Raw genomic sequence first — 72089 nt, forward strand, 5'->3', positions numbered from 1 at the left:
TATATATATATATATATATATATATATATATATATATATTTTTTTTTTTTTACCTGAGAAAGTTCAGGGCTTATCTGAAGTCCTGACTGGATGATCTAGCTGTTCCGAAGTTCCGGAGGCAGATTTTTGAGGCACTGAGATAGTCTTTGAGGCAGTCTGTGAGGTAGCATCATCTGGCTACCTGTCTTTGTGTGTGTGTGTGTGTGTGTGTGTGTGTGTGTATGTGTGTGTGTGTATGGTTCTCTTGCTCTGCAAAATATTAACTTTCAAAAGCTTTACACATTTTGTACTAATATGTGTATGTACTGTGCATTGAGCACAATTCAGTTAAAGATGATCTCTGTTCAAGCAGATAGAAAACCAAACTATAATATACATTTTTAATCTCTGCCATTTAAAAGCATGGTAAGTCCTGGGGGTTTTATGACAAAAAAATTTATTGTCTGTGCATTATTGAAATCCTGGCTGGAGACATTTTCATGTCTCAGTCACTCAGAGCTTTTCCCATGCAGAGGGATCAGTAAATTATGTTACCTGTCATGTTTGGTCTTCTCGATATCTTTCCTTTTGTCTGCAGCCAAGATATTCGGGGCTATTTATCTGTCATTTCTGATTTTTATTAGTTTTGATGGAATCCGTAATTTCTCTTCTGTGTGAACATATGCAAAACCCCTTCTCCAGAGTAACACATCCCCGGCTTTACATTTTGGAAGTAGGATCTTTATATGCTGATCTACTTCAGCAGTTTTTTTTTCTAAAATCCAGCATATTTTAGGAGGTGTGCTACTCTTCTAATTTAATAATTTTGAAGACAATAAATGATTAACCTACTTTGGGGAGATATTATACTCCCTTTATGTTTCATGACCATCTTTTAAAAAGTATTCTTAGATATTTTCATAATTATTTGGCCTATAGGATTATAATTTAATGCTGTGACAGGTTTCATATCATAATGTCAAAAAAGTGATGTATTACAATAGATATATGTGCTGAAGCACCATTGCCCATGTTATGGTCCAGAATGCACCGAAGAAAACACCCCAGACTCAAATAGTATGCAAACAGCCAAGAGTGTTTTATTCTGCACTGGAGTCCTCGCCTATGCAAAGCAAAATGGTGAGGAACCCCAAATTGAGCTTGTAGGTTTCTTTTATAGGTACTCAGGAGGAATTTTAGGGTGGGTTAGGTAATCTTTCACATGATTGGAGCATTAATAATTCAGGCAACTTTTGGGATGATCAGCAATCCCAAAAGTTAATCATAAAACAGGCTATTTTTTTCAAGCTTCCCAAGGTCTTGCAGTTTTATTTATTTATTTTTACATGCCCCCCCAATTATTTATTTATTTATAACAATTTAACACTTTGTATCCCTGCTGTAGCCCCCTCCCTCATCTCCTTCTAGTACCACCTACTCTCCCTCTTCTCCACCTATCCCCCTTCCCTAGTCCACTGATAAGGGAGGATCTTCTCCCATTGTAGCTGACCCTAACCTAACAGGTCTCATCAGGGCTAGCTGTATCATTTTCCTTGGTGGCTTGGCAAGGCCACATCCCCCAGGGGGAGGTGATCAAAGAGCCAGCCACTGAGTTCATGTCAGAGATAGTCCCTGGCCCACTTACTAAGGAACCCTCTTGGAAACTGAATACCCAATAGGCTTCTTCTGAGTAGGAGGTCTAGATCCTCTCCCTGTATGGTTCTTGGTTGAAGTATTGCTCTCTACGTGTCCCCTAGGCCCAGGTTTTTAGTCTCTGTTGGTCTCCTTGTGGAGTTCCCATCCCCTCCAGGTCTTTCAGTCTTCCTCTTTTTCCATAAGGTTTCCTACACTCTGCTCAAAGTTTGGCTATGTGTCTCTGTATCTCCTTTGATACTCTTATCAGGTAGAGTCTTTTAGAGGTCCTCTGTGGAAGGCTCCTGTCTTGTTCCTTGTATTCTCCTACTTCAGTGTGTCCAGCAGAGGGTCCAGTAGAGAATCAGGTAGATTCTGATTGGCTGTCCCTTTTCTGTGGTTTAGTCTGATCTAGTCTGGGAAATGGGAATTTAGGCCTACTTTCTTCTTCTTCTTCTTCTTCTTCTTCTTCTTCTTCTTCTTCTTCTTCTTCTAATAAGAGACTGAAGACTATCTTGTTATAAGCCCAGATCCTGTCAGGCTGTAGTGAGTTCTTAAATGAGGTTTCAATTTCAACTGGTGTCTCACAACCCCAATTTGCAAAGGCATCTCCAAGACATTCACCATCTCTAACAACTGTGCAGCCTTAGAATCATGCTTTCCAGAATTTAAGGCAAAAGTCCACAGATTTTTTAATGCAAACCTATGGCATGGTGCATATGGATCAGCTCTCTAATTTCTGTAAATGGAGCATATAAGCCACTGTATGACCTTTTTCCAAGACAATACCAAACAGTATCCGTGTTTCTACTTTAGCATGTAGACCTTTATTCAGTAATTGAACCTTGAAAACATGCACATAATACCCAGTCTGACCACATTGGCCTATAGCCAAAGCCTTTTTACCCAGCATCTCAGTGGACTGCCATATTGTAATATCTTCAAATTTTTGTGGACTTTTCTCATCTACAACTATCTCTTTTGGTGTTATTATAGGTTCTAGACTGGAATTCTCAGAAGGTTCTCTATTTTGATTCAAAGATTCTCCCAACATTTGTTCTATAGCCTTTAATTTAACCTCTATTTTTTTTCAATCTTTTCTTTCTCCAAGTCCATCTTTTCTTTATCTCTCCCAAAGAGGATATACAATACTGTAATCATCAGTAAAAAAAAATTACTTTTATGCTAAGAGAAACAAATTCAAATGGAATCCAGAAGCACTATGTCACTGTGTCTTCCTCCATTTTCAATATAGAAAATAATATTTTTCTTTAATCTCAAAACCTCTCCCTAAGAACTTAATTTTTTTAGTTCCTTTTAGACATTACCAGTTTAGATGCTTGAGGGTTCTCTGACTCTGACTCCTACTTCCAAGGAGAGGCTATTTTTCTGCCTCCTTCACTGAATCTTTTTGCCATTTTAAAATTATTATCCTTTATTACAATTTATTTGATTTATATCTAGGCTGTGGCTCCATCCCTCATCTCCTCCCAATCCCACCCTTCCTCCCTCTTCTCCCTCTATTCCCCTCCACTAGCCCACTGATAAGGGAGGTCCTCCTCCCCTTCTATTTGACCCTAGCCTATCAGGTCTCATTGGGGATGATTGCATTGTCTTCTTCTGTGACTGGCAAGGCTGCACTCCCCACCAGGGGAAAGTGATCAATGAGCCATCCATTGAGTCAATGTAAGAGACAGGCTTCTTTGTTTTTAATTGCTGACTAGTATCCCATTGTGGAAATGTACCACAATTTCTGTATCCATTCCTCTGTTGAGGGGCATCTAGGTTTTTTCCAGTTTCTGGCTATTGCAAATAGAGCTGCTATGAACATGGTTTAATAAATGTCCTTATTGAATGGTGGGTCATCTTTTGGGTATATGCCTAGAAGTGGTATAGCTGGATTTTGGGCTAGCACTATTCCTAATTTTCTAAGCTTGTTAGAATAAAAAGTAGGTAGGAGCCTTGATCTCATTGGCACAGGAGACAACTTCCTGAACATGACACCAATAGCACAGGCTCTAAGATAACAATCAATAAATGGGACCTCATGAAACTGAATAGCTTCTATAACGTGAAGGAAACTGTCATCAGAACAAAATGACAGACTACAGATTGGGAAAGGGTCTTCACCAACCCTATATCTGACAGAGAGCTAGTATTCAGAATATATAAAGAACTCAAGAAGTTAAACACCAACAAACCAAGTAACCCAATTAAAGATGGGTGCAGAGATAAACAGAGAATTAACAATAGAGGAATATAGAATGACAAAATAATAATAATAATAATAATAATAATAATACTTAAATATTAAACATCCTTAGTCATCAGGGAGAAGCAAATCAAAACAACCCTGAGATTTCACCTTACATCCATCAGAATGGCTAAGATCAAACACTCAAGTGACAACACATGCTGGAGAGGGTGTGGAGAAAGGGAAACCCTCCTCCATCGATGCTGGAAATGTAAACTTGTACCCTCACTGGATCTTTATTTTAACTATTTTTTATTTTTTATTAATTACACTTTATTCATTTGTATCCCCCCCATAAGCTCCTCCCTCCTCCCCTCCAGATCCCACCCTCCCTCCCCTTCCTGCATGCATGCCCCTCTCCAAGTCTATGGATAGGGGAGGTTCTCCTCTCCTTTCTGATCTTAGTCTATCAGTTCACATCAAAAGTGGCTGCATTGTCCTCTACTGTGGCCTGGTAAGGCTGCTCCCCCCACAGGGGGAGGTGATCAAAGAGCAGGTCAATTAGATTATGTCAGAGGCAGTCCCTCTTCCCATTACTATGTAACCCACTTGGACACTGAACTGCCATGGGCTACATCTGTGCAGGGGTTCTAGGTTATCTCCATGAATAGTCCTTGGTTGGAGTATGAGTCCCTGGGAAGTTCCCTGTGTTCAAATTTTCTTTTTCTGTTGCTCTCCTTGTGGAGTCCCTGTCCTCTCCAGCTCTTACCATTTCCCACTTCTTACATAAGATTCCATGCACTCTGCCTGACAGTTGGCCATCAGGCTCAGCATCTGCTTTGAAAGTCTGCAGGGCAGAGGCTTTCAGAGGCCCTCTGTGGTAGGTTCCTAGTTAGTTTCCTGTATTCTTCTTCTGGCTTTCAGATGCCCTCTGTATCAGGATCCTAGGTTGTTTCCTGTTTTCTTCTTCTTCTGATGTCCATCCTCTTTGCCTTTCAGGATGGGGATTGAGCGTTTTAGTTAGGGTCCTCTCTCTTGCTTAGTTTCTTTAGATGCACAGATTTTAGTGGGTTTGTCCTATGTTGTATGTCTCTATGAGTGAATATATACCATGTGTGTCTTTTTGCTTCTGGGACAACTCATTCAGGATGATCCTTTCCAGGTCCCACCATTTACCTGCAAATTTCATGATTTCCTTATTTTTCATTGCTGAGTAATACTCTATTGTATAGATGTACCACAATTTCTGCATTCATTCTTCAGTTGAGGGGCATCTGGGTTGTTTCCAGCTTCTGGCTATTACAAATAAAGCTGCTACAAACATGGTTGAACAAATGTCCTTTTTGTGTACTTGAGCCTCTTTTGGATATATGCCCAGGAGTGGTATGGCTGGATCTTGAGGAAGTGCTATTCCTAGTTGTCTGAGAAAGCGTCAGATTGATTTCCAGAGTGGTTGTACAAGTTTACATTCCCACCAGCAGTCTGGATCTTGACTCCTTCCTGACTCTGAGAAGTTATAGGGTCCATAAATGTTTGCTCCTCTGATCTGCAAGAATCAGGCCACCAAAAGCCACTTCTCAAAGGGACTTTGCTTCCTATTCTGGCTAGGAAACTCTGGCTTTGATAATCTTGCCTGTTAAAGAGCCACATCTTTTCTCTCCCTAAATAAACTGCCTCTCTTGGGTTTTTATGTATCAATTTTTGTCTTTCTGCAAACAGCCGGAGGACTTGTTCCTTTTTTGAGATCTGTTTGATCAGGAAGCTGTGAATTCCTGCCTTAAAAACTGCAGTTTCTGCTTTGTGCCTGTGGTACCCGTACCCAGGAAAAGGAAATCATGAAATTTGCAGGCAAGTGGTGGGAACTGGAAAAGGTCATTCTAAGTGAGGTATCCCAGAAGCAAAAAGACACACAGGGTATAAATCACTCATAAGTGGATAATAAATATATAATATAGGATAAACATACTAAAATCTGTACACCTAAAGAAACTAATCAAGAAGGAGGACTCTGACTAAGATGCTCAGTCCCCATCCAGGAAAAAAAAAAAGTCAAAGGCTTGCTAATTCAAATCTCAAGAAACCCCAAAAGCCAGGGAGCTAAAGCCCAAGAGATAGAAGAGCTAAAGCTCCTTTTACTTTACACTATACATGCTGTCTTAAATATTCAACACAAAGTCCCTTCTACTCTTTAATCTTTGTCAGCTGGTTTCTTACTCTACCTCTTCAACTATGGTTAAGTTTATTAGATCCTGTGTGTGATAGGGCTGGCATAATCGCCTGTTTACAATAAACAGAAAGTTCTTGGATTAAAAGTGTGTTATATGGCTCAACCACATAAAAGAAGAAATAGGGTTTCACAGTTCACTATTTTGGGGTTCACAATGGCCCAATGTTTAGCCATAGGAGAACATCTATCTCATCCCCTCCAATTCAAAATAAATTAAAAAAAAAAAGCCACAATATGGTGTAAAGCAGTTGCTGGTGGGCTGCTTATATAAGCCAAAGACAATAAGAATACATGGTTACCTGCATGCATTACTTGATCCTAAGCCAGTCAAAACTCCAAGATTTTATTTTGACTGGAATGGATTCAGGATGTGGGGAGGGATGAGAATACATGGATCAGGTGGGAAGTATAGGAGACCTGGAATTGCTGGAGGGAATGAAGGAAGATACAGCTAAAATCTTATGGCATTTGAGGGTAGTATGAAAACATGGTGCTGTGGAAAGTAACAATAAAATGACTCTTCTATACTCACAGATTGGTTCCCCTTTCAGCCATCACCAGGGAAGCTTTCTTCTGCAGCAGAAAATGGTGATTATCTCTTTTATACTTTATATGTCATCGATTGATTGTGGGAATAAACACTTTTAGTATGCCCATGAACAGTTTGGATTTCTTTATTTTGTCCCTAGGATTTATTCAATCATTATATTCACTTAATTTTTTTTTAGTTAATTTTATTTTTTTCTTATCAGTTACATTTTATTAACTCTGTATCTCAGCCGTGTCCTGATCCCTCATTCCCTCCCAGTCCCTCCCTCCTTCCCTCATCTCCATCGTGCCCCTTTCCAGGTCCACTGATAGGGGGGACCTCCTCCCCATTCATCTGATCCTTTTTATCAGGTATCTTCAGAACTGGCTGCAAAGCCCTCCTCTGTGGCCTAACAGGACTGCTCCTCCCTTTGGGGTGGGGAGGCCAAAGAGCCAGTCATTGAGTTCCTGTTAGAAATAGTCCTTGTTCCCCTCACTTTGGGAAACCAATTGGTTACTGAGCTACCACAGGCTACATCTGAATGGAGGTTCTAGGTTATATCCTTTCATGGTCCTTGGTTGAATGTCAGTCTCAGAAAAGACCCTGTGCCCAGATATATTTGGTCCTTGTGGAGCTCCTATCCGTTCCGTATCAGACTAACTTCCCTTCTTTCTTATGATTCCCTGTACTCTGCCAAAGGTTTGGTCATGAGTCTTTGCTTTGAAAACACTGCTAGTTAGAGTCTTTCAGATGCGCTCAGTAGACTCCTGTCATACGTTCAATGCACATCCCATCTGTCTTTCTAAATGAGGATTGATCATCTTACCCCATGTCTGCTCTCTTGATTATCTTTTTTAGGTGTATAGATTTCATTATGTTTATCATATCTTATAGGTCTATATAAGTGAGTATATACCGTGTTTTTCTTTTTCCTTCTGGGATATTTCACTCAGAATGATCTTTTCTAGACCCCACCATTTGCCTGCAAATTTCATGATTTCCTCCTTTTTGATTGCTGAGTAGTATTCTATTGTGTAAAAATACAATTTCTGTACCCATTCCTCCATTGATGGACATCTGGGTTGTTTCCAGGTTCTGGCTATTACAAATAAAGCTGCTATAAACATGGTTGAGCAAGTATCCCTTTTGTGTACTTGAGCAAACTTTGGTATATACCTAGCAGTGGTATAGCTGGGTCTTGAGGAAGCACTATTCCTAATTGTCTGAGAAAGCGCCAGATAGATTTCCAGAGTGGTTGTACCAGTTTACATTCCCACCAGCAGTGGAGGAGGGTTCCCCTTTTTACACAACCTCTCCAGCATGTGTTGTCATTTGAGTTTTTCATCTTGGCCATTGTGATGGGTGTAAGGTGATATCTCAGGGTCATTTTGATTTGCATTTCCCTGCTGGCTAATGAGGGTGAGCATTTCTTTAAGTGCTTCTCTACCATTCCATATTCCTCTGTCAAGAATTCTCTGTTTAGCTCTGTTCCCCATTTTTTGAGTGGGTTACTTGGTTTGCTGTTTTTCAGCTTCTTTACTTCTTTATATATACTGGATATTAGTCCTCTGTCAGATAAAGGGTTGGTGAAGATTCTTTTCCAATCTGTAGGCAGTCATTTTGTTTTGATGACGGTGTCCTTTGCTTTACAGAAGCTTTTCGTTTTCATGAGGTCCCATTTATTGATTGTTGATCTTAGAGCCTGTGCTGTTGGTGTTCTGTTCAGGAAGTTGTCTCCTGTGCCAATGAGTTCTAGGCTGTCCCCCACATTTTATTCTAACAGATTTAGAGTATCTGATTTTATGCTGAGGTCTTTGATCCACTTGGACTTTAGTTTTGTGCAGGGTGATAAATATAGATCTATTTTCATTTTTCTCCATGTGGACATCCAGTTGGACCAGCACCATTTGTTGAAGATGCTATCTTTTTTCCATTGAATGGTTTTGGCTTCTTTGTCAAAAATCGAGTATTCATAGGTGTGTGGGTTTATTTCTGGGTCTTCTATGCGGTTCCATTGATCCTCCTTTCTGTTTTTATGCCAATACCATGCAGTTTTTATTTCTATTGCTCTGTAGTACAACTTGAGATCGGGGATGGAGATACCTCCAGATGATCTGTTGTTGTACAGGATTGTTTTGGAGATTCTGGGTTTTTTGTTTCTCCATATGAAGCTGAGAATCTTTTTTTCAAGGTCTGTAAAGAATTGAGTTGGTATTTTGATGGGAATTGCATTGAATCTGTAGATTGCTTTTGGCAGGATGGCCATTTTCACAATGTTAATCCTACCAATCCACGAGCACGGGAGATCTTTCCATCTTCTGATATCTTCTCCAATTTCTTTCTTCAGAGACTTGAAGTTTTTTTCAAACAGGTCATTCATTCAGTTGCTTGGTTAGTGTCACCCCAAGGTACTTTATGTTATTAGTGGCTATTGTGAAGGGTGTTGTTTCCCTAATTTCTTTCTTCGCCCTTTTGTCTTTGATATACAGGAGGGCTTCTGATTTTTTTTGAGTTGATTTTGTATCCTGCCACTTTGCTGAAGGTGTTTATCAGCCGGAGGGGTTCTCTGGTTGAATTTTTGGGGTCGCTCATATATACTATCATATCATCTACGAATAGTGACACTTTGACCTCTTCCTTTCTGATTTGTATCCCCTTGATTTCCTTTAGTTGTCTTATTGCTCTGGCTAGGACTTCAAGTACTATGTTGAAGAGGTATGGAGAGAGTGGGCAGCCTTGTCTTGTCCCTGATTTCAGTGGGATTGATTTAAGTTTCTCTCCATTGAGTTTGATGTTGGCTATAGGCTTTCTGTATATTGCCTTTACTATGTTTAGATATGTACCTTGTATCCCTGATCTCTCCAAACTTTAAACATGAATGGGTGTTGGACTTTGTCAAATGCTTTTTCAGCATCTAAGGAGATGATCATGTGGTTTTTCTCTTTCAGTTTGTTTATGTTGTGGATTACATTGATGGATTTCCGTATATTGAACCACCCTTGCATGCCTGGGATGAAGCCTACTTGGTCGTGGTGGATGATATCTTTGATGTGTTCTTGGATTCGTTGAAAGCAGTGCTCAGGGAAAAATTTATATCACTAAGTGCCTGCAAGAAGAAATTCGTAACATCACATACAAACAACTTAATGGCCCAACTGAAAACCCTAGAAAAAAAAAAAAAAAGAAGCAGATACACCCAAGAGGAGCAGACAGCCGGAAATAATCAAACTCAGAGCTGAAATCAATCAATTAGAAACAAATAAAACTATTCCAAGGATCAATGAAACAAAAAGCTGGTTCTTTGAGAAAATCAACAAGATAGACAAACCCTTAGCCAAACTAACTAAAAAGCAGAGAGAATCTATCCAAATCAACAAAATCAGAGATGAAAAGGGTAACATAACTACAGACACTGAGGAAATTCAAACAATCATTAGGTCATACTACAAAAGCCTATATGCCATAAAATTTGAAAACCTAAATGTAATGGACAATTTTCTTGATAGATTCCATCTTCCAACATGAAGTCAAGATCAGGTAGAAAGGCTGAATAGCCCTATATCCCCTAAGAAAATTGAAGCAGTCATTCACAGTCTCCCCTCCAAAAAAAGCCCTGGGCCAGATGGTTTCAGCGCCGAATTCTACCAGAACTTCAAAGAAGTGCTAACACCAATTCTCCTCAAACTATTCCACAAAATAGAAACAGAAGGTACATTACCAAACTCATTCTATGAAGTGACAGTCACCTTGATACCTAAACCACACAAAAGAGAACTTCAGACCTATCTCTCTTATGAACATTGATGCAAAAATACTCAATAACATACTTGCAAACCGAATCCATTCACTTAATTTTTAATGGATGTAAATAATACATGCCTAGTTAGGGGTGACAGCATTTTCCATTAGGCTACTATATTTTTCCAGTTCTGTGCATTGATTCTATATACCAGCTTAGAGGGAAGCAAGGCCACTCTTACCATGATATTGTGAACATCAGCTAAGAATTCAGATTTTTTAATAAAAGGAAAGAAAGTGTGCTCCTAACCCATAGTTGCTCCGTGTTTGTTTTGGTCTCTGGTTTGTGCTGCAGAATTATACAGTTCTATAAAACATGCCATCAGTAGGCATGGGTGGTGATTTCTTTGAATGCAAATGGATAGCAAGAGTTCAACCCTGCTTATATTACCCCGAGTAAACTCTCTCATCCACCACGTTAAACTTCAAATCAAATTTAGTATTTGAACAACATTCCAATTTGGAGACAAGAATTTCCTTGATGTTTCCCTTAAAATTTTATGCAACACATAAAAAATCAGAAACTATATTCATGGGTTAACATATAAACTTTAGTAAATGTATATTTATATCAAACATGTTTCTCTTTTCAAATATTTATGATTTATTTTTGGTAAATTGTTCATGGTCTTTGCATCTGGATTTCTGAAATATAAAGTACATACAATTTTTCTCTAGAGCCCCTGTGTGAAAAAGCAAAATGAAACTTATTATTCTGTTCAAATGTGACTTTGTTATCTCCTTCAAACAACATTCACCTCAGCCTTTAGTCGCCACCATTTTGCCTTCAGTTTCTCTGAGATCAACTATAAAATGTTTCACATATGCATCAAATTATGTGAGACTTGTTTCCCTATAGTTGATATATTCTACATACAGTCTCCAGTTTTATTTACCCTTACACAAATGAAAGTTTGTTGTTACTTTTATGACTTAGTAATGTTCCATTTTTTTCATATGATCACATTTTATGTATTCACTCTTTGCTTGATAGATACTTAGGGTTGTAAGTTTCTTAGCTATTGTGAATAGAAATGCAAGAAGTGTGTGTAGTTATATTGATCACACACACAGCAAATGACAGATCTCTGAATTATCATTTGGTCACCTTGTTTAAAAACCACTGAGCAATCTCCATAACGTTTTCCCATTAATGGTAGAATTCCATTCTCCTTACTGCCTTGTGCTTGAAACCCAGTAATGTATATTACCATAATGATATTTCGCTTCCTGTTCTCATCTCTGTTTTATTATTTAAGCCTCTAAAACTCAGTTTCTAAGCAAATTACTTGTAATCAGATTGTGTGTTGGGTTTTCATTGGAGGGGCTTTGAGATAAGTAACTAAGCTACTACTTCTGCGTATCTAACTGTTGGGTGTTTCATTTGCCAAAATAAGTGAAAAGGTAAGTCACATGGGAAACAGAAGAAATGTCATCATGGTATTTCTTATGTCAAAATGACTATGATATAAAGGATACAATATAATTCTTGAACAGTGCCACTATCTTCTATAATATCTCACACTGTGATAAGTTTCCCGTTTCCCACAGTTGTAAAAATCTGTTAGTAAGCAGTCTGCAAACATAACATATTTTTTTCAGTGAGGTAGGTTTAAAGTTGAGTTTGGCCTGGACAACATTTACTAAAGATGTCCAGTGAGTAGGAAAATACACTTTTCTATAGTCATAACCAAATTCTGATGACAGATCTGGTCAGAAAATTCTGATGAAACATCTCTGCTTGCTAAGCTTTCTTATGGCTTCCTTTATATCTTTGTTCCTTAATGTGTAGGTGACAGAATACAGGGCAGGGGTGACAGCAAAGTCAGCAATAAACAGGTATTTGTCAATTGATGAAGTGGGGAAAGGCCACATAGAGAAACATACACGGTGTAAAAAAAAGAACCACCACAGTGATGTGAGCTGACAGAGTGGCAAGTGCCTTTGACAAGTCCCATGAAGATCCTTTCTAGACTGTAACCAAAATGAACATATAGGAGAGGAGAAGCAGGATGAAACAGATCCGAGTCATGCAACTGTGGAAAGAAATTACTTTTTTCCCTTTCAAAAAATCTGAGATCTCCAGATCTTTACCAACTGAAAGGATTATTCCATGGTACAGCTTGTGAATAATATCTCAATGAATATGAAATTGCAAATCTGTTAATGCATGTTTCATTTTTTAAAGTCTATTTAACAGATAACTTACTTTTCAGTCATATAATAATTTTAGGTTTTGTTTGTCCATATCTATGCTATGCATGTTGTAAGTATGGCTTCATATGTATAGCCACAGGTGTGTGTGTGTAAGTGCACATTTTTGTGTGAGTACCACTATGTAGGCATAAATTTGACATGGTATGTTTTTTAATCACTTTCTCTCTTAGACCTTAAGTCAGGTCTCTCGCTGAACCTTGATCTTACCATTTTGGGGAGTCTGACTAGACTGCTTGCTCTGGGGATTCACTGTCTCTGTTTCCTTCATGCTGTGCCCCTCCTGAATCTTATGTGGATTTGAGAATCTGGTCTTCACTCACATGTAGCAAGCACTTTCTGTTTTGTCATTTTCCCAGTACTAGTAGTTCTTATTGTAATGTTGGAGAAACTTCCATATTATTTTCTACATTCGTTCTTACAAGTTTGTATTCCTATCAGCAAGTTAGGAAATGATTTCTCCATAGTTTTGCCATAAATGATATTTATCAGTTTTGGTAATAAATATCTGAAAAGATATAAGGGGTTATGCCATCACAGCTTTGGTTTGGATTTTCACAGTCACATCATATGCTCCTTTTTTTAATTAAATTTTTATTTTTGATATTAATTACAGTTTGTTCACTTTGTATCCAAGCTGTAGACCCCTCCCTCCCAAACCGTCCTTGCTTCCTCATCTCCTCCCATGCCCTTCTCCACTGAGAGGGGAGGAGGGACCTCCCTTTCTTTCTGATGCTAGCCTATCAGGTCTCATCAGGACTGGCTTCATTATCTTCCTCTGTGGCCTGGTAAGGCTGCTCCCCATCAGGGGAGGTGATCAAAGAGCCAGCCACTGAGTTCATGTCAGAGACAGTCTCTGCACCCATTACTTGGGAACCCAATTGGACACTGAACTGCCACGGGCTACATCTCTGCAGGGGTTCTAGGTTATCTCCATGTATGGTCCTTGGTTGGATGACAGTCTCAGAAAAGATCCCTGGGCCCAGATTTTTTCTTAACCATAGTATCATCTCTGAAGCCCATAGCCTTATAGAGTCTTCAACACAGGCATGTTTCCTTATTTTATTTTTTTCCTGTTGGGAGTTTAGTTCAGAACAGCAATGTTTCAATCATAGCCATGCTGGCAGATGGTATGTTTGAAAACTAAAAATGATGAAATATAGCCCGAGATATTGGCAATTACAGGCTGTAGGCACAGAGCATAGATCACATATTAAAGACGACTGATGTTTAGTGGTTCAGACTGCCTCTTTCCATCTCCCTCTTCAGAAATCTTATGACTCCTCCTTGAATTTTTCTGTTTATTTGTTTTCTCCTATTTGATTTTCATATTTTATTTTATATTATTTTGTTTGTTTTCTAATGAGAAACAGAAAGGGAGTAGATCTGGATGGAAGGGGAGGTGGAGAGGAACTGGGAGGAGTAGAAGGAAGAGAAAATATAATCAGAAAATATTGTATAAAAAAACTATTTCAATAATAGTTAAATAAAAAAATGAATGCCCTGCATAATACCCATTAAGATGAAAACCCCTTCCTGAAGCTCCTGCTATATTGTCTGTGGTGTTGACAGCATTTTTATCCTTTTAATTATGAAGATCCATATCAGTGCCTTTTTCTCAATTATGCCTTCCTTTCCCTTGTATATGCTTGTATTCTGTGGATCATAGTATTTGTTTATATATCTAGAAGACTTTATTTGGGCCTGTATCTAGAACTTTAACTTCAAGCTCAGATGCTAATTCACGACCTAGTAAAAGTCAGATGATTTGCATTTATATGGGATCTAACTCTGGTACTTAGAATACTATGCTGGACATCTATTTGCTGTCGAGTGCTTATGAATTAAAGACCACCATCAGTTGATAGTTTCTAGGGACTCATACAAAGTAGAGAATTGGAGGTTTTGCAGATAATAGACTTCTCCAAGCCCATGATTAAAATGGAAAAACTTAACTTGTAGTTCTTTAAGTTAGAGAGGCTTTAGATGACGGCTTTCAGTTTACTTGCTTATCTTACTTTAGTGTAGTTATATCACATCTGCTTGACTGCTTTTCTACATACTCTAAGTACACACAGAAAGTTTTCTAGGAGACAGATTGGACATGGCAGGAAAATAATGTGAGTGTTCAAAATGAGAAACCATTCAGTACACCTTATTTTACAATTAAAATGATTTGATTTTACAGTATCTATATATTCATCATTAGGCATAGCCAGGAGAAACTGTTGATGAGTCACTTCCAAATGATGACTCTGAAGCTTCCTCTGAATAAGATATTCACATATTGCTATATTCTAACTCCTCAGGGGAACAGAATTAATAGTTTGTGGGAATTGATAAAGGTTGTAAGGTAGTTGACATGTGCAATTGGCAAAATGAAGTAGCATGTGGCTTAGTGGAACCTTCCAATAGACAGTTAGATTTACACTTTCAGAGATCCAACACATGATGAAGTTAGCAAAATCGGCCAGAATTACCCCATTTGCATAATCTTAGAATTGCTATCCTTATATCTTTGTTCCTTAATGTATAGATGACAGGATTCAGGGCAGGTGTGATAGCAAAGTCAGCGATAAACAGGTATTTGTCAACTGATGAACTTGGGAAAGGCCACACATAGAGAAACATGCATGGAGTGAAAAAAAGAACCACCACAGTGATGTGAGCTGACAGAGTGACAAGTGCCTTTGACAAGTCCCCTGAAGACTTTTTCCAGACTGTGACCAAAATGAACACATAGGAGAGGAGAAGCAGGAAGAAAGTCCCCATAGTCATGAAGCCACTGTTGGCAGCAACAACAAACTCAAACTTGTCTCCATCTGTGCATGCGAGTTGTATGATTCGAGGGAAGTCACAGTAAAAGCTGTCTACTTTGTTGGGACCACAAAAAGGCAGGTTTATGACAAAAGAGAACTGTGAGAGGGCATGGACCACTCCAGTGACCCAGCCAGCAACCACAAATGAAATGCATATTCTAGGGTTCATGATGCTCAAGTAGCGGAGAGGCTTACAGATGGCTGTGTACCTGTCAAATGCCATGGCTATGAGCAGCACCATCTCCACTCCTCCCATGATGTGGATGAAACAGATCTGAGCCATGCAACTGTGGAAAGAAATTACTCTTTTGTCTTTCAATAAATCTGAGATCATCTTGGGCACTGTGGTAGAGGAAAGTCCTACATCCAGGAGGGACAGGTTGGCCAGAAGAAAGTACATAGGAGACTGTAAATGGGAGTCAATAATTACCAAAAAGATAATGAAAAGATTTCCCAGGATGATGCCTATGTAGAGCAAAAAGAAGGCAGTTATGAGAAAAACTGTAGTTTTCCAAGAACCGGAAAGTCCCACCAACACAAACTCCAGAACTACAGTGTCATTTAGCTTATCCATTGACTGGAACTGGGTAGAATTTCAATACACCTGTAGATAGAAATTGACAAAGTTGTCATCAGTGGTGGTAGAGAGTATATCTATTGATTACAATTCTTTATTCTGTTGGCTGCATTTATTAGAGTCACTGATTCATGAATGAGAATTGGAGAGATACAGTAATCAGGAGAGCACACAGGAAGAGATGGGAACTGGCATTATAGAGCAGCCTATTTCTTAAGTTGCAGTATGCGTGTTGATGAGGCAAGAGAATCGCGGGTTCAAGACTCCTGAGCTACAAATTGGCTTCATATAATTATATCAAATTATTGAATATGCAGAGAAAAGAAAATTGCTAGCATATTAAGTGGATGAAAATGGGCTCCTTTCCTTGTTTTACTAAGGTAAAACAAGGTATTTTGCTTTGTTTTGCTTTGCGTTGACTCTTAAAGACGTCTTCATGCTTCTCATGGCTCCTCTCACTCAGGTGACAATATTTTTGCCATTTTTATATTACTGCTTTTGCAGTAAATTACAAATTGTAGCTGTATTTCTTACTTATTTGTGGACATGATTATTTTCTTGAAAAACTGAACATTTAGTCCAGTGGACCTGTTTTATTTTTGTTCGGACAAGTTATTGAGAAGGTCAGATAAAAAGATTAAGGTCATTCACAACATTTGAACATTCGCTTAGACTAATATAGGCATGGAATGATTTATTTCCTACAAACATACAGTATATTTATTGAAGTAAAATATGATAATAAATGGTAATACTCATATAACTTTTATTAAACAATTATTCTGCAAAGGACTTTATTCAGCACATTATCTCACTTAAATTTTATACAATTCTCAGTGCTGTTTTAATAGATCCATTTACATATGGAGACAATCAGTTTTAGAGGGATAAAATGTCAGATGTAAGACTTGCCTCTATAACTAAAGGATATGGTAATCTATGTTTCTAATTATCACACTCTGTTCTTCAAGGGCAGATCTTTTATGCTATGGATCTTCCTCAAACATATAATCAAATGAATAAATTTTATTCAGTTGTTATTTTCCTTAAACTACTGACATAGTGAATTATTTTCTTTCTTTCTCTCTTTCTTTCTTTTTTCTTTCTTTATTTATTTTTAGGTGCTGGGTGTGGTAGCACTTGGGAGTGGGCAACGGCAAAGGATCATCAATGCAAGGTAAATCTGAAATTGATAGTGAGTTTGAGGTCAGCATTGGCTTCAGGGATCCTTGTATCAAAATGCAAAGCAAGTGAAAAAGCACATAAATAAGTGAGCCTCTGGAATGCTGTGGACTGAGTAATCCCCTTTCTCCAACTTTTCTTTTGGAGGGATTTGCCAACTTTATTCATTCTCCTGGGATACTTTACTTTCTTTTATTGTTTTTAGAGAAAATAATTATAACTCTTAATATTCTATGTAATAATCATATTAATCTTAATTGTCTTTGCATTATTACAGAATTTCGTGCTCTCATTCATAGTCGTATTTTCATAGTCATATTTCTATATGCTCCTATCTTTGCCTTTCTGACACCTGTCAGCTTTGTGCCTTTTCATTTTTCATTAGCAGAAATTCTATTTCTTCAGAATATGAGTACAAGGATGTTAATTTTAAATGAACTAAACTTTATTTTATATCAGAACCAGACTTTTACTAAACTGTTGCTATGCATTTCATATATTTGTTTTGAAATGGTTCTTTTTTTTTTTGGTCATTTGTTTATTTATTAAATCACTTTACAGCCTGAACACAATCCCCTCCTCCTCTCATCCCAGTCCTGCTTTCATGTCCTCCTAACCCTCTCCTTCTTCTCAGAGAATGGGAGGGTCCCAAGGGGTACCAACTCACCCTGACACCTCAAGTCACAGCAAGACATCAATTCTTTTCTCTAGATTACCATTGCTAATTTTTGTTTCCATTTCTCAAGTCTCTTTATCTAGTTCACAGTGAGTGATACTGTTGTCTCCTTTCTTTCTTATGTTTAACTCAATCTACAGGATGTTTGTGAGGCTGTCTATCTGAAGAACAGACTGTCAATGTAATTTTCTAACTTAGTTCTTGTGTATATTTTTAAAGAAACTTTTTAAAGCTCTGCAGCATATTGTATAAAAGTTCAATAAAACAGCAGAATATTTCAGATGATTTTAACACAGTTCTTAGAGGAAATGAGTATAGCACATGAATTACTAATTTTAAACTGATTAATAGATTTATAAAAATAACAAAAAGGAATCATTTATTCAACATGATTTGGATGGAATTTTTAAGTTGTCAACTTCTGATTATAAATCAAATATTGAAGCTAAAAGAGAAAAAAAAAAGAAGCCTGCTAGACCTATATACTAACAGTATGTTATGAAATAGACAAGAACCTAATTCAGGAAATGCTAACTGCATAAACAAAAAAAAAAAAAACAATCAGTAAAAAACTGCTAAATTATTACAACTGCCTCCACAATAAAAATAAAAAAGAACTATTATATGCAAGAAGAGAATTTAAAGAGATGTAAGTCATAATATTTTGTATTATACAGGAAAAGACTTAAAAAGAGCATAGGCAGCATATACATTCTATTAAAATATTTTCTGATACATTTGAAACCCTGTTTGAAATGGGAAATCAAAGTATAATAATGGAATAAAGCAAGTTCATGCTTATGAAACTATTAGTTCCCAGAGGACTAATCAATGGATGAACTGTGTGCATCCATTCCTGAATTCCTGAAATGTGGTGCATATGTGATGGACGAACACAAAGCAAAAAAACAGGAAATTTGGAGAAAAAAAGGAGTGGTAGGACAGAAAACAGAATACTACTGTGCAATGTTTGAGAACGTGACGTGCAGATTTGTTCTATTTAGTTGTGATCATTCTATCAAAATATAAAGAAATAGATACAAATTGGTTAGTTTTCAAAAAACACATTTTAAATCACATACAAATCTGAAAACTTAATTTGTGATTAGTCCCTTTACCCACTAAACCATAAGGCCAGATTTTGGTGATTAGTATTAACTAACTATTTGTGTTTATTCTTATCACATGAGTTGTTCTATCCTAAATATTTTTCAAATTAAAAATGTGTTCATGTTAAATAAAAAGGTTTATATATATGAAATTTATATACACACACATATATATATATAATTACCAATATTTATTACAATATACTATTATGGCATAAGTACTAGATGAGTTTTATTAAACATAAAAATTCAGTAATATAAACTATCTTATAGCTTTTCAGATCAGAAAGAATAATTGAATTGATATTATATAGTCAAGATACAGACATTGTTTTTATTTTTATGATATTATTCTTTAGAGAGAGAGAGCAGAAAGTAGAGTCTATATAATACACATACTACCTTAAAAGAGTACTGCTTTGAAGAATGTTTGAATTTCTCTCAACTAGGTTTCAGCTGTGAATAAAAAAAAAAAAAGTGATAAATGAACTTAAATGAGCTGAAGTTAAAACATAAATATGAAAAAACAATGTACGTCTTGAAGAACAAAAACACAGAATTAGGTGTGGGTGGTATGATCGGAAACTAGAAGGTTAGAGAATGGTGCTCTACCTACTCACATAGGCATAGACCCTGCCCTCAGAATCTCCAAGGAATGAGGAACACAGGAAGATTTATTCTTTTTCTAATTTGTCACTCACCATTACAGCTGATGTCACACAGACACTTACCAGCAGGAATACAGCCAATTAAGATAACTGGGAATAAATTTCAATACTTAACATCATTATTGGTTTTCTATAGCAACAATGACTCTCATATATACTGTATTCCTAAGAGAATTGGTTATTGGCAAATTAACAGTTCTATTTGATGAGGAGTCACTATGTGACTATGATAATATTTTCTTAACTTTGAGATTTGGAGTACATTGTACTATTGGAATTATTAAAATCATTTAAAATATCTGTTTGGTATCTATTAATTTATATTCATGTCCAATATTAAGAAAACTATATAGAAATAAATAGAAGACAAGTAATATGTTGTACTCTTAGCTGTTCATTTAATATGTACACATATGTGGGTTTTCACAATCCTTCCAAATTTTATCTAGGCTTCTTTGGTGGTTTGCTTTGACTCCCATCATAGGAAAAGGTATTAACTGTAATCCTTTAATGAAACATGGTCCATTCCTGTATGAGCAGACAATAGAAACTCTAAATTTAAAGTGAATTTGTTTCCTTAGAAACATTGGTTTTCAGTGTATCATATCCCTTTGGCTCAAAGAACAAAACTTTTTTCCTGACAAGTATATTGATTGGCTCTCTCTTCTTTTAATTTTAAATTTTTTATATTAATTACAGTTTATTCACTCTGTATCCTAGCTGTAGCCCCCTCCCACATTCTCTTCTAATGACACCCTCCCTCTCTCACCTCCTCCCATGCCCCTCTCCAAGTCCACTGAGAGAGGAATTCCTCCTCCCCTTCCATCTGACCTAACCTATCAGGTCTCATCAGGACTGGCTGCTTTGTCTTCCTCTTTGGCCTGCTAAGGCTGCTCCCCCATCAGGGGATAAGTATAAGTATCCACTTATAAGTGGATACTAGACCTATAAGATAGGATAAACATACTAAAATCTGTAAACCTAAAGAAGCTAAACAAAAAGGAGTTCCCGGGGTAAGATGATCAACCCTCACTAAGAAAGACATTGAAAGTAGGAGAAAACAAGAAACAGGACAGTAACCTACCATAGAGGGCCTCTGAAAGACTCTACCTAGCAGGGTATCAAAGCAGATACTGAGACTCATAACCAAACCTTGGGCAGAGTTCAGGGAATCATATGAAAGAAGGGGGAGTTAGTAAGATATGGAAAGGACAGGAATGCCACAAAGACCAAATATATCTGGGCCTAGGGGTCTTTTCTGAGACTGATTCTCCAACCAAGGATCATGCATGGATATAACCTAAACCCCTGCTCAGATGTAGCCCATGCCAGCCTAGCATCCAAAGGGTTACCCTAGTAAGGGGAACAGGGACTGTCTCTGACATGAACTCAGTGATGGGCTCTTTGACCCTCCCCCCTCTCCCCTTCCCCTGCCCCCCGCTGAGGGAAGAGCTGCCTTGCTAGGCAACAGAGAAGGACATTGAGGCCAATCCTGATGAGGCATGATAAATTAGGGTCAGCTGAAAGGGGAGGAGGACCTCCCATATAAATGGACTGAGAGAGGGGCAGGTAGATGAGGGAGGGAGGGTGGGTTTGGGAGGGAACAAGGGAGGTATCTACATCTGGGATACAAAGTAAATAAACTGTAATTAATGTAAAAAAATAAAAATTAAAAAATATGTGTGTGTGAAATTGTGGTCATAAATGTAGTACTTCAAACTAAATCAAAACATAAACACATGATAAAAAAAAGAACTGATACAGAATTAAAGAACTATAGATACAGTGTCAATTTTTAACCAGTTGTTTTATATACATCAATACAAGCCACAACAAATGATGAGAATTCGGACATTATTAAAAGATATAGTCTTACATCAAACTCCCTGATTCTCTGGAAACCATAAAGTTTCACCAACATGACTGCCCAAATGTGAGCTAAACAAGGATGATACCAGTGTACATGGCAACATGGATGGTGAAAAGCACATGGAGACTCAAGCCTCAAGAAAGAACACTGGCAACTGAGGAGAGCTGAAAGTGGGAGAGGTGATCTTTCCAAGGAAGAGCATATCAATGGTTTGTCCAGTGCCAAATAATCAGCCCTGAGAACACACAGATAAGTAACATTATATGCCTGAGAAGGAAGCATTTAGGAATGTATTTGTATATACATATATCCATGCCATAACAATTAATAGAAAAAGAAGCCATGGATTTGAAGAAACATTGAGAGGGTCAGATGGAACAGTTTAGAGGGAGGAAAGGGAAGGAAAATATATAATTATAATATCAGAAATGAGAAAAAAAGAAATGTAAAATGAATATATATATCTCTAAATATTAGTACAAAGCCAGTAGAAAAGAGCTTTTATATCAATAAAATTAAATGAAACTTTATTTTTCAAAGAAATAGGAACTATAGTCCCATAGTTTTGTCATAAGCTTTGTGCATTTTTTTCTTCATAAGTATATTATTTTACTTCTTTCCATGCTTCCAAAAAGTACCACTAAGCATAAATTTATCCACAGTCCTTGTAGTATAAACACTTCCAGTTATTTAATTTTTGTTTCACGTTTTATAATAGTGGCCTCAAATAGGATAATAAATCATCCATGATTAGTGTTTTATATAGATTCTAAATAATATTCTTACAGTGGTTGAAGGGGTGACATTGTCTGAGGTAATTTTACTTTCTGTTTAGCAACTGTCTGGGAATCTAAAGTTTTATTAATGAGTATTTATTGTACACTCAATGAAGTTTTATGTCACATTTTAGTCTATGCATCTGGTGTACTTTAGTCACATTTGCCCTCTATCACCTCACAAGTTTGTACTTTTTGGTTCTCCTGAGCCCCTTTCTTTTTCCTAAGATTAACTTTTTTTTGTTCCTGTCTTTTATTTTCTACTTTAAAGTTTTATTTTATTTTTTTTCTTATTTATTCATTTATTTTTAATTAAAGTTTTATTTGTTTAATATTTTTATTTTCTAATGACAACTACAGACGACATTTAATCCACTTATAGTACTGTTAGTATTTTGACCACAAGTATTGCCACATACAAACCATTCATTACTGTCATTTCAGGAACCATGAAGTAGTAGGTATCTTTTTTACCATAAAAGATCATCCTCACGGAGGAAGCTTTCAGGCCAGTTCCAGCTCAAGGAGCTCTGGACCCATTTCTGTTCTAAGAAATGGATGTTCTTCTGACTTCCATGGGCAGAGCCTTCACACATATACTTTCCCAAACAGAAATAACAGTAATAATATTTTTAAAATATATTCTTTCTTGATGACTAAATGTGTCACTTCATGTATTTATTAGCCATCTATGTCTTCTTAAAAAAATGTGTACTTCGTTCATTTGCCCACTCAGTTTCAGTTTGCTCCCCGCTTTTTCAGTTCTTTACACATTATGGATGGTAAGCCCTTATTAGGCTTATCATTCTGGAGCGATCTAGTCACTCCTTTATTTGTTGCCTTGGTAGAATTTTTTAATTTTGTGCAATGCTATTTGTCAATTCTTTCTACTGTTTCCTGTGACTTTAGAGTGTTATTCAGAAAATAATCACATATGCCATACTTGAAGTGTCCCCATGATCTTTTTCAGTAATTTCAGTAATTTCACTTTTTCAGTAATTTCAAAGGCTGGCCTTGAACTCACAGAGATCCGCCTGCCTCTGCCCTCTGAGTGATTGTATCACAGGCATGTGCCACTGTGCCTGGATTTATAAGTTGATTTCTCAGTAATGAATAGGTCAGCATTATTTTTTGTGCTTGTCACATGCTGTTGTAATGAATCCATGGTGTAATAAAACCAGGTAATGTGAGGTGTCTGGCATTACTTCCAATGATAAAGATTGCTTTAACTGTTTGGACTAATTTGTGCTTTCACATTAATGTTAAGACTATATTTTTCTACTTCTGAAATAATGACATTGATATTTTGAAAGCTGTTATATTGAAAGGTTAGATATTTGGCAAATACACATTTAACTAACTTAGAGGAATTAGAGGCCTGAAAATGCAGGCCTCTAGTTCCAGATCCTTGGGAAGCAGAAGTAGGGAAATTACAAAATCAAAGACAACCTGAGATGCTTAGTAAAGGCCTAGTTCATGTTTTCAATTAAAAAGGAAATGATCAAAGAGCAGGCAACCAGGTTCATACCAGTGACTGCTCCCTCTACCCTTACTAGGGAACCCCAATTGAGACTGAGCTTCCCATGGGCTACATCTGAGCAGGAGGTCTAGGTCCTCCCCATAAATAGTCCTTGGTTGACTCATCAGTCTCTGTAGGCCTTCCTGGGCACAGAGTTTTTGGAGAAAGAGGATCCAGATAGTCCTGAAAGGCTAAGGTTAGATAGAGGGGAGGACTTCCCTTATCAGTGGACTAGGGGAAAAGGGAGAGAAGAGGGAGGGAGGATGGGACTGGTAGGAGATGAGGGAGGGGGGCCACAGCTGGGACACAAAGTGATTAATTGTTAGTAATAATAATAACAGCAATAATAATAATAATAAACCCAAGTATTAAAATAAAAAAATTGGCCAGGAATATATAGCTCAGTGTTGGGAGCTTCCCTAGCATGGGCAAATAGCATTATGATTTGCTTTGTTCGGTATTTTTATTTATAAGTGGATGTAGACTTTACAAATATATACAAAATTTTCTGTGGCAAAGGTGGATTTAGGATTGACATATAATGCCACAGATTACAGGATGGTAGTATTGATATGTAATTTAATGAGACTTTTTAAAATACAATCCAATTAAAGTGAATTTCAGAATTCTGAATATCACTTTAATTGGAAGTGACTGATAAAGTGTAGTAACACAGGGTCATTATTTATACAACAATATCATCATCTTCTAAACTTCAATGAAAAAAATTGCAATATTATGCAGATTTATTGCTTACTGCAAGGGATAAAACCATAACTTTTATAAATCTGAATATATTATTCAAATGGTTATTTTCATAACCATAAACTAACTTCAATTCATAGCTTCCAGAAATGAGGCATAATACAATACAGTTGGAACTAAAAATGTAGATAAAACAGTGTATACACAATAAATTTCTGAGTGTAGAAGATGTCCAAACAGGAATTTAGATGTGATTCATCACCTTCCTTATGGCATTCTTGATGTCCTTATTTCTCAATGTATAGATGGCTGGATTTAGAATTGGTGTGATTACTGAATAAAATACTGCAAGAAATTTGTCTACCCAAGCAATGTTAACTGGCCACAGATAGATAAAAATGACTGGCCCAAAGAACAGTAAAACTACTATAATATGGGATGTACATGTAGACAGTGCTTTTGATGAGCCATCTTTAGAGTGACGTTGAACAGTTAATAGAATGTAAGTGTAAGATATCAGCAAGAGAATAAAGCAAGTTGTAGCTACAACACCACTGTCAGATTTTATTACAATTTCCAGAGTGTCAGTGTTCGTGCAGCCTAATTTCATCACCAAAGGGATATCACAGAAAAAGCTGTCTATCACTCTAGGTCCACAGAAAGGTAGCTCCAAAACCAGAATCAGTTGACTCACGGCATGTACAAATCCAATGATCCACGATATCAAAACGAGCCAGATGCACTTCTGCCTGTTCATGATGCTGCTGTAGTGGAGTGGCCTGCAGATGGCCACATACCGGTCATAGGCCATTGTTACCAGAAGCACCATCTCACCTCCTACAAATAAGTGCACACAGAGGATCTGGCTCATGCAACCCCCAAAGGAAATGGTTTTAGTGTCTTTTAGGAGGTCTGTGATCAGTTTGGGGGTAGTTACCGAGGAAAGACAGAGGTCAATGAAAGAAAGATTAGCTAACAGAAAGTACATGGGTGAGTGGAGACGATGATCAACGATGATTAATATCACGACAAAGATATTGCCTACCACATTCATCAGGTAGAGGATGGAAAATGGTAGTAAGAGGAAGACCTGTATTTCCTGTGAGGTACAAAGTCCCTGCAGAATAAATCCAGACACCACAGTCTGGTTTGTTTCTTCCATTTAGTACACTGTCTTCTAATGGATTGAGAGTTAGAGTTTGTGTAACAAATCCTGGAAATAGAAACAATGACAAAGTTCAGAGTCATATAAGCAGATATAAAGCTACAAATTATACTCAAGTATTGTATCCACCCAAAATTAAAAGAAAAAAAACTTTCATATGCTTATATAATTTTTCTAATCAGTGACTTCTCGTAAATGTACGGAAATCTTCACCAATCTGAAAGAGGATATGTTGAGCAATGTAATTGCATACATTGTTTAAAAACATTAGCAGGCCCCAGAAGAAGACAACGCAGCCACTCCTGATGAGACCTAATTGACTAGAATCAGAAGGAAGGAAAAGAAGTCCCCCCTATCAGTGGACTTGGGAGGGGCATGCATGCAGAGGGTGGAGGAAGGGAGGGGTTGGGATGGGAGGAGGGAGAGAACCATGGGGGGGGGAATACAATGTGAATAAAGTAATTAATAAAGGAAAAATCAAAAAAGTATAAAGAAATTAAAAAATATATTAGCAGCAAATATTATCTCTACATTTCTCCAAACCTTGTATCTACCTCTTCTGTATGGAATCAGCAATAATTTCTTCAATGACTATATAACTCATATTTAGAGCTTCTTTACTTGACTGTCAAAATCACAGAATGGCAATCTTTTGACATATTTCAAACATAAAGACAACATTCCCAGGCACATATCCACTTTTGACTATGTCTGATGAAACAGAACTGAATCAAGTCTAATAAAATGAGTGATAAGAAAATATTCAGCAAATTGAGAATTCAGGCACTAAGGACTTATTGCCAGCATTGTGTCTTTCCTGGAACTTTAGACTCATCCATTGGAGAATATCTCTGAACAGTCACATATCTGTAGGCCTGAAGGATGCTACTTACTGTTCTAACCTTACTGGCTTTCAACTCTAATTAATGAATTTAAAACAATAGTTTGAATAATGTGTTCATAAAATCTACTTTCTTTACCTCTCTGCATTTCTGTCTCATTTCTTTTTTCCTTTCTAACTTCCTTTATTATTTCTCCCTTATTTATTTTTTTATGAGTTATCTATTTTCATTTTTATTTTGCTAAGTTTCCATAGTAATTTTTGTTTAGAAATTAAATGATTAAAATGTCATCAAATTGGAGATTTTTTTGGAATTTATGTGCTAAGTACTTTAAAACACTATATGTTAGTAATAATAATGTGTATTGATTTCTTCTGTCAATCAGCTCTATAAAGTAGTACAATCATCATAAACAATTAAGACTTTATCATTCCAAAGCGCCAGGGTCACTTCCAGACTATAAGATAAATGATAGGAATCTGTATTGGAGAAGTCCAAGAAAATTAATGCCATTAGTAAGCCAAGGCCCTTTGTTACAAATAAATAGAAATGGCCAATTTCAGTAGTAAAAATAATTAGGTTTACATAAAATTTAAAGTCAATGTGTTCAAAATTGATTATACTTAACCCTTTGAATATCAGTGGCTTTTTCACATATCTTCCCCCCCACACACACACTTGGTGAAATCTCAACAAATTGTGATTATTCTAATCCACATCACTGTCATCTCCCTCCAATTGCTATTAAGTAGTTCCCTATTCTATTGTCCATATATTGAGAAAGTAGAGCATCCAACAATACAGGACAATGATAACATTAGAGTGAGTTTAGTAGCCTGTGAGTATGATGTTTCTCCATGTTCAAAGACTCAGTCTTTTAAGCTTACAATAAGAGAACTTTAGATGTCAGTGTACAAAACTGCTTTAAGTGTTCTAAGTCTCCAGGATTAGTTGGAAGGGAACATTTTTACAATATTTTTGCCAAATGGAACAGTTAAAAATGAAAATTCAAGGCTCAGCTGTAAGTCCTCAAGGAGGTAAAGAGAATGCGTTACTGAGACAAAGAAAACTTGAATGAGTAATTGTGATGGAAAATGAAAGTGCAATTAGCTTGTGATGTACTCACACCACAGGAATTACCTTGTGTAACATCTTCTCCCTTTTAGCTGATGTTTCCTCCCATTGTCCCTTGAATTTGAAACACCCACATTGTGGTTTCTGCTGTGACCAACTTCTCTGAGTTTCACCTCCGTGTGGCTTATATATTCCGACAACAGTTGTGTCTGCCTGGAAGGTTTCCCATTTTGCACATTAAATAGTAACCGTGTATCTGGAAAGCCTTTCACTTCCATAGTCCTTGGGGATGCCTGGCCTCCAAAACCTCATGAATTAAATACAAGAGCTCAGTAATAACAACAATGATTTCTTTTATGTTATGAATATTTTGTAACTTACGAGTTAATGTTTTGTTTATGTTATGACAACTTAACAAGTTAAAATATGAATCACATGGGACCCTGAAATGCATAAGCAGAGACAGTCACTTGTTGCCAAACCTGACAACCTGAGTTAATCTCTGGGATGCACAGAGTGGAGAGATAGATCCAGCTCATTCAGTTGTCTTCTGGTGTCCACACACACGTTGTTGCATGGATGTGTGTATATTTATAAACATGCCTACATTCATGACACATGCACCCATATGAATGACTGTAAAAATTATTTGAAAAAGAGAGAAAACATGCTTTCTGTGGCTCTACAGTACATGTGTACATTTAGGCAATTATCCTCCCACCCACCACCCTGGAAATGCTGAGTCATTGTTTTTCTTTCTCACTTTTTTTTTGGTACTTTATGATCAACCCCTACCATACCTATGAATCAGACAATTCAGGCAATCAGGCAAATCAGGAATTTTGTTTCAGATTGTACAGTTTGTCTTTATTTTAAAATTTACCCTATTATACGTACTTAAGGCAAACACCATTACGTTTTGATAGACACATACATAGAGAAATTTCATATTTCTATTTCATATAGGCACTGTGTTTACTCAAAGCATTTTAAAATCTCCTTTCAACTCTTCATCTCATAGTTTTCATTTCATACATTTTAATATAGTTTACTTTCAACTCTGCATGCTCTTTTCTAGAGAAACACTGTTGTATTTGAAAGGTCTTTCAAACAAAGCAACTACAGGCCCAAATATGTTCTTAGTATTTTATGTGATAAATTATTATTATAATTGCTTCTTCTATACATACATACATATATTGACTAGACTCAATTATATTTTTGTTATACTCATAATAACCTCCCAATCCTCACATATAACCCTCCATGCTCCTTCAATTCCATGACTTCTTTTATCATTAGTTGTTATTGCATTCATATCTATATATTTCTATATTACTACACACATTTATGGTTCCAAATATAATCTGTTCAGTTTGTGTAATGCTACTTGTATGTATGTTTTAGGAATGACTTTCTGTCACTGGGAAACCAATTGCTATAGTTTTTTTTTTCCTTTTTCTTTCATGTGTGTTCATGTGAGAGAGAGAGACAGAGACAGAGACAAAGAGACAGAGAGAGAGTAGGACTGAGACTTTGTAAGTTTTTCCCCATACACTTTGACTTCTCTTATTGTAGTCATTGTTCAGATTATGTTTGGGTAGCATGATGGTAAGACTGTAAATGTGTACCTTTTGATGCTTCTAGTAGATACAATCTCATTGTAAAGCCCCTGATTTTCTGGCTCATACAGTCTTTCAGTCCCCTCTTCTGTAGTGTTCCCTGAGTATTAAATATGGGAGTATTTTGGAGAGGTATCCATTGGGACCGGGCCTTTGAATTTTATGTGGAGTGCCTAGCACTACCCATTTAACATGGTAGATGAGCAATAGAAGGTGCTGCTCTCACTCTTCTATACAAAAAACAATGTGCAATAATCGAAAAGGAGACAATTTTGTGAACCCTAACAACACAAAGTGAATGAACTCAAGAGGTTATGGAAAAGGATTCTTTTATTATTTTTATTTTTATTAATTATGGTTTATTCATTTCTTATCCCCCCTGTACCTCCTTCCCCTCCCTTCCCAATCCCACATTTTCTCCCTCTTCCCCACCCTTACCCCTTCCCTAGTCCACTGATAAGGGAGGTCCTCCTCCCATTCTTTCTGATCCCATTCTATCAGGTCTCATCAGGAGTAGCTGTATTTTTATACTCAGTTGTCTGATGGAAACCGTGAAGAAAACCTGCCAGGAACATAGACCACATAGAAGCCAGCACAGCCTAATACAAAAGGTACTCTACAGGGACACCTGCCCAGCAACTTAGTTCCACTTCAGTCTGAGGTGATCCAGCAGTTAACCCCTCAGCCAGGATTATTGTTTTATAATATCTGATGGATTCCCCAAATTTTGTCCTTTTAAAACTTTTCTTCATACTAAGATGCCTCCTTTGTTCTAGTTTGCATGAAACCATGCATTTAGTCAGCAGTACTGCAGGAACCAGACTGTGGAGATACAACTGGGGTCCTAGCCCTTAAGAAGTAGAGGCAGGAGGATGAGAAATTTAAGGTCATCTCAGATATATATTGAGCTCAAGGCTAGCCTGGGTTACATGAGACTCTCCCAACCAACCAACCAACAAACAGACAGTGAAAGGGAAAGAAAAAGACAGTGGGAGGTAGGAGTGGAGGTGTTAAAAGAACTAAAAATGGTAAGGTGGCTTACCTTTTTACTTGCAAAATGGAATATACTGAGGCAAAAAAATCATAGAATCAAAGCCTTCTTAAATTACAAAATGACACTCTTACAAGTAAATTATTGAATAAGTAAAACAAAGGAAGAAAGAAAAAATGCTAACATAATGTCTATCCAGAGATGGCTGCAAAGGGAATACTCTTGTTATTTGTGAACCAGATATTTTGTGTTTTGTTGTTTTATTTTGTTCTGTTTTTACTCTCAAAGACATCTTCATGCTTCTCATGGCTCCTCTCCTACAAATCCCCATACTTTGGTGACAGTAATTTCTGTTATTTTCACAATAATGCTTTTTAAGTAGCATACTAATTATACCTTGCTGGATTTCTTACTCAACCTTGAACATCAATATATTCTTGAAAAAATGAACATCTAGCCTAGTTTATATGGTTTACGACTTCTGTGTAAAATAATAATAATAATTGTATTCAATTTACTGTGGAGGTCAGATTCACAGATTGAGGTCATTCACAAAATTTAAATAATTACAATAATAGAAGCAAGGAATTATTTATTAATGCATTATTTCCTACAAAGATGGAGTATACACATAGAAGTAAAATATAAATAATAGCGAAGACAAGACAAAATAACTTTTACTAAATAATTACTCATCAAAAGGTAATATTGTTAGCACATTATCTGAAGTCCATTGTAGTTCAGTGAGTAGGCTATGTAGTTCTAAAACTTCTTGCTGAGCAGTGAGCACCTGATGATTTGGACGCAAGGCCAGACATTTTCTTTGGTTGTGACCCACTGATTAGCTCACCACTCTCCGGGAACAGTTACAAATCAATGGGCACACAGAATGCTATGGTTAAATCCAGTGGGTGAAGAACCAAAGCAAAAATACATAAATGTAGAAAGGAATTCCTGTGTATAGGGTGCTATCAAAAAGGATGGAAGGAAGAAGGAGGTCACAGATATTAATCAGATGCCATCAGCTTTTGCAGATATTCTTAACAAGCATATTTAATAAAAGAAATATGCTGCTTTAAAATTGTTAAGGGTTAGATATACACCCTGAATCATCAGGGAAATACAAATCAAAACGACCCTGAGATTTCACCTTACAACCATCAAAATGGCTAAGATTAAAAACTCAAGTGACAACACATACTGGAGAAGATGTGGAGAAAGGAGAAGCTTCCCGCATTGCTGGTGGGAAGGTAAACTTCTAAAACCACTTTGGAAATCAATCTGGTACTTTCTCAGAAAAGTAGAAATAGTGTTTCTTAAAGATCCAGCTATGGCATTCCTAGGCATATATCCAAAATATGCTGAAGTAAACAACAAGGACGTTTGCTCAACCATGTTTGTAGCAGCTTTATTCATAATAGCCAGAAACTGGAAACAACCCAGATGCTCCTCACCTGAGGAATGGATACAGAAATTGTGGTACATTTTACACAACCGAATACTAGTCAGCGATTAAAAACAAGGAAATCATGAAATTTGCAGGCAAATGGTGGGAACTAGAAAAGATCATACTGAGTGAGGTATCCCAGAAGCAGAAAGACACACATGGTATATATGCACTTATAAGTGAATAGTGGACGTATAATATAGGATAAACATACTAAAATCTGTACACCTAAAGAAGCTAAGCAAGGAGGACCCTGGGTAAGATGATCAATCCTCACTCAGGGGGACTTGACAGACATGGGAAGAGGGGGAAAACAGGCAATAGGAGAGTAGCCTACATCAGAGGGTCTTTTAAAGACTCTACCCAGCGAGGTATCAAAGCAGATGCTCACTCATAGCCAAACTTTGGGCAGAGAGCAGGGAATCTTATGAAAGAAGGGGGAGATAGGAAGACCTGTAGGGGACTGGAGCTCCACAAGGAGAGCAACAAATCCAAAATATCTGTGCCCAGGGGTCTTTTCTGAGACTGATACCTCAACCAAGGATCATGCATGGAGATGGCCTAGAACGCCTGCACAGATGTAGCGCATGGCAGCTCAGCCTCAAAGTGGATTCCCTGGTAATGGGTACAGGGACTGTCTCTGACATGAACTCAATGGCTGGCTCTTTGATCACCTCCACCTGAGTGGGGAGCAGCCTTACCAGGCCACAGATAAAGACAATACAGCCAGTCCTGATGAGACCTGATAGGCTAGGGTCAGACGGAATGGGAGGAGGACCTCCCCTACCAGTGGACTTGGAAAGGGGCATGAGAGGACATAAAGAAGTGGGGGTGGGATTAGGAGGGAATGAGGGAGGGGGCTACAAAGGGGATACAAAATGGATAAACTGTTTTTATACAAAAATAAATCTAAAAAAAAAGAGTTAGATATAACAGCACAGTTGAGTAAAGATTTTCTGAGTAAGATACTAAAACCTCTGTCATATGTAACCAGCAACATGTATGGCCAGACATGAGCCATGCTTACCTTTAATCATTTGATTTTTGCAAAACATAATGCAGATATTTGCATGTTTTGTTAGAAAATTTGTAATAGCCTATTTAACTTATTTGAATACACATACAAATTGATTATAAGCATTACGTCATAGATATTAGAACACATATACTAGAAATTATGACCTACCATCTCTGTTTGGATATAAACTTGATTTCAAGCCATGATAAACATTTATGTATATAGTTTTATTCCACAAATTACACACATTATCAAATGGTAGATAGCATGGACAATATACATATCTTATTTTCAAGAGCATGTAATATTTACCTAACTGGCCTTGTCAGTTATGCTGTTTCATCTTATAAAGTAAAATAATGATGATGCCAATAAGCTGACAGAAGTGTAGTAAAATATTATAAACACTTCGTTCTTTCTGTAAAAAGTAAATGAAAATTCTAAGTTTATATGAGTAGTTAAGACTTAAAAACTGACAGATTATATACAGATAAGACCACTAACCTTGTGATTTTACTTTTTTATCATTTTTATTTCTAGAGGATGCAAATTTTATAAATTTCTTTATTATCTTCTGTAGCAAATTAGAATTAGGATTGGCACATAATCTTGTATATGTATTTTAATATGTAATATTAAATAAGTAATTTAAACAGCATATTGTTAATAATAATCAAGTGATTAATAATTTACAGATTAATAATAATATAGTGATTGTACAGTATTACAGACATTGGTAATGCTCAATAAATTATAATTATTATCATATATCTGACATTTTTATCATCTTCTAGTCTTCAGATAAAAATGTTTAATACATTAAATATTACTGTAAGTGGTAAAACAATAAGTGTTAGACTTTTGAGTGTACTCTCATAGTAATTATTTTCATAACCATACATTAATACCTACCAACTGACAGTTTGCAGAAATGATATATAATTAAATTTCAAGTCAAGGTTTGGCTAAAGCGGTATGTAAAAAACAAAATTTTTTATTACATAAAATCACTAAAAGTTATTCTGAATTCACATGTGATTTATCAGCTTCTTTATGGCATTCTTAATATCTTTATTTCTCAGTGTATAGATGGCTGGATTTAGGAGAGGTGTGAGGACTGTATAAAACACAGCTAAAAACTTGTCCACCCATGTGATATTGACTGGCCAGAGATAGATAAAAATGATGGGTCCAAAGAACAGCACAACCACTATGATATGGGAAGAACATGTAGACAGTGCCTTTGACGAGCCATCTTTAGAGTGACGTTGAACAGTTAATAGAATGTAAGTGTAAGATATGAGCAAGAGAATGAAACAAGTTGTAGCTAAAACACCACTGTCAGATTTTATTACAATTTCCAGAGTGTCAGTGTTCATGCAGGCTAATTTCATCACCAAAGGGATATCACAGAAAAAGCTGTCTATCACTCTAGGTCCACAGAAAGGCAGCTCCAAAATCAAAATCAGTTGACTCACGGCATGCACAAATCCAATGATCCACGATATCAAAACGAGCCAGATGCACTTCTGCCTGTCCATGATGCTGCTGTAGTGGAGTGGCCTGCAGATGGCCACATATCGGTCATAGGCCATTGTTACCAGAAGCACCATCTCACCTCCTCCAAAGAAGTGCACACCGAGGATCTGGCTCATGCAGCCCCCAAAGGAAATGAATTTATTATCTTTTAAGAGGTCTATGGTCAGTTTGGGTGTATTTACTGAAGAAAGGCAGAGGTCAATGAATGAGAGATTAGCTAGCAGAAAGTACATGGGTGAGTGGAGACGATGATCAGTGATGATTACTGTCACGATAAAGATGTTGCCTACCACAGTTACCAGATAGAGGATGGAAAATGGTAGCAGGAGGAATGTCTGAAGTTTTTTTGAAGTACAAAGTCCTTGCAAAATAAACTCAGACACTATGGTCTGGTTAGTGTCTTCCATTTATAAAAGAACATTAATGGCAGAAGGGGGTAGGAAGTAAGAACTCCTTGAATTGAAACAACTTTTTGCTAAGAATCAAGGAAGCAGAAAGAATGCAAATTGAAATCTCAATAACTTATCCATCCAAAATTTAAAATATGTCTTTTTCTGTTTCTATATTGTCTCTGAGCAGGGAAGATTCCTTTACGTAGAATGATAGGCTAATAGCTTCACGTACCTGAAATACAGTAAGTATAATTTCAAAATTAGTATATCATCTCACATTTTCTAAGCCTTACAGATACCTTTTCTGCATAAAATCAGATAATTTCCTTTGATAAATATGTGAGACATAGTTGGAGACTCTTGACCATCACAATTCCAGAATGACAATCTATTGACATTTTTCAAACATAAACTCAAATTTCCTGGGCACAAACCTTTTTTTTTTTTTTTGCTTGAATATCAACACACATAATTAGACCAAGTTTACTAAAAAATATGGAAAAGACTATTTAGCAAATAAATTGATAACCCAGGTGCGAAGGATATATTGTCAGCAGTATGTCTTTTCTTGACCTTTTGCCCTAGTCATTGAAATATGTCTCTGAACAGTCATATATTGCTGGGTTTAATAGATGTTACTTAATGTCATATACTTACTGGATTTCACTTTTAAATAGTGAGATTTCATGTAATATTTTGAACTCTGTTCATGAGAGCTTTTTACCCTGCCTTTCAATCTTTTCTTCTTTTCTTTCCTCTTTCTTTCCTTTCTTCTTTCCTTGTTCCCTTCTTCCCTCTCTTCCTTCTTCCCTCCCTCAATCCTTTCATTTTTCCTTCCTTCCTTCCTATATTTTCTCCATTTAGTCCTCATTTTCATTTCTGTTTTTTTCTTTACTTTTTTTAAGTTTCAAACTGGAAGATTAAAAATTCAAACTATTAACAGATATTGTGCAATTTCTGTCAAGCACTTTAAAAACCATCTTACTGAAAATAATTTTATTGATTTTCTTGTGCAAATCAGTTACTAAAGTAGTAAAACTGGAGAACAAACACATTTGTCAGTTTCCAAAGCACCAAAATAGCTTCTGGACTAGTAGATAATTGATGAGACTTGATTACGAGAATTTCAAGAAAATTAATGAGAATTCCTTTTATTGGTTTTGTGAGTTATTGAGTGAATTGTGGTTATCCTAAGCATACCCATTCTCATATCCCTCTGATCTCTATTAACTACTTTCCTACTACAGTGTCTGTTTTTTGAGAAAATACAGAATCTAATAATAAAAAAGATAATTAGATAACATTAGAATAAGTTAGAGTAAGTTTAGTGGCCTGTGTACACAATACTTCATCAATCTGAGATACTTGGACCTTGTAAGAGTATAATTAGAAATCATTAGATGTGAGTGTGTAAAACTGCCTTAAGTGCCCAAAAGTCTCAAGAATTTATTGGAAGGGAAAACTTGTGCAATACTTTTTGTCAAGCATAACAATTACAAAAACAATATTCACAGTAATGTCATCAAGGAAGTAAAAACATGCTACAAAAACAAACAAACTTTCAGTGAATAGTTGCAATGAAAGTCCAACAATCATTTTATGATGTACTCACACTAAGGGAATCACCTTGTGACTAGGTCCTTCCTTTTGATTGAAGTTTCCTCTCATTCTGTGTTTCTGCTGTGACCAGTTTTGCTGAGATTGTTTCACCTCAGTGTGGCTTATATACAATGAAAACAGTTCTGTTTGCCTTGGAAAGTTTCCCATTCTCAGATTAAACAGGACCAAGCAGTTGGAAAGACTTCTGCTTTCAGAGTCCTTAGGGATGCCTAGCCTCCAACTTTTCTTGAATTTAATACAGGAACTCAACAATAAAGAAAAGGTTCCCTTTCATTTCATATTGTAATGTTTGCATTAGTATTTTGTATGAGTTATGAAAACATACATGTTATAAGATGAACAATATGGGCCAATGAGTTGCTATAGCAAATAAAGTCACAAGATACCAAACCTGATGACCTGACTCAATCCCTGTTACTCACAAGGTAGAAGGGGGACCACCTCCTTCAAGTTGTTTTCTGACTTTCATACATGTGATTTTGCATGTATGGGAATACATATGTAGACATGTCTACATAGTGGACATATGAACATACACGTAAATAAATGTAATATTTACTTTTTAGATTTTATTTATATATTTATTTATTACAATTTATTCACTTTTGAATCCCCACTGCAGCCCCCTCCCAGCCCTACTCACCCTTTCTCTTCTCTCCCTATGCCCTTTACCAGGTCCCCTGATAGGTGAGGACCTCTTCCCCTTCTATCTTACCCTAGTTTAATAGGTCTCATCAAGGCTAGCTGCATCATCTTCTTCTGTGGCCTGGCAAGGTGGCATTTATCGCAGTGGATAATGCCACCTGCAGAGGGGGCGTGATCAGAGAGCCTGTCACTGAGTTCATATCAGAGACAGCCCTTGTGCCCCTTACTAGGGAATCCACTTGGAAACTGAGCAGCCAATGGGCTTCCTTTGAACAGTGGTTGTAGGCCCTCTCCATGTATGGTCTTTAGTTGGAGTATTGGTCTCTGCAGCCCTCCCTCCACTCCTGTGCCCAGGCATTTTGGTTACTCAACTATGTTCATAGCTGCTTTCTTTGTTGTATCCAGAATCTGGAAACCTAGATTTCCCCCAACAGAGGAATAGACTGAGAAAATAGGCTACATTTACACATAGAATATTACTATGCTATTAACAACAAGGAAATCATGAAATTTGTAGGCAAATTTTGGGAACTAGAAAAGATTATCCTGAGTGAGCTATCCCAGAAGCAGAAAGATACACATGATAATACTCACTTATAAGTGGATATTAGACCTATAATATAGGATAAACATACTAAAATCTGTACACCTAAAGAAAGTAAGCAAGAAGGAAGACCCTGGGTAAGATGATCAATCCTCACTCAGAAAGGCAAATGGAATGGACATTGGAAGAGGGAGAGGACAGGGAACAGGACAGGAGCCTACCACAGAGGGCCTTTCAAAGACTCTACCCAGCAGTGTATCAAAGCAGATGCTGAGACATATAGCCAAACTTTGGCCAAAGTTCAGGGAATCTTATGAAATAAGGGGGAGATAGTAAGATCTGGAGAGGACAGGAGCTCCACAAGGAGAGCAACAGAACCAAAACTCCTGGACCCAGTGTTCTTTTCTGAGACTTTTCTTTTCTTTTCCAACTAAGGACTATGCATGGAGATAACCTTGAACCCTTGCACAGATGTACCCTATGGCAGCTCTGTCTCCAAGTAGGTTTCCTAGTAATGGGAACAAGGACTGTTTCTGACATGAACTCATTGGCTGGCTCTTTGTTCACCTCCCCCTGATGGAGAAGCAGCCTTACCAGGCCACAGAGGAAGACAAATCAGCCAGTCCTGATGAGACCTGATAGGCTAGGGTCAGAGGGAAGGGGAGGAGGACTTCCCTTTTAAGTAGTCTTGGAGAGGGACCTGGGAGGGGATGAGGGAAGGGTGCTACAGCTCGGATACAAAGTGAATAAATTGTAATTTATAAAATAAATTTTAAAAAGAAGAAATTAAGGAGAAAGAATTTAAGAATAAATGCCAGAGTGATACCCAAGAAAGCACAAGCATATGGGTGATGAAAATGGCTAAGACAACCCACAACTTGAAAATGCAGTTACATAGAGAGAAATATTGAAGAAGACTCAAGCTGAAATGAAGAGGGAATTGAAAATCTGGATACCTCAATGACAACAACCTCAAAGGAAAGCTTTCCAAGTGGGAGGTGTCAAGCAGAAGGTAGAATATCATGACTCAAAGATAAAGCTGAGGATATGGATCAAATAAGCATGTATTATTGCGAGGGGGGGGGAATGCAAGAAAGGGAACATACAGGAAATTTGGAACACCATGAAAAGATTAAATATTCTAATTATAGGCATGGATGAGGAAGAAGAATTCCAAGTCAGGTCATGGACTATATCTTCAACAAGTTAATAGAAGGAAACCTCCCCCAGAAAAAGGAAACATACACCCACATGGAATGCATACATTCAAGTTTAGGAGGCTGTGCTACACAGTTTTTCAGAGTGTCTATTCCACTTTGTATCAGAGGGGCTGTATATGAACAATCTGGTGCTCTACATCTTCCAGTCTTGTCATTGGCATTTTTGTTTGTTTGTTTGGATACCTACTGTTCATGATATCATGGTATATCCATGATTCTTCACTTTTGTTATTTTTATTAAAATAAAGGCTGAGCACACAAGTGTATGCTTAATGGAAGGAATGGAATGTAAATCAAGAAAAGAGTGCACAAATCCAAATCTAAATAGTTCTTAACAAAAGCTTGTATTTTATTGACTTGTATGATTATTTGAATATGTGGTTTCCAGTATGATACATAGAAAATTTACTGTAAATGAGTGTATGTTTTATATATAAAATGTTAATAAAATAATTGGCTCAGAAAGCAAGAGAGGAAAAATATCACAGTAAAGTTCAATCATGGGCCTGTGTAAGTCCTTTGCATATATGTTATGGTTATGTAGCTTGGTGTTCTTGTGGGACTACTAAGAGTGTGAATGGGGTGTCTCCGACTCATTCTCTTGCTCCCTGAACCCTTTTCCTTCTACTGGGTTGCCTCAACCAGCCTTGAGATGAGGGTTTTTATTGCATTTTGTTTTGCCATATTTGGTTTATATGCCTGCAAGGCCTGCTACTTTCTGAATGGAAAAGAAGGGGGAGCAGATCTAGGGAAGAGAGAAGGTGAAGGAAGTGACAAGCAAGAGTAGAGGGATCAGAAACTGTGGTTTGGATGTATTGTATGAAGGAGGAATAAAGTTTTTGATCTTAGCCATTCTCATGGGTGTGACCTGAAATCTCAGGTTCTTTTTGATTTGTTTTTCTTGAATAACTAAAGGTGTTGATCATTTCTTTAGTGTTTTTCTGTCATTTGACATTCTTCTATTGAGAATTCTCTATTTAGATTTTTATCCCATTTTTTAATTGGATTACTACACTTCTTGAGTTCTTTATGTATTCTGGATATTAGCCCTCTGTCAGATGTAGGGTTGGTGAAGATCTTTTCCCAGTCTGTAGGCTGTCGTTTTGTTCTGATGACAATGTCCTTTGCTTTACAGAAGCTTTTCAGTTTCATGAGGTCTCATTTATTAATTGTTGATCTCAGAGCCTGTGCTGTTGGTATTCTGTTCAGAAAGTTGTCTCCTATGCCAATGAGGTCAAGGCTCTTCCCCACTTTCAAAAGTGTTACCTCAAGATCCAGCTATAACACTCTTAGGCATATACCCAAAAGATGCCCCACCATTCAATAAGAACATTTGCTTAACTATGTTCATAGCAGCTTTATTTGTAATAGCCAGAATCTGGAAACAACCTAGATGTTCCTCAATGGAGGAATGGATACAAGAAGTGTGCTACAATTACAAAATAGAATACTACTCAGCAATTAAAAACAAGGAAATCATGAAATTTGTAGGCAAATGGTGGGAACTAGAAAAGATCATTCTGAGTGATGTAACCTAGAAGCACAAAGACACATATGATATATACTCACTTATAAGTGGACATTAGCCATATAATACAGGATAAACATACTAAAATCTATAGCTCTAAAGAATATAAACAACAAAGAGAACCCTAGGGAAGATGCTTAATCCTCATTCAGAAGAGCTAACAGGATAGACATTGGAAGTAGGAGAAGACAAGGAACAGGGCAAGAGGCTCCCAAAGAGGACCTCTGAAAGACTCTACCCACCAGCATATCAAAGGAGATACTGAGAATCATAGCCAAATTTTGGGCAGAGTGCCAGAATCTTAATGAAAAAAGGGGAAGATAGAAAGACCTAGAGTGTACAGGAATTCCATAAGGAGAACAACAGTGCCAAAATACCTGGACTCACGGGGGGTGGGGAGGCTGCAGAGACCAATACTCCAACTAAGGACCATGCATGGAGAGGATGTATAATCCCCTGCCGATTGGCTGCTCAGTTTCCAAGTGGGTTTCCTAGTAAGGGGTACATGGGCTGTCTCTGACATGAACTCAATGGCCAGCTCTTTGATTACCTTCCCCTGGGGGGTACAGCCTTTCCAGGCTACAGTGAAAGATGATGCACCAACCTTGATGAGACCTGATAAGCTAGGGTCAGATAGAGGGGGAAGAGGTATGCCCCTGTCAGGGGACTAGGGAAAGGGCATAGGGGGAGAAGAAGGAGGGTGTGTGGGTGGGAGGAGATGAGAGAGGGGGTTGCAGCAAGGATACAAAGTGAATAAAGTGTAATAAATAAATATATAAATACATTTAATTTAATAAAAAGAAAAAATAAATTTCAAAGACTACTCCCTTTCACACCTTCTACATCAAAGCCACACTACCTAATCCTTAACAAACAGTTTAACTGCAGAACAACCATTTACATATATGAGCTATGGCGGCCACTCTTATTAAACCACCAGTTTCCAGTCCCTGACTCCCACCAGTTATAGCTATATCAGAATGAAAATACATTTAGTTCAACCTCAAAATTCCTCATTGTCTAAAAGCAGTTTAAAAGTACAAAGTTACTTTTGATACTCAAGACAGTCAGTCCTTTAACTATAACTCTCTCTAAAATCAACTCATGAGATTTGGTTTTCTTTTGCTAACATATGCATTTGATGTATTGAATTGGAGTCATCAAGCTTGACAACACACTCTTTTACCTTTGAGTTGTTCCACTGGCCCCCAGTTGGTGTTTCTTGAAGCACCAACTATATAGAAGCAATTTCAGCGAATTACTAAAATTTAATTAAAATAAAATGCAATAAAAATTAAAATTTAGTAAAATTAAATTTTAATTAAAATTAGAAATCACACAGGCAACAAGAGCTCATTCTATAGTCTACTTATTGGTTAGCAATAAATCCTCATTCCCTTTATGCAAGTGAGAACAAGTTGTATGTAGACTTCAAATCACTTATAAAATAACACTGATTTGAGAAATGAGGATGATGCAGAAAGAATGCATACAAGTTAGAAGCATGCATTCTAGTAGGAATGACACAGCCAATGTAGATATGATGTCAAGGCTACTTACTGTGGCCCCTGCACAGAAAACTGTCATTAATCAATCATCAATCAAAGTGTGGTAGATGTGGTGCTCACCTCCTTGCTGAACTATGAGGTCCTGATGATTCTTGGGCAGGGCCAAATATTTCCTTCAGTGGTGACCCACTGATGAGCTCTTCATCTTCCAGGATCAGTTGCAAACCAATGGACAAACAGAAGGCTCCGGGTAATCTAAAACTCCACATGTTAAAACAAAATACATCAAAATAGAAATGGACTCGTGTGCATGGCTGGGGAAGTGTGTGATGGGAGGAGAAGGAAAGTAAGAGGTCAGGAACAGTTATTAGGTGCAATCAGCTAATCAGCTAATTGAAGGTATTGACAAAGGACACATTTAATAAAATAAAAAATGGTGACTAAAATTTTTAGAGAGTTAAATCTGTAAGTGCAGTTGACATAATTTTTTTTTAATAAAAAAAGATACTAAAACTTTGCCAAATGTTACCCATTCGTTCAAGGTGTTTAGATAGACTTGGGGCTTGTTTACCTGTAATTGATTTCTGGAAAATACAATGAAAAAGATTGCAAGCTTTTATTAGCTTATGTCATGGCAACCTCTTTAACTTATTGGAATACATATAAAGATTGATTGTAACTAGAGTTCAGTGAAATATTAAGATAGGAGATTCAATAAATTATGGCTTACATCTCCTTTTAAGATTTCAAACTATTGTAAATGGGTACAGCAAATAGTATAAAGGATCAAATCATAGATAACATGAACCATGTATGTATATTATATATAATATTTTCAAGAGCATGTAATTTTTACCACACTTTCATCATATAAAGTCCTACTTTCATTATATAAAGTAAAATCAAGGTCAAATAATACTTGGTGGACTGAGGGAAGTGTATTCTAATATTATAAACACTGCCCTTTCAGTTTGGAACAAAAAGAGGGAAGCCATAATTTCATTGCATAGGTACATCTTGAAAATTATTGACAGATATTATCTAAACATGAAGTAACAAGGATTATGATTTAATTTGTAAATCATTTTGATCTCTAAAAGAATGCAGACATTGAAAATATATTAATATCTTCTGTAGTGAAGTTAGAGTTAGGATTGGGATATTATGATGTATGTTTTAAATGCTAATATTGATATGTAATTCAAAGAGAATTCTGGGAATAGTAATAAAGTCAAAGTGAATTTCACAGTGTTGTGACCACAGTAAAGTTTAGTAAGTTGTACTAATTATTATTTTTGTAACATTATCATATGTTCTAATCTTCAAATACAAATAAGCATATGATACAAATTATTACTATTTCTGAGAGTTAAACTAAGAAATACATAGTTTAAAAAGTCTAAATATTAGACTTTTGAATGAATTTTCATAACAGTTATTTTCATAAACTATATATTCATGCAACTAATATCTTACAGAAATGAGACATGTGGAATTTATTTTTGAGGTTAAAATACAGCTAAAATGATATGCTTATAATAAATTTTCTGATCAGATGAGATGTCTAAAAATGATCCTCAAATTTAAAAGTGATTTTTCAGCTTCTTTATAACATTCTTGATGTCTTTATTTCTCAGTGTGTAGATAGCTGGGTTCAGGAGAGGTGTGATGACTGTGTAAAACACGGCAAGAAACTTGTCCACCCAAGTGATGCTGACTGGCCACAGATAGATGAAAATGCAGGGTCCAAAAAACAGTACAACCACTATGATGTGAGATGTACAAGTAGAGAGTGCCTTTGATGTGCTGTCTTTAGATTGAAGCTGAACAGTTAGTAAGATATAAGTGTAAGAGATAAGCAAGAGAATAAAGCAAGTTGTAGCTACAACACCACTGTCAGCATTTATCACAGTTCCCAGAGTGTCAGTGTTCGTGCAGGCTAATTTCAGCACCAAAGGGATATCACAGAAAAAGCTGTCTATCACTCTAGGACCACAGAAAGGTAGCTCCAAAATCAGAATCAGTTGACTCACGGCATGTACAAATCCAATGATCCACGATATCAAAACGAGCCAGATGCACTTCTGTCTGTTCATGATGCTGCTGTAGTGGAGTGGCCTGCAAATGGCCACATACCGGTCATAGGCCATTGTTACCAGAAGCACCATCTCACCTCCTCCAAAGAAGTGCACACAGAGGATCTGGCTCATGCAACCCCCAAAGGAAATGGTTTTATTATCTTTTAGGAGGTCTGTGATCAGTTTGGGGGTAGTTACTGAGGAAAGACAGAGGTCAATGAAAGAGAGATTAGCTAACAGAAAGTACATGGGTGAGTGGAGATGATGATCAATGACAATTATTATCACGACAAAGATGTTGCCTACCACAGTCATCAGGTAGAGGATGAAAAATGGCAGCAGGAGGAAGATCTGAATTTCTTTTGAAGTACAAAGTCCCTGAAAGATGAACTCAGACACCACAGTCTGATTCACTTCTTCCATGTAGTAAATGTGTTTTAATGGGTTGAGAGAGGCAAAGCCTAATAATTCCTGAAACAGAAAAAATAACTTAGTGTTCAGAGTAAAGTATGCAGAGCAAACATTCAAATTTTAAAATTAGCATTACATTCACCTCAAATTTTGTAAAAGTGTTTCTTGTAGTTGTATATTGTGTCTGATCAGGAAGGTCCTTCCTAATTAACGTAGAATGATGTTTCAAAAGCTTTGCACTTCTGAAAGAAAATATTTATATGTACCAAAATGAGCACCTTGTTTAAAATATTAGTAGAAAATATTCTATTTCTTTTTTGACTTTTAAATCTGCTCTCATTGAATGAAATTAGAAATAATTTTCTTAAATGAATATCTGAAACGTAGTTAGAGTCTGTTTTTTTCTGACCCTCATAATTACAGAATGGCAGTCTATTGGTGTAATATAATTCAAACAGAATTTCCAAGCACGAAGTATTGTTGTCTGTGTGTGAACAGACAGAATCAAAGCTAACCTATTACAAAGTATGAGAAAATAATTTATCAAATAAATTGAGGACCCGGGTGCTGAAAACACAATGTTAGCATTATGTCTTCCCTTGAATTTTTGACTCATCCATTAGAGTGTATCTCGGAACAGTCATATATTCCTAGACCTGGTGGATGTTACGTTTTGTCATTTACTGACTGAATTTTAACACTAAACAGTGAGGTTTCATATACTATTCCGAATAATGTTTTAATGGAAGCTAATTTATCTGCCTCTCTTTACATTTTTGGATAAATCATATTGAATTTATGAACTGGCAGTGAAGTATTACTCTTCACATCCCCACCCATTCTCATCTTCTTCCCACTGCATTAATCTGCTTCTCTCCTCTATTGTGTGTAGAAAATAAAGCATCCAAAAATACAAAGGTAATTTTAGAGTAAGGTAAGTGTTCTGTCAGCAGCATGATTTTTCAAGGGAGAGTCTTGTGGCTTGTCGTGTTACAGGAAAGGTTTATTTGATGTAAGTGTATAAAACTAACATTTCCAGAATTCTCAAAGATTTTCCTGAAAAGATGATCTTATATGTTTTTTGTTTGTTTGGAAAATAGAACAATTAAAAGTGCAGATGCAAGACTCTCTGAGTATTACCGGTTGTAAAGAAATGTGATGCTAACACAGAACGTAACTTTTAAAATGAGTATTTGTATTAAAAAATGACAGTACAACAATCACTTCAGGATGTACTTACACGACAGAGATCACCTCATCAAACAGCTTCTCCCAAGTTGATAATGATGCCTCTAAATCCTGCCTGAATCTAAAACTGTGACACACTGTAGTAATGTGATTTCTGTTGTCACCAGTGTGGGCAAAATTTCACCTCCATTTGGCTTATATACATGGATACAAGTCTTGTCTCCATCAGAAATTTTCCTGTTCTGCACTTTAAATTGGATCAAGTCCTTGGGGATTTTCAAATAGAGGCATTGCTCAGTACTTCCTCATTTTCAGCACTAGATTCATGTTAAAATAGTAAAATGCAAAAAAAACAAAACAAAACAAAAACCAGTAAAATGCAGGATAAGAAAGGAAAGTTGCAAAGCCCTCCTCCTTTGCAGCCAGTCCTGAAGATACCTGATAAAACAGGATCAGATGAATGGGGAGGAGGTCCCCCCTATCAGTGGACTTGGAAAGGGGCACGGTGGAGATGAGGGAGGGAGGGAGGGACTGGGAGGGAATGAGGGATCGGGACACGGCTGGGATACAGAGTTAATAAACTGTAACTGATAAAATAAATAAATAAATAAATAAAACAAAAAAAAAGTTTAAACAAAATATGAAATATATGTGTATGTATGGGGAAAAGAAAATCTTGTAAATGGGGTTAAGGCTTCTCATAATATTTCCTATAAGCCCACACCTGTTTGTCTATATCCCCCATTTTTATTCATTATTAGCCAGATAGAGCCAAGTAATTGTGGTAATGATACCTGCTTTTTTGCCCAATGTTGGAATGCTAGTGAATTTAGGTATGCCCTGGTTACTCGCATGCCTCACTGGGTGCCTGTGCCCGTTGATGCCCCTCACGCTATGACTCTCTTCAGACAGAAAAGGGATCTTGGAACTACAGCCACCATTGTTACTACCATCTCATTGGCGGCTGTTGGAGCTACCACCGGGGCATTAGCCATGAGTCATACTGGGCAGACTGCTCAGACCCTGAATAATCATTTAGCCAATGTAGCTCATGCCTTAGTTGTACATAAAGGAATTAATGCTCAACTAAAAGGAAGCTTGATGGTGTTCAATCAGAGGATTGACCTCGTGCAGGAGCAAATTGATACCCTATGGCAAATCGTTCAACTTGGCTGTCAATGAAAATATGCTGGACTTTGAGTCACTAGCATATAACATGAGAATTTTTCCTGTGCTGCAAATCTGTCTAAACAATTGTCGAGCTATATTTTAGGTAATTGGACTGGAGAATTCGATACTATGATGGAGCAGCTGAGAGTGGCCGTTGTCACAGTAAATTCTACCAGAGTGGACGCAGGACTAACTAGCCACAGGATTATCATCATGGATTGCTGCAGCCATGAATCATCTGAAGGAATGGGCAGGCATGGGAGCGTTAGCAGGCCTTCTGGTGTTGGTCTCCTTGGTTTGCCTGTGGTATATATGCAAGATTAGAGTCTCACAACAGTGTGATGCAGCCATGATCATTCAGGCCTTTACAGCCATTGAAGCAGGACATTCGCCCCAAGCATGGTTGAATACCATAAAAAGCTAAAATGTTATGCTCAGGATGCAAGGCTAAGCACTGAACTCAGGGTCAGCCGCTTTGGACCCAGAGAAGAGCATGTCTGATTGCATGCGGGTTGATACCCCAGGTCCCGCCTCTGAGAAAAAGGTATCAGACGGGTCTGATGCTCTTTGGGTGGACGACACCTAAATGAACATCGGTACAAAGTCCCAATTTATTTCTAATATCAGAGATCAGACCTCTACTCTTGCCTGATGCGTCTAAAACAAAAAGGGGGAACTGTAGAGAGCTGCGGAATGCTGTGCCTTAAAGATGGAGCTGGTTTCCGCCTTCCACCTTCCCAATGGTGAGTGCTCTCTGTCATGAACAATTCCACATTTGGCTAAGGCTGAGGATCTGGCTTGCTTCCATGTATGTGGACCTATCTGCATTGCCCACGTGGCATGCCTGGGTTGGCTACCCAGAGGCTATTTAAGCTGTGGGCTGGCTTTCCCCAGGGTCAGATGATTGTTCAAGGTTCCTGAATAAACTGCATTGAAAAAAAAATTTGCTGGCAATGTACAGTGGCATAGTATTAAGTGATGACATTTTTTAAAAAATTAAAAAGTAAACTGTCTTTTTCTGTTACTTGTTTTCTCCTACCTAGCAGTGTATCAAAGTAGATGCTGAGACTCATAACCAAACCTTTGGCAGAGAACAGGGAATCATATGAAAGAAGGGGGTGGGGTTAGTATGATCTGGAGAGGACAGGAGCTCCACCAGGATCAAATATATCTTAGCACAGGGGTCTTTTATGAGACTGTTTCTCCAACCAAGGACCATGCATGGATATAACCTAGAACCCCTGCTCAGATGTAGCCCCTGGCAGCTCAGTAGCCATATGGGTTTCCCTAGTAAGGGGAACAGGGACTGTTTCTGACACGAACTCAAGAGCTTGCTCTTTGACCCCCCGAGGGAGGAGCATCCTTGCTAGGCCACAGAGGAGGACATTGAAGCCAGTCCTGATGATACCTGTTAAGCTAGGGTCAGATGGAAGGGGAGGAGGACCTCCCCTATCTGTGGACTTGGAAAGGGGCAGGAGGAGATGAGGGAGGGAGGGTAAATATGGAGGGAACTAGGGAGCAGGCTACAGCTGGGATACAAAGTTAATAAATTGTAACTAATATTTAAAAAAAATAAAATAAAATAAAAATCTATCTCCATCCCACCACTCCATCACTTCAGATACATCTGAAATGATAACTATGTATGAAGGAATGTTGCATGCCTATGTATGGTCTCTGGTGTATTATTTGCAGCAGACATTATCTACTGAGGTCTACAGACAGAAACTGGTATATCTACATCATATGCATATGATGTAGATGTATATATATTTATATATGTACAAACACATACACACATGCAGACACATGTGACAGGATATTATTATTGCATTGCTACTACAACAATAACAGCTACTACTTCTGCTCCTAGTATTACTGATAATAATAAAGAGCACAGTGCTGTTATTTATGACAATGTGGATGAATCATAAGGCTATTCTGTCTCAGAAGAATAAATGCTGTGTAGCTTCTTAGGTGAGGAATTTAAAGCAATGAACTTCAGGAGTAGAGAATAGAATAGTGGTTACTTGGGGCTAGAGAAAGAAGACAATAAGGAGGAATTTCATAAAGATTTAATTATTTTACATGAATAAACTTCCAAAGATCTGTTGTACAACATAGTGCAAATAGGTTTAATAAGACATCACTGTGGAATACTATAGGTAGGATCCTGTAGATGGTACAAGGGATAAAGTGTCTGTCACTCAACCTTGAAGCTGAATTTACATCTCAGAACATATATAAAGCCAGATGAGGTAGCATACATCTATAATGACACAATTTCTATGGAAAAAAAATGGGAGCTGGAAACAGGAAAATCTTTAGAAGCTAGAGCCAGCTATACATACAGAGTGGTCAAGAACTGCAGAGCCTGCCTTAAACAAGGGGGAAGGCAAGGACTGATACACAGTGCTGTACTCTGATTTTCACAGATGCGCAGCATAAAATGTACGCAGACATACACATCATACACCCCACACCACATACTCACACACCAACTACACACACACACACACACACACACACACACACACACAGACAAACACACACAAGCCACTCCTAAAAACAACAACACAAAGTAAATAGAAAAAGGAAATTCAGGAATGGAAGTGCATTTTCAGATGGAATTGTAGATATAAAGCCATACCATTCTATACATTAAAGGCAAAATGCATGGTTACTGCATATCAGTTGTACCTAAACAACACTGTTATGTTTAACAAAGCTGATAAATAGAAAATGTATAATTATTGATTCTATAGAAGAATATAATGTTCTTCTATTAGATTTATATCTTCCACATCATAAAACCACATATCAAGATGTTATGTCTGTCCCAACAGAAGCTATTTCATATGTATATGTAGTAATAACAGTCCACATTGGCACCCTGCCATTGTTTTTAAGACTGAAGAGATTATATGAACTCTTTCTTCATTTGACAGGTGAACATTGCAGGGTTGTCAAATCCTGCTCAGTGCTCCCTTTAGTTGACTTCAGAAATTCAAGTTTGATCAAACAGCATATTACTTTTCTTTCTGTAAGTGATTAGAGTGTGGTGTACATTAAATAAATAACCTATTAGTATTTACAAATACAACAAAAATCTCTGTAGTAGAGTACAGAAAAAGAATAATGAAAAATTATTTTTTGTATATTCATACACACATAGATTATATTATATATACATACAATATATATGTATATGCATATGTATATACATAAAATAAAAAGAATACAATATATCACACTTTAAGATTTTTGTTTGTGTTATGATGACATACAGATTAAATGGGCCACTGAGATGTCTCAGCAAGTAACCTCACTTGTTGCCTGATGACCTGAGTTAAGTTATCAAACTTAACTGTTTGCCACATGGTAGAAGGATATCCTTAAGGTAGTCCTCTAGCCTTCACATGTGTGTTGCTGCATGAATAAATGTGAAAACATAAACATACACATACCTATATCCATGTGGGAATGCACACACATAAATATATTTTTTTGAAAAAGGAAACGTTATCTAGTTTCAATTTTATAGTAGTGTATATACATTTAGACAACAATCATGGCATCAGAAAATGACAACAAAGCCATTTATTTTCTCCTACACTCTCTTTGGTACTATACGTTCAACCCATACCACATAAATGACTCAAAGAAATAACTTTATTTTAGTGTGTATAACTTTGCTTTTATTTTACATGCATTTATTGTATATATTTAAGGTGAACACTATTATACTTTAATATACATCCATATAGTAAAATTTCATATTAGTATTTTACATGGACACTCTGTGTGCTTTAAAAATATCTAAAATTCTCTTCAACCTCTCATCATTTAATATTGCTCTATTTCCTGTAATTTTAATTCAGTACAATAATTTTCTGGAATTATAAACCATATAAAACTGTGAAATTATATACATTCTCCTATTTTCTCTCTGCTCTACTATTGAGGACCACAGTTCTACTATTTTCCCATTGGTTCAACTTTTTAAGTCTTTGTATATAAGTGAGAGCACACCTTACCTTTTACTTTGTGTCTGGATTTTATGTAGCATAATGTTCTCCACATTCACCAATGGTATTATACGCTTCTCTTTAAAGCTTAAACAGCTTGGCACAGTACACAGTTCATTACATTATGTACTCCATATATTATTTATTTCATATTTAACAGTATATTTCATCCATCATATCTGTATCACTTATTTAACCTTTATCAAGCAATCATTTTAAAAAATGAAAAAAAAATAAATTTGCTCTCTTTGTAGCCTAAAGTTAAATTAAACTTACTATGTAGCGCAAATTTACTTGAAACACGTGATGATCATCTTGCTTCAGTTTCCAGGGTATTGAAATCACAGGGATATACTATTTTATCCAGTACACCAAATTCATTTAAAATATTTATTTCATTTGTTTGGCCCTAATAAGTATATTGTATTTATTATTATTATTATTATTATTATTATTATTATTTATTACAATTTATTCATGTTTTATCCCAGTTGTAGTCCCCTCCCTCATCTCCTCCCAGTCCCTCCTTCCTTTCCTCTTCTCCCATGCCCCTGCCATAGTCTACTGATAGGGAGATCCTCCTCCTCTTACCTCTGACCCTAGCCTATCAGGTCTCATCAGGATTGGATGCATTATTTTCCTCTGTGGACTGGAAAGGCTGCCCCCTACCCCTGCAAGTGGAGGTGATCAAAGAGCAGGCCACTGAGTTCATGTCCGAGACAGCCACTGTTCCTCTTACTAGGATACCTACTCGGAGACTGAGCTGCCATAGGCTATATATATCTGAGCAGGGGTTCAAGTTAATTCCATGCATGGTCCTTGATGAGTATGAGTCTCTGCAAGGAACTCTGGGCCCAGATTTCTTGCTTCTTTTGTTCTGCTTGCGGGGCTCCTGTCCACTCCAGGTCTTTCTATCTCCCTCTTCTTTCATAAGATTCTCAGCATTCTGCCCAAAGTTTGGCTATGAATCTGCTTTAATACCCACCTGGGTAGAGCCTTTCAGAGTCCTTCTGTGATAGGCTCCTGTCCTGTTCCCTGTTTTCTTCCTCTTCGGATGTCCATCGCATTTGCCTTTCTGAGTGAGGATTTAACATCTTACCCAGGGTCCTCCTTCCTGCTTAGCTTCTTTAGGTGTAGATTTTAGTATGTTTATCCTGTATTATATGTTTAATATCCACTTATAAGTGAGTGTATACCATGAGATTTCACTTTACACCCATCAGAATGGCTAAGATCAAAAACTCAAGTGACAACACATGCTGGAGAGGATATGGAGAAAGGGTAACCCTCCTCCATTGCTAGTGGGAATGTAAACTTGTATAACCACTTTGGAAATCAGTCTGGTGCTTTCTCAGAAAATTAGGAATAGCACTTCCTCAAGATCCAGCTACAGCATTTGTAGGCACATATATAAATATGCTCAAGTAAACAACAAGGACATTTGTTCAACCATGTTCATAGCGGCTTTGTTTTTAATAGCCAGAATCTGGAAACAACCCATATGTCCCTCAGCTGAAGAATGGATACAGAAATTGTGGTACACTTACACAATGGAATACTACTCAGCAATTAAAAACAAGAAAAATCATGAAATTTGTAGGCAAATGGTGGGAACTAGAAAAGATCATCCTGAGTGAGGTTTCCCAGAAGCAGAAAGACATGTATAGTATCGATTTCATCTTAAGTGTGAGTGTTCTGTCTGCATGTATGTGTGTTCACCATGTGTGTGCTAGTGCCTGCAACAGTCAGAAGAGGGCATGAAATCCTGTGAACTGGGGCTTTGGATGAATACTTGAGAGTAACCATGTAGACACTGCCTGGTTCTTTGAAAGAGTAGTAAATGCTTGTAACCTCTGAGCCATCTCCAGACCTTTACCAACTGAAAGGATTATTCCATGACACAGCTTGTGAATAATATCTCAATGCATATGAAACTGCAAATCTGTTAATGTATGTTTTATTTTTTAATGTTTATTTAACAGATAATTTTTCAGTCACATAATATAGATTTTGTGTCCACATCTATGCTGTGTGTGTGTAAATATGTTTTCATATGTATGGGCACAGGTGTGTGTATGCAAGTGCACATTTTTGTGTGAGTACCACTGTGTAGGCATAAATTTGACATGGTGTTTTTTTTTTTTTTAATCACTTTCTCTCTTAGACCCTGAGGCAGATCTCTTGCTGAACCTTGATCTTATCATTTTGGGGAGTCTGACTAGACCGCTTGCTCTGGAGATTCACTGTCTCTGCTTCCTTCAGGCCAGGCCCATCCTGGATCTTATGTGGATTTGAGAATCTGGTCTTCACTCACATGTAGCAAGCACTTTCTGTTTGACGTTTCCCCAGTACTAGTAGTTCTTATTGTAACATTGGAGAAACTTCCATATTATTCTCTACATTGGTTCATACAAGTTTGTATTCCTATCAGCAAGTTAGGAAATGATTTCTCCATAGTTTTATCATAAATCATATTTATCAGTTTTGGTAATAAATATTTGAGAAGGTATAGGGTGTTATGTCATCATGGCTTTGGTTTGGATTTTCACAGTCACATCATATGCTCTCTTTTGATTTGAAGTTTCTTCCCTCTGCATTTGGGATTAATCCGTGCTGTTGTATGAGCAATTTCATTGTGCTGCTTTTATTCCATTTTATGCACGTCTATTTATCTACTCCCCACTTCAGTACATTCCAGTTACGTCTATTATGTAGCTGTTGGTAACAAGGCAGTGTAAATATTCATGTGCTTGTCACACATGAGGATTTTTTTGTTTAGGTACATGGTTAATAGCTCCTGTGTAAAACGACTTATTTTATCTTTAATGTTGTCACTCTTTTAAATAATGATGCTTATAATATAAGATTACTAGCCCATATCAACTCAAAGAAAGTTTTCCAATTGTATTTAATACAATAAAAATGAAAGTGTCTTAAATGTAATGTCTAATTCCATATGGACTAAGCACAGTAAGGTATATAGTGTTTATACGTAAAAACACGTCTCTATCTCAATAGGAGGAAGAAATAGTTTATTCTAAAGCGAAATTTTAGTGATCATAGCCCAGGCCCACAGCTTCAAGTTGCTTAAAACCATGTCCCAATGTAATAACAGTTTTATGAAGTGTTTTTGACAACAGAACGAAAAAGAGTCATGTAACCAGGGCTTAATTAAAATACATTAATGAGGACATTAGATGGGTAATAGCTCTATTAATCACCTAATAGGTTGTCTGATGATATGTCTTTTCCTTTTGGTGCTGGTGAAAGCTGTGTCTTCTTTTTATTGCATTAAAAATAAAAAAAAATATCTAGCACTCAGATGGTTGAATTTTAGATCAATAACTGAGGTGGCCAATGAATGGCTCATAAGTGGTCTAATGACAGTAAAATACAATTTGGCTCTGAACTGTTAACATTCTAACTCTCCAATAGCATAGAAGTTCCACTCAGTAAATAATATTTGTAGAATATGTTTTTCAGATTCTCTCTCTCTCTCTCTGTCTCTCTCTCTCTCTCTCTCTCTCTCTCTCTCTCTCTCTCTCTGTGTGTGTGTGTACATGTATATGCAGGTGTCCTAGGTCTGATTCCCTGAAGCTGGAGTTAAAGTTGTCTATGAACAACTCAATGTGGTTTCTGGGTACTAAGATTTTCTTAACCATTGTGTCATCTCTGAAGGCCATAGCCTTATAGAGTCTTTAACACAGGCATGTTTATTTCTTTTTTTTTTTTTTTTTTCTGTTGGGAGTTTAGTTCAGAACAGCAATGTTTCAATCATAGCCAAACTGGCAGGTGGTATGTTCGAAACCTAAAATGAAGAAATATAGCCCGAGATGTTGGCAATTACAGGCTATAGACACAAAGCATAGATCACATATTAAAGACGACTGATGTTTAGTGGTTCAGACTGCCTCTTTCCATCTCCCTCTTCAGAAATCTTATGACTCCTCCTTGGATCTTTTCTTTTTGTTTTGTCCTATTTGATTTGCATATTTTTATTTTTATATTATTTTATTACTATCCCTTAGATACCTGTTTGTTTTCTTTTTTTTTTTTTTAGAGAAAAAAAATAGTTTATTTTGGCTTACAGTTTCAGAGAGTTACAGAAAGGAGGTAGATCTGGATGGAAAGGAAGGTAGAGAGGAACTGGGAGGAGTAGAAGGAAGAGAAAATATAATCAGAAAATATTGTATTAAAAAACTATTTCAATAATAGTAAAAAAAAAAAAGATTGCCCTGCATCATACCCATTAAGATGAAAACCCCTTCCTGAAGCTCCTGCTATATTGTCTGTGGTGTTGACAGCATTTTTATCCTTTCAATTATGAAGATCCATCTCAGTGCCTTTTTCTCAAATATGCCTTCCTTTCCCTTGTACATACTTGTATTCTGTGGATCATAGTATTTGTTTATAGATCTAGAAGACTTTATTTTGACCTGTATCTGGCTAGAGCTTTTAACTTCGAACTCATATGCAAATCCACGACCTAGTAAAAGTCAGATGATTTGCATTTATATGGGATCTAACTCTGGTACTTAGAATACTATGCTGGACATTTAAATGCTGCTGCATGCTTATGAATGAAAGACCACCATCAGTTGATAGTTTCTAGAGACTCATACAAAGTAGACAATTGGATATTTTTCAGATGATGGAATGCTCCACACCCACGTATCAGTTAGTGTCACATGATTAAAGTGGAAAAACTTAACTTGTAGATCTGTAAGTTACAGAGGCTTTAGATGATGACTTTCAATTTACTTGGTTATCTTACTTTAGTGTAGTTACATCACATCTGCTTGACCACTTTTCTAGATATTCTAAACTGTACACAGAAAATTTTCTAGGAGACAGATTGGACATGGCAGGAAAATAATGTGAGTGTTCAAAATGAGGAACCATTCAGTATACATTATCTTACAATTGAAATGATTCTATTTTACAGTATCTATATATTCACCATTTGGCATAGCCAGTGGAAACTGTTGATGTGTTACTTCCAAATGATGACTCTGAAACTTTATCTGAATAAGATCTTCACATTCAGATTTAAACTCTGTGTTCTTTTTGGAGAATACAACCTGAATAGCTATTAAAGCAGTCCTAAATACAGAACCACTCATTGTGATGATTCATTTATTTACCCAAACAAATTCTGAGTTCATTTTTGAACATTATAGGCCGCCATTATATCTTCTGTTGTGTTCAAATTATCACAAAACTAGTAAACAAAACATATATTTATCCACAGTGATTTTTTTTCTCTTAAGAAGAACACACTGATATAATCTAACTCCTCAAGGGAACAGAATTAATAGTTTGTGGAAACTGATAAAGGTTGTGAGGTAGTTGACATATGCAATTGATGAAATGAAGTACCATGTGCCTTAGTGGAACTTTCCATTATATAGTTGGATTTACTCTTTCAGAGCTTCCACACATGATGAAGTTAGCAAAATCTGCCAGAATAAGCCCTTTTGCATAATCTTAAAATTGCTATCCTTATATCTTTGTTCCTTAATGTATAGATGACAGGATTCAGGGCAGGTGTGATAGCAAAGTCAGCAATAAATAGGTATTTGTCGACAGATGAATTTGGGAAAGGCCACACATAGAGAAACATGCATGGAGTGAAAAAAAGAACCACCACAGTGATGTGAGCTGACAGAGTGACAAGTGCCTTTGACAAGTCCCCTGAAGACCTTTTCCAGACTGTGACCAAAATGAACACATAGGAGAGGAGAAGCAGGAAGAAGGTCCCCATACTCATGAAGCCACTGTTGGCAGCAACAACAAACTCAAACTTGTCTCCATCTGTGCATGCGAGTTGTATGATTCGAGGGAAGTCACAGTAAAAGCTGTCTACTTTGTTGGGACCACAAAAAGGCAGGTTTATGACAAAAGAGAACTGTGAGAGGGCATGGACCACTCCAGTGACCCAGCCAGCAACCATAAATGAAATGCATATTCTAGGGCTCATGATGCTCAAGTAGCGGAGAGGCTTACAGATGGCTATGTACCTGTCAAATGCCATGGCTATGAGCAGCACCATCTCCACTCCTCCCATGATGTGGATGAAACAGATCTGAGTCATGCAACTGTGGAAAGAAATTACTCTTTGTTCTTTAAGAAGATCATAGATCATCTTGGGAACTGTCGTGGAGGAAACCCACACATCATTCAAAGACAGGTTGGCCAGCAAGAAGTACATAGGTGAATGTAAGTGAGAGTCAGCAATTACTAAAATGACAATGAAGAGATTTCCCAAAATGATTCCTAAGTAGAGCACAGAGAATGTCACCATGAGAAAAATTTTAGTTTCCCAAGAACTAGAGAGTCCTAGAAGCACAAACTCAGAAACCACTGAGTCATTTAGTTGATCCATTGGTCAACTGTTGTTTAAGTCATTTGATGCGAGGAAATGATGAAAGATTGTAGCCAATGGTACTAAAATAATATTTTCCAATTATGGGACTCCTTCATTTTCTGATTCTAAAACTCAAAAGATAAAACATCTGAGTTGCCTAACAAAAGAAGAGTATATAGAAAATATTAAAACTATGAGGATTGTACACCTAAAGAAATGCAGGCATAGTATGATAGAGGGAAGCAAATGGAGTTTCTCCTTTTTATTCTATGACCAGATATTTTGTTGTAGCAGATTTGCCTTGAAGTATCTTTAAATATTTTTCTGAACTCTTTCCTAGATGGTTTCAATGCCCAGCCGCCTCATTTGACAAAATCTATTCATACAGTTTTTGGACTACATTGCAAATTATTCTTTCATGAATTTATTTCACTGTTGAAATGGAGGTTTAGGCTCAATATTACTTTTAAATGCATTTCATCAGTATTTGTTTTTGTAATTTTTTGTAAATAAATTTGTAAATTTATTTTCTTTTTTATTGCTATAAATATTTTTTTTTTCTGCATTGAATTGGGACTGGAGTTAGTGCAGATGGCTGTGAGCAACCCTGTGGATGCTAGGAACTGAAATTGGGTCTCTAAAATCTGCAGGTGGTCTTTTCCATTGACTCATCTCTCCATCCCCAATGGTGAATATCTTTCTATACATTAGCTCCTCACTGTGCTATCACTTTTGGTTTTACTGCTATGTGCTTTTGGATCCTATCCAAGATATGCCTATATCAAAGCTACAAATTTCACTATTATATATTTATATTTCATGTCTTACATGAGTATGTTTCATTTTTTCTATACAGTTTATCATTTTCTATACAGTTACCTACTCAAATTGAGATTTTATTTTAAATCAAGACTGGATTTATCTGTGTAATAGCTATGGCTGTTATGGAATTCACTCTGTCAACCAGGCTGTCCTTAAACTCACAGAGATCCTTCTGCCTCTGCCTCTGCCTCTGCTGTGATTAAAGGTACATGCCATCACCTCCTAGAGATAATTTTTTTAACATTTAGCTCATGAAATTTTTATCATAGTTCTATTAGACAACAGCATTCAGTGGCTTTAAATGTAAACGTGTTATTAGTTTTAAAATTATATATGAATATGTAACCTTTATTAAGTATTTATTTTTTCTTTTCTTTTGAAATCTTAATCCCTTTATTCTCTTCAACTATTCCACGTGACCACCGGTGACACAACACTGTTACTGACACAAAACTCTCAAAAATAAGATTTCCCTTCACCCCATGGTGACAAGTCAGGCAAGCAGGGTTTCCTTTGTGGAGGCAAAGGCTTCTGGGAGCCTCACTTCAGGCTGGGGTATGGGGGTTAGGATGTTTCAAGTCCTCTCTCTGGTTCATGATTCATACCCTGCTCCTTTAGGCATTCCTATCTAACCTCTATGTTCAGCATCAGTTCTAAGTGTCTCCTTAGTGTAGATCGGCTCCACCCCTCTACTATGCTTGCACTCCTTTGCCAGCAGTTGCTAGGCTCTTCCCCTGAGGCCTTAAGAGGGCTCCATGCCCAGTTTGGAACTGGCTGCATTATGCCTTCCACACTTAATTCTGGTGGACCTTTTCCTGAGCCAGTTAGAGGGACTCTGGGCCCTACAAGAGTCTGCTTATGCTGTAGCTGGACCTGAGAGAGAGATGGCTAAGAGAACAGGTCTCACCACAGGTCTCTGCTCTACCATTTTCCTACTCGGAAGCCTAGTCCACCACCTACTACATGGTCCATTCAATGCGGGAATCAAGACCAGAGCCTTCACATGTCTTCAGAACATATGAACATTCTATTACTTATGCTACATCTTAGTCTTCCATAGTCTACAGTCAGCCATGACTATAATGACCACCTGCCGCCAGCACTGATGACAGTCAGACCTGGGTTTGAGGGAATCTGCTCCCAGTTTTATTAAGGATTTTCCCCAATTTCTCTTACTATCTTAGAAGAGGACAAGTCAACTTTTACTTTAGGAGAGTGACTACTCCATTTTATAGGGATACTCCATTTATCAACATTTTTGTCAATATAAAACCAGGCTCCTCCCAGTCTCAAAAGTGCTTGGGACCCTAGAAAGGCCTTCTCTGCAATTGGGTAAGACCTCTTTTTTTTTTTTCTCACCAGGAGGCCTGGCATCCTTCTCCTAGTATTCTAGATTTTGGTGCTTTAAATTCTGAAGGTCATCCCTTTGGGGACAGGATAAATGAAAGGTGATGATGAGGGTTCTACCTTTTTCAACTTTTAGGTAATGAAATTAGAGGTCTCTTCTACATCTTTGTAGGAATGCAGGTCTCCCTTCTGGGCACAGGGTTCCTAAGGAGCCATATCACTTGATGTCTCAGTTCTCCTTCTCTGGACAGTGTGTCACTAATGCTTGCACCAGGCTGGAAACATTCCTTTTGCAACCTGAATATCCAGGAGAGTCCTCCCTGTCCATAAGGGTCTTCTTTTGGGCAGAGATTTTCAGAGATTTTCACTAATCCTGATGCTACTGGATGTTCTTGGGTAGGGTTGAGGATCCCCTTTTCTGAGGAGCTAGGAAGAGGGTGTGGGGAAAAGGAAGGGATGGAGAGGAAGGGATAGAGGGGAAGGGCCTGGAGGAGGAGAGGGAGGGGCTACAATTAGGATGTAAAGTGAACAACTAACTTAGAGATAGGGAAAAAAGAAAAGAAACAAAAGAAAAAGATTTTCAGGTTAGAAAGGCAGGAGAGGGACTTGAAGGAGTAATTGGGAAGGTCAGGAGGGAAGGCAGGTAGGAGTGAAAGTGATGTAACTATATTTCAATTAAAATCATTTAAAAACTAAACTTACAAAAACCGCAAAATGAGGAAGTAATTCAGGATATATATTCCATGTTTTGACCACAGTACTACACTATTCTGATTGGTACTTTAAAATAATACTACACAGTTATCAAACATCCTCAATCAAAAACCTTCCAACTTTTATGCACCTTACCTGTTATAAACTCATTTAAGATAAAAATCTCTGAACAGGTGTCTCCTGTAATTACTCATTTCTCTTGTTGTTCATCTGGTAGCTATCCTCATTTATTCAATAAGTCCTGTCAACCTAATTGCCATAGACAGCTGTTTCTTGAGAAAACTTATATTCTGTATATCTTCTATAGCAATTAATTTTCATTTATTGTTTCACTGTATTTCTCTACATGATTCAGTCCTATTGTTTTTATTTGTTTTTTTTTTTTTGTGCATTTCTCAACCTTTGGCTTCTTGGATTTAAGAAGCTGCTATAAGCATTATTTTCTATCATGTTATGATTTCAGATCCCTCAATTTTTTAAAGGAATGCAGTTTTATTTTAGATCAGGAAAACTAGTTTTTTTTGTACTGATATTTCTATTTTTCTTTGAAAATTGGGCATGTGATGCCAAGTCAGTATCTTTCCTAAATTTATTTATTATCAATGGGGAAAGTGACCTTCTTTGGTCAAAGAGTTACTTTGATCAAGTTTTATATGAGTATTTAATACTACTGCTATTTTTAAGAGTGCAATGGCTATGATGTCATAGAGCCCATGTCCTACATGGAGCACAATGGAAACCAACAAAGCCCAGCACTCTGTAGGCATGTTGAGAAACTTTACCAAAGCCAGCAACATTCTTTTGCAAGATTTCTTCTAGTGATGCGAGTAAACTAAACAATGCACTTCATGATTTGTTACAGACGTGTTTTTTGTTGTTGTTGTTGTTAACTGTAGCTAAATACATTCTGGCCTTTTATTGGCCAGTTTTCTCCAAAACTGCCTGCAACATATCTTCATACTTTTTAATTTTTATACTGATGTGTTCTATACTAACCCTTAATTTTTTTGTATGATTCACACTCACAATAGACCTATCTTGTCATGATACTCAGTTTAAATAATATCTAGCTATAAAACTATTTACCTGCAGCTTTATTTTAGAACCCAGAATAAAGTGTCCAAAGTTAAATATGGTATTCTCATAAACAAATCTTTCTGGAGCTTCAAGTTAATCTGTACAAACCGAACTCATAGTCACATATTCTAGCCATATCTGTTAATATATATTCTTACCATTCTCTAGGACACACAAAACAGACATGCCACAGATGTTGGCTCTTGACATATACTTTCCAAGTTCACAGATTGTACTTTCAAGGAATTTCAGTTGTTTACTTTTCATACCTGCTGTTGATGCTTTTGGTTTTCTTCCTTCATATTTTCCCATATTGAAAATGTAAAGTGATTGCATTGTTTCTCCCTAATGTGTTTCCAATTAACATCAAATAGCACTGCTTAGCTCTACTACTGAAAGCCTTGATGAACCAAGGTCCAGAGCATATTGCACAGAATCCTGAAAAGACATTAGCACAATGTGATTTCCGGTTTTATTTTCATGTATTATGATAATTAATGAATTAACTCATTTATTTATCATAATAATTTTTTACATACTTCAAATTGAACACAGTACCTTGTAAGTTAGTTATGACCCTTGTAAGCTAGGCCAGGCTCGACTATTGCCAAACCTCTGCCCATACATGAACTCTCTAGTGAGTTAGTGTGCTAAGCAATTACTACTGTATACATCCAAATATTGATAATTTATAAAATATTACAAGATAATTTATTATTTATAGTTTAATCCAATAGTTTATGCCTAAATTGTAAAAATTAATAAAAGAAAAGAAACCTGTGAGCGCTATGATGTAATAATGTTTGATAAATACAGATGATTTAGTTCAGCAATAATCTTTTGAAGAGGGAAACAGAAAAAAATCACTTGAAGATCACAGAATTATTTGCCTCAGGAAATTAAAGTTAAGTAAAAAATAATATTTAACCTATCACAGTCACTTAAAACACACAATATATACCCCACCATTCAATAAGGGCATTAGCTAAACCATGTTCTTGGAAGCTCTATTTGTAATAGCCAGAAACAGGAAACAACCCAGATGTCCCTCAAAAGAGGAATGGATACAAAAATTGTGGTACATTTACACAATTGAATACGACTCAGCAACTAAAAAACAAGAAAATCACGAAATTTGCAGGCAAATGGTGGGATCTAGAGAAGATCATCCTTAGTAAGGTAATTCAGAAGCAGAAAGACAGACATGGTATATACTCACTTATAAGTGGATATTAGACATACAAGATAGGATAAACATAGTAAAATCTGTAGTCCTTAAGAAGCTAAACAGCAAGGAGAACCCTAGGGAAGAGGCTGAAACCTCACTCAGAAGGGTAGATAGAATAGACATCGGACTTAGGAAATGACAAGGAACAGGACAGGAGCCTTCCACAGGGAGCTTCTGAAAGGCTCTACCTATCAGGGCATCAAAGGAGATACTGAGAGTGGGTGGGTGGGACTGGGAGGAGATAAGGGGGAGGGTGCAGCAGAGATGCAAAGTGAATAAATTGTAATAAATAAATATATAAACAAAATTAAAAGATACACACACAAAATTAAAATAAAACAAAAGATTACATTTATAAAAAATAAATGACATATGCATTCACTTAAAATTTTTAAACTGAAAAAATTTAAAAATTAAATAAAACAAGAGATCCAACTATGCTAATGGATAAAATGAGTAAAAGAAAATAATACCTAGCAGGGTATCAAAGCAGATGCTGAGGCTTATAACTAAACTTCAGGCAGAGTGCAGGGAATCTTAGGAATGAAGGGGGAGATAGAAAGACCTGGGGGGATAAGAGCTCCACAAGGAGAGCAACAGAACCAAAAAAATCTGGGCACAGGGGTCTTTTCTGAGACTGATACTCCAACCAAGGACTGTGCATGGAGATAACCTAGAACCCTTGCACAGATATAGTCCATGACAGTTTAGTGTCTAAGTGGGTTCCCTGGTAATGGGAACAGGGACCATCCCTGACATGGACTCAGTGGCTGGCTCCTTGATCACCTCCCCCTGAGGAGGGTTGGGGGCAGCCTTACCAGGTCACAGAGGAAGACTATGCAACCAGTCCTGATGAGGGAGGGGGCTACATCTGGGATTCAAAGTGAATAAAATGTAATTTATAAAAAATAAATGGATTTTAAAAAGGAGAAAGAATTTAAGGATAAATGCCAGACTGATACCCAAGAAAACATAAGCATAGGGCTGATAGAAATGATAAAGACGACCCAGGACTTGAAAATGAAATTATATAAAAAAGAGAAATATTGAAGAGGACTCAAGCTGAAATGAAGATGGAATTGAAAATCCGAATAACTCAATGACAACAACCTCAAATGAAAACTTTCCAAGTGTGTGTGTGTGGGGGGGTCAAGCAGAAGGTAGAATATCAGGACTCAAAGATAAAGCTGATGATCTGGATCAAATAAGCATGTATTAAAAATACTACAGGAACACAAAGGAAATGTGGTACATCATGAAAAAACTAAACATTCTAACTATAGGCATGGGTGAGGAAGAAGAATCCCAAGTCAGGTCATGGACTATATCTTCAACAAGTTAATAGAAGGAAACTTCCCCAGACAAAAGAAACACACACACATATATATATGGAATGCATACATTCTGGCTTAGGAGGTTGTGCTACACAGTTTTTCAGAGTGTCTGCTCCACAGAGAGGGGCATGGGAGGAGATGAGGGAGGAAGGGTGGGATTGGGAGAGAGGGAGGGAGCGAGGGAGCTACTGCTGGGACACAAAGTGAATAAAATGTAATTAATATAAAAAATAAAAATTGAAAAAGAATAACCTCGGTAATAATATATGCAACCACTGCAAGTGTGTATATGCTCAGGGGGGCTTTCTGTGATCTCATCAGAAAATTCAGTCTCCTAAAATTATATCAGTTAAATTGTGAGCAATTAAACTAAAAGTAAAATGAGAGGCGGAATAAACAGTAAGAATTAGATAGTTATGAGATCATTTAAGTATGTTGTGACTTATTATGGAAATGTTGGAACATGAAAGAGGAATAAAAATCATAGCTCTCACTGGCTGTCATAAATGCAGGTCAACCATGAGTCCATGAACTTCTGAGAATCTTATCTGATGTCTTACAACAAGATACCTCTTGATGATTAGGAGTCTTATATTATAACATTTTACATATATGCATGTCTGTCTGTGCGTGTTTGAGTGTGGAAACTACATGTGTGCAGGTATGCACAGAAGCCAGAAGATGGTCCTCTTCAAGAGCAGTATGCATTCATGACCACTAAGTCATGTCTTCAGCTCAAGAAATTAGGTTTAAACTTTAGATTAATATTTTTTTTTTAGGCCAAAAGTTTCAGAAACCAATTCCTACTTGTCCTTGGATACTTCCTGAGAGTATGGTAACCCTGTGGCTGCTGAGAGCATGAAATGTTTCTCTGCATTAGTGTTGGAACTATGAGACACAGTGATTCCACAGGGCAGAGGGGTCGCTGAAGAATAAACCTTTTTAACTCTGACCTTGCCGTTCGGTTTCATGTATCTTTATCTAAAGGAAACAAGATGGCAAATGCCAGAATGGGAATTTTGACATTATTGGGCATCACTGTGCATTTCTGAAAATATAGACTAATTAAAAACACACTATTTAAAAATGTGGTATGACCAGATATATATTTTTTCTACATAGTCATGGTAGTAGTTCATAGTAAGTAGAAAAAAAATGCTTTCATTGTAGAGTAAGAGAACAGACCTAATATTTCATTCTTGGCACGCAATTGTATTGTGCCCAATTAAACATTTAGGATTTATCAATATGTGTACCAATGAAGGGATTATAATTAACTATAATTAATTGTATCTTATCTCTTTATCATCAGATTAATTAGTTATGTTAAGAAGAATTACTATTTTATAATTTAAAAACAAGTATGAAAATTAGTACTGAACAATTTTTATGCCATCACACAGTACATCAAAAAGTATAAGAGAAGCACCACAGGCCAGCTCATATTCTATACTCACCACTGACTTGCTGTGTCTACAGTAGGTTACTGACACCTGTTTCTTCATCTGCAGAGACAGCTATTAAGATTTACTAGCTCATAGTTACTTTGGGGACAAAGCAAGTTGCAACAGAATCAAATCATTAGAACTTGTTCTACACTCAAGTAAGTATAAAGAAGTGTTGTCCCATAGGTAACTTTGGTGATAATCAGGAAAGAGACTTATAATGTTTAGATTTGCAGGCACTGATGACTCAAATCTGGCAATGGAAAAAAGCAGCATGTTTTCCCATGTTTGGATAAGATGTCTTTCCAAGACACACTAGGTCCTTCATTATCTTAATTTTTAGAGAGGAAAGGCTTAAAAAACACTTTACATAGCATTTTAACAAAGCAAATAATGTCTGATCAAAATGTAAGAGAATAAAATATTAAAGATATTTGGCACGATGAGTGTGACTCGTGAACTAAGGTAAAAAAAAAAATGAGAATGGTGTGGGAGAATAAATGGTAAAGACAGAACGGGTGAGGCTAAGATATTCCTAAAAAGTATTGGCCAGGCTCACCTCTCACCATTCTCAAGAGAAGAGAAACAGAAATTAACTTTTTTTTCAGTTCATCATTACTACTCACGCACAAAGTTAGAAACACTTATTTTGTGAATGAAACCAATCATCAGGTCTAAACTAAGAACAAATACTCATTTATATGTTCACCATTTCATTTGGCTAATAAGATGGCTGTCATTTTTACCCTAGATTATACAATAGAAATAAGGCTACTTTTCCCCCTATGATTATTTTGGAAAAAAAAAATAAGTTCTATGTTTTTTTAATGCTCAGGTAAGGGAAGGGCCTCCTCCCCTACTATCTAACTCTACCCTATTGGTTATCATCAGGACTGTCTGGATCTTCTTTTTCTGTGACCTATTAAGGCCACCTCACCAGAGGGAGGTGATTGAAGAGTAGGCAACAGAGTTCATGACACTGACTGCCTCTGCTCCCTTAGTAGGAAACCCACATGGAGACTGAGCTGCTCATGGGCTACAGCTGAGCAGGTATTCTAGGTCCTCTCTAAGCATGGGCCTAGTTTGGTTCATCAGCCTATCTAGGCCCTCATGGGCCCAGAATTTTTGACTCTGTTGGTCTCCTTGTAGAATCCCTGTCCCTTCCATGTCTCTGTCTCTCTCTTCTTCCATAAGATTCCCTGCACTCTGCCCAAAGTTTGGCTATGAATCTCAGCATCTCCTTTGATACCCTGCTGGTAGAATCTTTCAGAGACCCTTTGTGGTAGGCTTCTGTAATATTCATTGTCTTCTCCCACTTCTCATGTCTAACCTGTTTGTCCTTCCGAATAAAGATTAAGCATCTTCCCTAGGGTCCTCCTTGTTTAGCTTCTTTAGGACTGTAGATATTAGTATGTTTCCAGATGGAGTTCAGAGCTAAACAGAGAATTCCCAACAGAGGAATATTGAATAGTGAAGAAATACTTAAAGAAATGCTCACCATCCTTAGTTATCAGGGAAATGCAAATAAAAACAACCCTGAGATTTCACCTTACATCCATCAAAAAAGTCAAGTGACAACATATGCAGGAGAGGTTGTGCAGAAAGGAGGACTCTCCTCTATTGCTGGTGGTAATGTAAACATTTACAACCACTTTGGAAATCAGTTTGCTGCTTTCTTAGAAAAGTAGGAATAGTGCTACCTCAAGGTCCAGCTATACCATTCCTAGGAATATATCCAAAGTATACTCAAGTATACAACAAGTGTTGTATGCTCAACTGTGTTCTTGGAAGCCTCATCTGTAATAGCCAGTAATTATCTTTCAAGATGCATGCATATCTGTAAAATGAACCCATCTCAAAAGCCTGGACAGGGCAGTCAGGGAAGAAAAGCTGTAGTGAGTAGGTAAGGTAGGGGAGCATCCCAGTGCCCAGACCCCAAATGGAAGGATGGGTGGGATGAGTTGCACTTGAAAGTTCTATGCACAGGAGAGAGGCAGGCAACCTGAGATTAAAAGTGCAGGTTCCTTCAGCTCAGCTGGCTGCTTTGTCTAGGCTGCCTCCCTGGGCCTCTGTTTGTCCACCAGCAGAAGAAACATATACCACCAGACCGGCAGCTGTTTTGGGAATAACCAATCTGGAGACAGTGCTAGACTCAGAATTAATAATCACCACTGGGCAATATGGAGCAAAATAAAGAGTAATTTTTTTAAAACTTAAAGCTCAGGTAAACTTTAAATAAGTATAAAATGTTATTTATATAAATCTTAGTGGGTATTAGATAAAATTGTCTCTAGACTTCAAATTGATCTTTTTATTTTTTTCCCTGTTTAAGTAAGCATCTTTATTTTTACCTTAGTAGATGCTAAATCTTGCTTTTCTTATTCATATTAGTAGAAAGTAGAAGATCATTAATATCCACTAAAGATTGTCTGGCTTCTTGTAGAAACTTCGGCTGATAAAATTAAATCAGAGAGATGACAGAAAACTCTTCATCCTAGAGGTAAACACAAATGGACACACATACACATGCCTACACACACACACACACATACACACACGATTAACAAAGTCCATGTTATTATTAAAATCACTTTAACTTTTGTTGTCATCAGAGTAGAGTGTGCTACCCTGTTAATGTCAATAGCTGAACAGGTCAGAATTTACTAATTTAAGTGTTAAAAGAAAAAAAAAATCTTTAAATTATTTAGATAATAACAAGATCAATGGTATATGAAAGCCTATGTACTCCCAAGTTAAATTTATGGGCACTTGTTTGACTGTGGCACTGTGTGTGTGTGTGTGTGTGTATAAAACTGCAGCAAATGAGTCACTGGAAGAAAAAATTTATATTTGTGGTCAGTACCCACATGAATAACACATTTAGAACTCTAAGATCCATATTTAGAAGTAAAAAAATAAATGCCCTGGGGGCATATAAAATTAGCTGATTAGATGGAAAGTGATATCTAAATCAAAAAGTTTGTCATATACTTACCTATCTGAATTACTTATGCATGAGTTTCTTCTTGGCTAATAAAACTTGTTTTAGCCTGTGCCTTTACCCTGAGATGATGGTGAACTCATTTTCTACTTTGCCCAACTTTAATGAGAATTTGTTCTCAGTGTAGAATGCAGTATAACAAAGCCTTTTTGTGGAGAAGCTTTGCAACTCTGTGTTTTAAATAGAACACTAACTTGGAAAGGCTGTCTTTAGCATATTCCTGGGGGAACTTCATAGCTACCTACTTTCTCTGAATTTAGCTCTCATGTGACTCTGAAGCTTCATGAAAGTCAGATTAGAGTTAGGCTATTAAAATGTAATAAAGAGTATCATTTAAAACGAAGTGATGGTTAAAACATGTGTTTCTATTCTCTGAAGAGAGTACAACATTATTTTCTCTGTCCATAGTGTTACACATTGAACTAACATATGAACTTCAGGCCTAGGTGACAGTCACAAGTTAAAATTAGATGGACAGTGACAGCCAGGACATACTACCACTGTGGACATGACCTACACACATTTTGAACTTTTTTTTTTCCTGTGATTCTCATAAATAACTAGGTCTCATTGTTCTCAGAATTTAATTAATTAACTTTCTGAAACTTTGTGAAACTCATTTTATGTCTAGCTTTAAATGATAAAAAGATAATGGGAAAGTAATTTATCAGGTATATTAAAAAGTGTCCAGATAGAATACAGGGGATTATTTCAACCTTCTTGTATCTGTTGAGGCTTGCTTTGTGACCCACTATATGTTCTATTTTGGAGAAGGTTCCATGAGGTGATGAAAAGAAGGTATACTCTTTTGAGTTTGGGTGGAAAGTTCTGTAGACATCTATTAGGTCCATTTTATTTAGGACCTCTGTAAGTGTCTTTATTTCCTTATTAGGCTTCTGTCTAGATGATCTGTATTTTGGTGAAAGTGGGGTGTTGAAGTCTCCCACTATCAAGGTGTTGGGATCAATATGTGATTTAAGTTTTAGTAATGTTTCATTTATGAATGTAGGTGCTCTTGTATTTGAGGCATAGATGTTCAGAATTGTGATGTCCTCTTGGTGGATTTTTCCTTTGATGAGATTGTAGTGTCCCTCCTCATCTTTTTTGATTAATTTTGGTTGAAAGTCTATTTTACTAGATTTTAGGATAGCTACCCCAGCTTGTTTTCTGGGTCCTATTGCTTGAAAGACATTTTTACAGCCCTTTACTCTGAGGTACTGTTTATCTTTGTTGCAGAGGTGCGTTTCTTGGATGCAGCAGAATGTTGTAACCTGTTTCCGCACCCATTCTGTTAGTCTGTGTCTTTTTATTGGAGAATTGAGTCCATTGATGTTAATAATAATAGTGACCAATGAATGTTAGTTCCTTTTATATTGGAGTTGGTGGTCTTACTGTGTTTCATTGCTTGTTTTCTTTTAATTTTGTTGGGATATTATCTATATGCCATGTTTTCTTGGGTGAAGTTGTTTTTGTTGGATTAGGGTTTTCCTTCTAGTATCTTCTGCAGGGCTAGTCTACTGTGCAGATATTGCATAAATTTAGTTTTGTCATGGCATATTTTGTTTTCTCCATCTATGTTGATTGAAAGCTTTGCAGGGTATAGTAGTCTGGGTTGACATTTGTGGTCTCTTAGAGTCTGCACAACACCTGCTCAGGCCCTTCTGGCTTTCATAGTTTCTGATGAGAAGTTCGGTGTGATTCTGATAGGTCTACCTTCATATGTTACTTGGCCTTTTTCCCTAGTTGCTTTTAATATCTTTTCTTTGTTCTGTAGATTCAGTGTTTTGACTATCATGTGACATGATGTGTTTCTTTTCTGGTCTAGTCTATTTGGTGTTCTGTAAGCCTCTTGTATATTTATGGATATCTCTTTCTTTAAGTTGAGAAAATTTTCTTCCATGATTTTCTTGAAAATATTTTCTGGACCTTGGAGCCTGGAGTCTTCTTTTTCATCAATTTCTGTTATTCTTAGATTTCATCTTTTTGTGGAGTCCTTCATTTCTTGGATAATTTGTGTTTGAGACTTTTTGATTTTACTTTTTCTTTGAGAGAAGTATCAATTTCTGCCAGTGTATCTTCAACTCCAGAGGTTCTCTCTTCCATCCCCTGTATTAAAAACTGGGGAACAGAACTAAACAGATAATTCCCGATAGCAGAATATCGAGAATTCACCTTACATTCATCAGAATGGCCAAGATCAAAAACTGAAAATTTGCTCAAGTACACAACAAGGACATTTGCTCAACCCTGTTTGTAGCAGCTTTATTTGTAATAGCCAGAACCTGGAAACAACCCAGATATCCATCAACAGAGGAATGGAAATTGTGGTATTTTTACACAATGGAATACTACTCAGCAATCAAAGACGATGAAATCATGAAATTTGCAGGCAAATGGTGGGATCTATAAAAGAGCATTCTGAGTGAAGTATCCCAGAAGGAGAAAGACTATATAAGCAAGTATATACCATGTTGGTATATACTTGCTTATATAGACATATAAGATATGATAAACATAATGAAATCTATACGCCTAAAGAAGATAAACAAGAAAGAGGACACAGGGTAAGATGATCAGTCCTCACTTAGAAAGACAAATGGGATGTGCATTGGATGTATGACAGGAGTCTACTGCAGAAGGTATCTGAAAGACTCTACCTAGCAGTGTTTCAAAGCAGATACTAAGACTCATATCCAAACCTTCGGCAGAGTGCAGGGAATCATATGAAAGAAGGGGAGCTAGTATGATGTGGAAAGGATAGGAGCTCCACAAGGACCAAATATATCTGGGCACAGAGGTCTTTTCTGAGACTGACACTCCACCAAGGACCATGTATGGATAAACTAGCAACTTCTGCTCAGATGAAGCCCATGGTAGCTCAGTAACCAATTGGTTTCCCATAGTAAGGGGAACAGGACTATTTCTGATAGGAACTCAATGATAGGCTTTTTGACCTCCCCATCCCCCAAGGGAAGAGCAGTCCTGCTAGGCCACAGAGGAGGACTTTGCAGCCAGTCCTGAAGCTACCTGATAAAACAGGGTCAGATGAAAGGGGAGGAGGTCCTCCCCAATCAGTGTACTTGGAAAGGGGCAGGGAGGAGATGAGGGAGGGAGGGTGGGATTGGGACAGAATAAGGGAGAGGGATACAGCTGGGATACAGAGTTAATAAAATATAACTAATAATAAAAAATAAAATTTAATTAAAAAAAGTGGCCGACTCTTTTTTTTTTCATTTTAACTATGTCATGGTGTATATTCTCCATACTTATTAACAACATTTGAACTACAGATTTCTCCAAATCCTTACATATTAAAACTGTGCAATATTAGAATTTTTACAGTAACATGGCATTATAGCAAGTTTTTGTTTCATTGAAGATTTTGTATTTTTATTATTTAATTATAGTTTATTGACTTTGTATCCCCCCTGTACCTCCCTCTCTCCTCCCCTCCCAACCCCACTCACCCTCTTTCCCACCCATGTCCCTCTCCCAGTCTACTGATAAGGGAGGTACTCCCTTTCCTTCCCCCTGATCCTAGTCTATCAGGTCTCATCAGGAGTGGTTGCCTTATCTTCTTCTGTGGCCTGGTAAGGGTGCTTCCTCCTCAGGGGGACGTGATCAAAGAACAGGCCAATCAGTTCCTGTCAGAGACAGTCCCTGTCCCCATTACTATGGAACCCACTTGGAGACTGAACTGCCATGGGCTACCATTGTGCAGGGGTTCCAGGCTACCTAGTCCTTGGCTGGAGTATCAGTTTCAGAAAAAAACCCTGTGCCCAGATTTTTTGGATCTGTTGCTCATATAATATAGGATACACATACTAAAATCTGTACACCTAAGGAAGCTAATCAGGAAGGAGGACTCTGGCTAAGATGTTCAATCCCCATTCAGAAAGGAAAAGAGGATGGACATTGGAGGAGGAAGAAAATAGGGGACGGGACAGGAGCCTATCACAAGGACCTCTCAAAGGCTCTATCCTTCAGGTTGTCCACACAGATGCTGAGACTCATAGCCAAACTTTGGGCAGAATTCAGGGAATCTTATGAAAGAAGTGGGAGATAGTAAGACCTGGAGAGGACAGGAGCTCCACAAGGACAGCAACAAATTCCATAAGTAGTGGACTCTGTGGTCACCTCCCTCTGTCAAGGTGTCCTAAGTAGGCCACAGAGAAAGAGGATCCACACAGTCTTGATGAGACCTGATAGACTAGGGTCAGATTGTAGGTTAGGAGCACCTCCCTTATCAG

The 72089-nt window shown here is 37.0% G+C and overlaps 5 protein-coding genes across 5 annotated transcripts; all 5 read right to left on the bottom strand.

The window, feature by feature from the left end:
- Positions 1–12072: 12072 nt before the first annotated feature.
- On the bottom strand, positions 12073–15966 carry LOC110564183 (olfactory receptor 4F21-like). The gene is made up of 2 exons (XM_021661512.1): positions 15104–15966; positions 12073–12145 (listed from the first exon to the last, which is right to left on the bottom strand). The coding sequence occupies exons 1-2, from the start codon at positions 15964–15966 to the stop codon at positions 12073–12075; spliced, it is 936 nt and encodes a 311-aa protein (XP_021517187.1).
- Positions 15967–24718: 8752 nt separating this feature from the next.
- Positions 24719–25636, bottom strand: LOC110564182 (olfactory receptor 4K3-like). Its single transcript, XM_021661510.2, has one exon. It carries the CDS (start codon positions 25634–25636, stop codon positions 24719–24721), a length of 918 nt encoding a protein of 305 aa, XP_021517185.1.
- Positions 25637–33661: 8025 nt separating this feature from the next.
- Positions 33662–34579, bottom strand: LOC110564181 (olfactory receptor 4K14-like). The gene has a single exon (XM_021661509.1). It carries the CDS (start codon positions 34577–34579, stop codon positions 33662–33664), a length of 918 nt encoding a protein of 305 aa, XP_021517184.1.
- Positions 34580–43212: 8633 nt separating this feature from the next.
- LOC110564180 (olfactory receptor 4K14-like) lies at positions 43213–44130 on the bottom strand. The gene has a single exon (XM_021661508.2). It carries the CDS (start codon positions 44128–44130, stop codon positions 43213–43215), a length of 918 nt encoding a protein of 305 aa, XP_021517183.1.
- Positions 44131–55953: 11823 nt separating this feature from the next.
- LOC110564179 (olfactory receptor 4F21-like) lies at positions 55954–56889 on the bottom strand. Its single transcript, XM_021661507.1, has one exon. The coding sequence runs from the start codon at positions 56887–56889 to the stop codon at positions 55954–55956; it is 936 nt and encodes a 311-aa protein (XP_021517182.1).
- Between the last annotated feature and the right edge of the window lie 15200 nt (positions 56890–72089).

This window comes from Meriones unguiculatus, chromosome 18, assembly GCF_030254825.1.
Source record: "Meriones unguiculatus strain TT.TT164.6M chromosome 18, Bangor_MerUng_6.1, whole genome shotgun sequence".
Lineage (NCBI taxonomy): Eukaryota > Metazoa > Chordata > Mammalia > Rodentia > Muridae > Meriones > Meriones unguiculatus.

What these genes read in the sequence shown, in the direction of transcription:
- LOC110564179 (XM_021661507.1), bottom strand. Translation starts at nt 56,889, where the DNA reads ATGGATCAACTAAATGACTCAGTGGTTTCTGAGTTTGTGCTTCTAGGA.
- LOC110564181 (XM_021661509.1), bottom strand. Translation starts at nt 34,579, where the DNA reads ATGGAAGACACTAACCAGACCATAGTGTCTGAGTTTATTTTGCAAGGA.
- LOC110564182 (XM_021661510.2), bottom strand. Translation starts at nt 25,636, where the DNA reads ATGGAAGAAACAAACCAGACTGTGGTGTCTGGATTTATTCTGCAGGGA.
- LOC110564180 (XM_021661508.2), bottom strand. Translation starts at nt 44,130, where the DNA reads ATGGAAGAAGTGAATCAGACTGTGGTGTCTGAGTTCATCTTTCAGGGA.
- LOC110564183 (XM_021661512.1), bottom strand. Translation starts at nt 15,966, where the DNA reads ATGGATAAGCTAAATGACACTGTAGTTCTGGAGTTTGTGTTGGTGGGA. An exon ending in CTGAATCCTGTCATCTATAC is followed by an intron (nt 12,146 to 15,103) that starts ATTAAGGAACAA and finishes TGTCACCTACAC; the next exon opens with ATTAAGGAACAAAGATATAA.